Source organism: Pistacia vera, unplaced genomic scaffold (assembly GCF_008641045.1).
Source record: "Pistacia vera cultivar Batoury unplaced genomic scaffold, PisVer_v2 Contig441, whole genome shotgun sequence".
NCBI lineage: Eukaryota > Viridiplantae > Streptophyta > Magnoliopsida > Sapindales > Anacardiaceae > Pistacia > Pistacia vera.
This window is the reverse complement of record NW_022196270.1, coordinates 101864-173952: the sequence shown is the minus strand read 5'-3', so window position 1 is coordinate 173952 and position 72089 is coordinate 101864. Positions and strand designations below refer to the sequence as shown.

At 37.5% G+C, this 72089-nt stretch overlaps 4 protein-coding genes and 3 pseudogenes across 4 annotated transcripts; 2 read left to right on the top strand and 5 right to left on the bottom strand.

Annotated features, from left to right (window-relative positions):
- The first annotated feature begins 19726 nt into the window (after positions 1–19726).
- On the top strand, positions 19727–22499 carry LOC116144335 (receptor-like protein 18). The gene is made up of 5 exons (XM_031429795.1): positions 19727–19736; positions 19824–21227; positions 21339–21518; positions 21816–22237; positions 22386–22499. The coding sequence occupies exons 1-5, from the start codon at positions 19727–19729 to the stop codon at positions 22497–22499; spliced, it is 2130 nt and encodes a 709-aa protein (XP_031285655.1).
- A 10002-nt stretch (positions 22500–32501) lies between these two features.
- Positions 32502–34901, bottom strand: LOC116144311 (1-aminocyclopropane-1-carboxylate oxidase homolog 1-like). Its single transcript, XM_031429776.1, has 3 exons — positions 34152–34901; positions 33748–34072; positions 32502–33621 (listed from the first exon to the last, which is right to left on the bottom strand). The coding sequence occupies exons 1-3, from the start codon at positions 34694–34696 to the stop codon at positions 33370–33372; spliced, it is 1122 nt and encodes a 373-aa protein (XP_031285636.1). The 5' UTR covers positions 34697–34901; the 3' UTR covers positions 32502–33369.
- Positions 34902–47283: 12382 nt separating this feature from the next.
- LOC116144334 lies at positions 47284–49902 on the bottom strand (annotated as a pseudogene).
- A 3796-nt stretch (positions 49903–53698) lies between these two features.
- Positions 53699–55101, bottom strand: LOC116144333 (annotated as a pseudogene).
- Positions 55102–57673: 2572 nt separating this feature from the next.
- On the bottom strand, positions 57674–59395 carry LOC116144322 (rubisco accumulation factor 1.1, chloroplastic-like). Its single transcript, XM_031429785.1, has one exon. It carries the CDS (start codon positions 59314–59316, stop codon positions 57979–57981), a length of 1338 nt encoding a protein of 445 aa, XP_031285645.1. The 5' UTR covers positions 59317–59395; the 3' UTR covers positions 57674–57978.
- A 6534-nt stretch (positions 59396–65929) lies between these two features.
- On the top strand, positions 65930–66806 carry LOC116144362 (ethylene-response factor C3-like). Its single transcript, XM_031429814.1, has one exon. It carries the CDS (start codon positions 65958–65960, stop codon positions 66639–66641), a length of 684 nt encoding a protein of 227 aa, XP_031285674.1. The 5' UTR covers positions 65930–65957; the 3' UTR covers positions 66642–66806.
- A 3481-nt stretch (positions 66807–70287) lies between these two features.
- LOC116144332 overlaps positions 70288–72089 on the bottom strand; it is a 6297-nt pseudogene continuing 4495 nt past the window's right edge.

Genomic DNA, 72089 nt, shown 5'->3' with positions numbered 1-72089 from the left:
TAATCACTTTATGTGTAAAAGCAAATACAAATCAATAACATAAGAGGGGACATAGGCTTGATTCTAACTTGCTGAACCACTTTAAAGATCGTCTCTATTCTTTTACCATCTTTTTACTAACCTATTCCAAGCTAATTATTCGTAACCACACACACATCCTACCTAATCCCACTAAGGTCAATTAGGTATCTCCGATTGTTGCAAGTTTTCGTAACAATAGATACCATCAAAAGAGCCCTAAAGGGTAATCTCATGCAGTTAGACAATTGATCTATGGCCCCAAGATCCCATCTACAAAATTTCATTTCTAAATATTTGAGAAAGAAAAGTAAAAGTAGCTTCATCCGTGTCTTTGTGTGTGTGTGTGTGTGTGTGTGTGTGTGTGTGTGTGTTTGTTAGGTTTAGAGCAAAAACAAAGAAAAAAAAAAAAGAAGAAGATGATAAAAGAAAAGGGAGAAGAGTAAACTAAATATACTTGTATTTTGTATATATTTCTCTTAAAGAATACAGTTTACAATGTAGCTTTTATAAGCACAGTAAGCTCAGTAAACAGCTGAAAGATAACAACATTTACCGGCAGTAACAACTTCTTAACAACCTAATTAGGACAATTAACAACTACTTTTAACAAACTTAATAGCTTAACAACAACTTAATAGATTCTCAACTTCTTAACTAATATCTTCCTTCAAACTAAACTGAGTAAGGTTCTTAACATCTTCTCTCAAACACAGCTAGGAAAACTCTTCCAATTTCTGATACTAATATCTTCCCTCAAATCAAACTGGGAACCTTGGGAAGCTTTGACATTCTTCTTATGATAGACACTCTTCTTGTAATTCTTCAGTGTGACAGATTGATAACAAAAATACTACAACAGCTTGTGATACATTTAGCTTAGCTGGAATTGATTGCAGATCAGTTGATCATGATAAAAAATACTTCAAAGTAAGAACCAACATCTATCCTAGAACAAATATCACTAGAGAATCAAAGAGAACTATTGCTTAGAACAAAATCATTAGTACCTCAAGGAGAGACCAACAAACAAACCAAAAGGTCTTCACGAGAGCAACAACCAAACTTCTTCACAAGAACAAACAAACAACTTATGTACTGGAGCAAATGACACAAACATATTTGTAACGCCCCACTTGAGGTACGTAGTTATTGTTTCTTCTTTTGCTCTTATTTGAGTTGGTCTCTTGGTAATATTGTTTGGTTGACCTTTGTTTGAGTGTTGTGTTGAATNTATATATATTAATTGATTTTAATTGAGATAATGATGGAAATTAAAATAAATCAAATTGGGAGTGTTTGGCAACATGAGCCGTTTGGGTTGAAGCCCAAGCCTATTCCGTATGGGATTAGGCAAATTGTTTTTACTATAAAAAGAAAAGTGTGTTAATTTAATAAGTGAGATTTTTTCTTTTAAAAAAAAAAAACACACACACAGCCCCCATATATTGACACTCCCACGGCAGTAACTTTTGGCCAGCCTAAATCAATTTCAATTGATTTCTTTTCTTCTGAATCTTGAAGCCAAAGAGGATCTAGCAAATCCCTCTTTGGTTCTTTTGAGATTGTCTTCATGTGGACTACGTGGGTTTGATCCTATACTTGGATCGGTAGCAAAACGTTCAAAGACAATCATGGTGGAGCCTCCAAACGTGCGTTTGTTTCTCTTAACTCATGTTGAATATTTCTGCAGATTTTATTTCATATAAATTGTAAAATCATACCCTTGATCTTGGCTCATGTAAACGATCCTGTTATATTATAATTTTTGTTTCCATTGCGTATACGGGACCGTTTACTAACAAGATGATGAACTAATTACCGAGTTACAGTTTTCATCTTCATTTCTAATTGGGATAAGATCATCCTCATCACCAATTTTTCTATTCCTAGGATATTCATTAAGACTACTAGTCTTTTGCATGAATATACATATGCGTTGAAGATTTGAAGATGTTCCTCAAAAGTCATATCTTTTGAGTCATCCTTTGAAGAATCTAAATCTTCAGAGTAATCTGAAATTAATTTATAGACCACATCATTTGAATCAATTTTGTATCCCCAAACTGGCTCAAATTCAGAAGTTTGACTTTCAGCGTTGATTTCCAAAAATCTTACCACTGCCTTCTTCTTACCTTTATGAGGGCATTTGTCCGCAAAATGATTTTTGTCACCACAAATCCAGCAACAATTACAATCTTTTGCGTTTTTGCCAGATGGGCAGGTAGCACAAAACTTACATGCTCCACATTCCTTAGCATTAAGTCTACCTTTCCCTATTCGCCTAATAAACCTTCCATGATTCGAAAGATTCCGTTTATTAGTAACATATCTTTTTACCATATTACAAAAACGTTGCGACCTAAAGCTCCTTTTACTGAATGATCATTTTCGTTTCATATGGTTTTTCCAACCTTGATGTTTAGTCAAATTCCTCGACTCACAGCCATATTGTCCTAGCACTCCATCAAAGTTTTGACAACAAGATTTCGTTGAACTTAAGCCTTTTGGCCTCTTTATTTAGCTTTCAAGTAGAAGTTTAAACACCTCGTTTGCTGCCTTATCCCATCCTTGGGGAAGCTTAGCAAAGAAAGTATTCTTCATGACTTCCTGTGTGCCACCAGGCAACTGATAAAAATATCATCTATATTCACAGACGAAATTTTCAAATAGACACATGTCACAAAGCCTAAGCTTTGTCAAAGCTTCTAAGGCAACAAGCTCTGCGAGATTCCTACTGGTAATAGTTATTCTATTAAATTCTCTACAGAGCATATCCTTGAAGAGTGCAAAAATAGCCTCTGCATTCTTCAAGTCCCTTATAGTATCTAACAGACCCGTACCAACTTCTAAACTTCTCTAGAAGCTCCTTGCAGTGTAGATCTTAGAAATCTGTAAGTATCATTGAGTCCAAAATTCTTATTTTGCACATGAACCCAATTAACAGTTTCCCAGGCTTCGATTGCATCTGCCACATTTGTGACACAATCGATATTTAGGTAACTTCCACTGGACGGTATCTCCACCATTCTAAGTATTCCCCTAGGTACAAACTCTGACCTTATCCTTATGGGATAAGTAGGTTTATATTCGGGTTTGGAGATTTCCTTAAGAAATCCTTCGAAAGAATTTAAAGGGTTTCGAATTCCTTCAAGCGGGTCGTCTTTAAACTCAAATTCCCTAAGTCTCGAGATTAGCTCATCGAGCTCCGCCTTTTTAGGACCTGAAGTAATTTGTAAACCTCCAGTTCCGTCTCCTTTCCTTTGTTTCTTCATTTCTTTCTCATAATACCTGCTGATTCTTTCAGCATCCGAGGTAGAAATTTCTGGAAAATCAACCTTCCATTTACCATCCACTTTAGAAACAAAATCTTCTTCCTTTACACCTTTCATAAAGAGTTTTTCCACCTTTTCCCAATCACCTTGGGTTTCCTTGGCCAAGAACTATGCATACCCTGGAGGCAATCTAGGATATTTTTTTTGCAGACTCGCCGCAAACTGATCCAGAGTGTCTTGACCACCCATGGTCAATCTGAATTAGGTCTCAGCTCCGTTGCAAAGTCTGATTCTTTATATGGTTCAGGATCTAGATCTGGCTAGGACTCGCCATACCAATAAGAAATTACCGCCTCAGCTTTTTTCAACCACTTATTTCGAAGTTCCAACTTGACAACTTCAATGGTTGAGATCTGGCAAATAAAGCACAAAATCTTTGTGCACCCTTGACTAAAAACCTTTTGGATAACATCCAAAAGTCGCTTTACGCCTAGCCAAGTTAGATACTCTTCTCGAATATCTGGGTTGCAATTATAGAGGTCTAACACAACTCGTTTAACCTCTTGTTCTGTATATCCTTCAATAGGCCATACCTGCTCGATGTCACTTTAGAACCACGGACATCTCCTATTTTACTAGCTTAGTAAAATAGTTAGGATGCGTTCCAATTTTTTGACATTTTGAAGTGCAGAATTAACCTTTTCAATCTGATTTCTGATCTGGGTTAATTCTTCATTCATAGCAAATATACGATACAACATATAATTCACTCTCCTCTCTAAGTTATCAAGCTTCTAGGTCAAAAGCTCTAACTTATCTATGACAGTATTTAACAAACCGATCTCCGGTTTTCCCTCGAGTCCATGATGGAAATGAAAACAAGTCTTATTCAAGTCTTATTCATACAGACTTCATCAATTGAATCATTATTCATGTTACAGAACGTTCAACAGGTTAACAGGTATTGGGCCCAGATACCCCCCGTCTGTCAAGGCTCTGATACCATTTATACCCACATAATATTTGTTATACCCAATCTAACAAATATTATTACAATTAATAACTAAACAACCTAGTTAATTAATTAGAGAGAAAAACACATAGATTTAGTTTTAAAGATTAATTCATACCTAGATATCAATCTTCTTGAATAAACATTTTTTCTTTGCTTCGAGTTTGCAATTCAAAAGTAAAGCAAGAGATTGAGAGAATGAATTTTTCACAAACTGAAAATATTATTAATTTTTCTCTGCTCAAAATGTACATAAGCTTCTCCTTAAATAGAGAAGTTCAGATTTCAAATGAATTTGAATCCGTGGAAAAAGACAAAATAAGATAAGATAAGATAAGATAATGACATTGGGATCCACATGTCTCCCACATGTCATACAAAGACAAATAATTACAACTTTAATTATTACAAAAGACATAACACAATTATCACAAAAGGACAAAACAACAAGATTACAAAAGACAAAATACAACAAGACAAAATATAATTATTATAAAAGACAACATCCAATGTCTTCTTTTAATTTGGATCATTCAACTCTATTGGCAAAATCCTGAATGTCCACGTATTATCTTCCGCTGTTTGGTACACGTCATCGTAGTACGTGTTGGACATTTCTGGTTGTCCAAATCTCTATCCTCTTAGATTCATATCAACCTTTGAAGTTATCCACTTCAATCAGATCAATAAAATCCTTCAGAGTGTCATCTTCTTATTGGGCTTCCTGGTCGTGAGCTAATACCACCCTTAGAAGATCAATAAGTCCTTCCATTAAGGCCTGTTTTGGTAGATGGGCTAAGTCAAACCCTTCTAGTAGCGTTCTTAACTGGGCCTAGTTATGTTGGAAAATAGTATCCTAGATCGTTGAATACCTGCCTGGCATCACTACCACTATCCCATTATGGATATGGACAGTAGCATTTGCTTTAACAAGCTCCTCCAGTTTGGATTTCACCAGTAGCAATTTTGTAATGTACAAACTGGTCCAATCATCCTCTTCTTTCCTTTGAATTTTTGCTAGTGCGTAAGAACCTATTTTTACCTCACTATTTAACATAATTCAGTACCATGGTTCTCCTACAAGAAACTCCCGTATCTGTACAGGTTGAACATTGTAGCTCTCTTGCAATGAGGAAGTAATCATGCAAGTAAATGTGTCGACCTTTCGATTCAATACACAAAGCGTTTGTTTAACTGCGTCTGGCATATTCGGGTTCCGCTTCCTGTACGTCAATTTCCATTGTATCGATCCATCCTCTGTTCAAAAGGTTTCTGCAATAACCTTTTCTAAAGAGTTTCCATAGAACGAACAATTCCATAGCACCATTAGGATAAATTGCTAATCCTTGGACCAAATCCGCCAAATCAGTTTTTTCTCATTTCACCATTAGATCATTCAACAACCAAATTAAGAATCAAATCCCAACAACCAAAGAGAAATAAATAATTCATATAAATAATTTCTCATGAAAACTCACCAGAAATTGACTTCGCCAATACAGCTGGGATGTCCATGTCAAAATCTTGAATAAATTAAAAGAATAATTGACAGAATGTTCAACACAAACAAGAGCTAATCAATTTAATCTTGGTTAGTAAAGGCTACCAAAGTTGATTAATTTGGATTAGTTTTACATTAATCAATAATAGGTAAGGAGCAAAATAGGCTTGTGCTTTGTGCAAGCTCTTCAATGGCTTTTCTTCTTCTTCTTGCTTGGCTTTATGCAACAATTTTCTCTTCAAATGTGACCCCATTTGAGAACTGTAAGTATTTCATTCATTTTCATTGTTGAGATTTTTGTTCATTAACTAATGGCTGATTTTAGAGTCATTTAATCTGACTAAAATTTTTACTAAAGTTCTTGTCAGAAGTTTCTTTTCGGCTGAGTGTTCTTGTGATTTTAATCGCAATGTCGCAGTTTTAGTTTTCTCCTCTGGAGGCTATACAGGAAACTTGTTTCATGAAATGGATGAACTTATCATCCCTTTGTTCATCACTACGTACCATTTTCGATCCAACCTAAAGTTTGTCATCACTGATTATAAAGCCTGGTGGGTTAACAAATACAACAGAAGTTGTGGTGACAAGGCCTAACAAGATGTCAAATTTGAACAAGTTTTCAGAGCTATTAAACTCATGTAGTGTCCTGGTGGGAGCTCATGGTGCTGGCATGACAAATGAGGTGTTTTTGCCGGCAGGCGCGGTCGTCGTGCATGTGGTGCCACTGGGGCTGGACTAGGCTTCAACTAACTACTTCGGTGAACCAGCAAGAGAAATGGGTGTGAAATACTTGGAATACAAGATTGAACCAGAAGAAAGCACTCTTTTTCAGACTTATGGGAAAGATCATGAAGCTGTTACTAATCCTAAATCTATATTTGCCAAGGGCTACCAAGTTGCCAGGGCTGTGTATATTGATGAACAAAATTTGAAGATTAATGTAGAGAGATTTAGAGAGACTCTTGTTCAAGCAAAACAACTTATTGAAGACTCAAGTGATTCGAGTTCTCTGAATTGAATGATTGCTTGTATGAAGATGGAGATGATGTTTTATAATTTCATTTGGTAGAAAAAGAATTTGTTGTAGAGCAATTTATTAATTGAATAATAAATAGGGATTAGAAAGAAAATAGGACACATTTTCTTTTTCGGCCACGGTTTCTGTTAGTTTACGAACGTTTAAGTAATAAAAAACTAACGTTACAGTGATAGTCACCATTAAATAACAGTATAATCACTATCAACTACCGATAACAATAGTAGTATCAGCTACCGTTAACTAACGGTGACTGCAACGTCAACTAACAGAGTCAACTAACCATAAAAAAAGTTATCATCACTGTTAACAAATCGTGACCTGCACCGTTTCTGTTATCTCATCGTTGTTGCTATATCACCCATTCTAGGCCTTGGAAAGAGGACTATATGTATGAAAAGGGTTTGTAAAATTATTAAAGAGAATTAACTAAGGGTTTAATTATGATCAACAAATCTCTTCTCTAAAAGATATTGTAAAACCCGTTTTTAATCCTAATATATATTACATATTCTTTGTGATTTATGGAAGGGGATTTCTGTTTGTTTTTAAAAGTTTTATTGGGAGTGAAATTGAAAGAAATGGAAGCTGCTGGGTATGCACGTAACAAGGGGGTAAACTCTGGAGGTTTTTGTAAGGGAAAGATGATGTGGCGGGGTTATTGTGAGAATAATAATATTTCAGGGGCATGTTTTCAATTTCAGAAAAACTGGTTTATAAAAAAAAGGGGACTGTTCGCCAAATGAAGATGAAGAGACAAAAGAAAAGAAAATGGAGAGAAGAGAAGCAGAGCTGACCGAGATGAAGTGAAGAAGGAAAATGAAGGTGTAGTAAAAATGGCGATCAAGAGTAATAGAGAGAGATCATGCCAATTTGAATTTTGGCTAAGCTGAACAGTGAACGGATCTAAACTATTTTCCTTAAAAACCTAAATTATGCCTTTGCATGTCAATGTTTTTTACTACCGTTCATGTGTTCTTGCAAAAATCTTTACTAAGCATGATGTTTATGAGATATTGATTCTATGTTGCTTTCGGCTGGGTGTGTTAAGATGTGTTGGTTGTGTTGGCTACTGAAATCTTCTTGTAAAAATGAAAGTTTGTTGGTTTATGTTGCTACGTTTCTTCGGCTGAATGCATGACAAGGTGTTGGTTGAAAACAGTTTGCTGGAATTTGATTGAGTATGAAGCTTGCTAAAACTTTGTCTTTGCATGTGTCGGTTGAGCCATTTTTTTGTGTGAAATTGCATTAGATCTGGTTCAAAGGAAGTGAGTTTTTATGCTGCATGTCATGTAAATTGTAACTATATAGCTCTCATGATAGTAAAGGTTGATGACAATCGGTTAATTTGAGGCGTATATGACTTGTAGAGAGGAGTTTGGGCTTGGCCCTGGGAAAGTGATGGGGAAGAATTCATAAAGTGCATTTTTCTTTTGTTTTAGTAAAAGGGAAAATGATAGAATGTTGGCTTGTTAAAATGGTTGCATGGGTATGTTCATTTAGAGAAGAATTATCACATAGATTATTTAATTCATTTTTTCTTCACTTAGTTATATATATGTGCATTGGTGTGTTTTGGTTCTCAAAGTTTGGTTGCCGGACCGCCGGTTGAATTTGGAAGTGGATTGGTTATTTAGGGAGTGAATGGAGTTTGTTTTAAAATGATAGTAAGTGTCAATGTTGTTTTATTTGCTTAATTTGTTGGACATTGACTTCGCGAATTTTTATTATAAATTTCTTTGGGTTATTTGATTCAAGCACATCTTCACCTTTGTTATTTTTCTAACATGTTATTGTAGGAAAACACTTCATACGTTGGATATTGATCAAATTAGATGAAATGATTGGTCAGGGGTAGTGTTGGATTGATAATATTGTGATGTTGCTCGAGTTCATATATGCATGCAATTGGCTGGACTAGATATTAGAGAATGCTTGAGTTGAATCTTATTCGTAATGTTTGCTGGGGATTATAATTACATGCAATTGGCTGGACAACATGTTAGATTATGATTGAATTGTGTTTGTAATTCCATTGTTTTGGTTGGATACTGCACTTGCATGCACTGGGATTGGAATACCCTTGGGGAACTGGTGGGTTTGTGTTTAAAAATGCTGGAAATTAAGGCAACTTGGGTGGGAATTGCATTGGGTATTGAGGAGCATTTCATAGGGAGCATGAAATGTCCAAATTTATTTTATTTTAAGGGCAATCCGTGGAGAAACATTTGTGTTAATTCTCGTACATTTGCTTTGTATGTTTCAAATGCATGTCCAGCCCACCAAAAGAAAAATGAGGTAATGGAATTATTTCTCATGTTTATGATTGCATGACATTCTTGGGACTAATGGTTTTATTTCTTATATATTTATTTATATATATTGGAGTTGATGTGATATTTGGGAATTTGTCCTTAAAATTGTAAACATAGTATAACATAAAAGTGGTGATTGCTCATGGGTGGTGTCGGGCATGTGTATTGTGATGTGATGTTGGAGTAGTTTTTAATCTGGTTTAAACTGTCAGTTTTGAATCATGTTTGGAAATTTTCAATTTCACCCCTTTTTAGATTGTTTTTCCCCCGGGTTCACAGGAAGATGTGTCAAGGAGTGATTCCTCTTGAGGTTGGGCCGAACATCATCGACTCATCATCTGTGTAAAGATGTCACGTTTTGTTTTCGTTGCAAAATTATATTTTCATTTCATATGCTTGTCTCACGCTTGATTGAAAATGATATGAGGGTCTAATACCATTTGTTTTCGGATTTTACAAAACGTATGTGTGTATGTTTTTCAAGATGACACCAAGAGAATTTTTTTTTTAATGAAAAATGCATTCAGAATACGGGTTTTCAGATTTTCACATGCCACCGATGGGATAGGGAGGGTCAAGGTGGGTCGCATCAGATACTAATTCCAAACTTCATATTAATAATCAAGAATCAGTGGCATGATATCAGAACGAAGTCCTGAAAGGCAAGTGTACAACTGACAATATGGAGCTATTATTATCTCATCAATCACAAACATCAACCTTGGGAAAGTGGAATGCATAAAGCGTAGGTGCCTCCAAGTTCAAATTATATAGTAGAGATTACAACCAAGAAATTGATTTTGAGCAAACATATGTTAATATAGCAAGATTATCTGGTTCAGATGGTCATTGATAAACATCTGTTTTTTTTGTTGGATTTTAAGTACCTTAGCTGGAGAGAAATAACAATAGTACGTTTAGACAAGAACTTGGAATATAGGATTTTTAACATTTTGATAGTTAGAATTTCTATAATATATGGAAAATTAAAAGTTAGCGATTGCAGGAGCTATGTCCTGCATGGGTGTTCAAAACCAGGTACCCAAATCGGGTTTGCCTTTTCCCAATCCGACCTGAATATTCGGGCCATGCTTGAGGGTACCCGGTAACCTAACATTAAAATGATATTTCGTATAACAGCCCGTTGTAAGCCTGTAAGTGATATGCCTTGGACTATCAATGTAACCCAAGCCATACTCTGTTTCTTAGTTTCTCTTCTTCAAAAATAACTATACACCCAATTTTCGTAAGAAACTGCATAGTATTTGATAAATTTAGACGTTTCCAACAGCGAAATTCCTGGCATGAATTCCCAATATGTGATTCTGAAAACTTCATAAAATGTTAGGCCTCACTTCACTACCAAGAATTGATATAATAATCCTTTCTATTGGATGACCAAGACTTGGAGTAGTCCTCACTTTTTCCGAAGAATTCTTTTATAAAGTAAAATTAATTTTCATTATTTCATTAAACATAGACATTAACTTTTTTCTTTTTCTTTTGTTTTTTGGCTATTGGAAAATAGAAACAACGCCTTGGTCGGTTGGTACAAGATTGTTCTGAGTTTTGAATTATATTTCCTAGAATCCTATATGTGAAGACCAAGACTAATCAATTAATCATGTAGTAGTATGAGACTAAGAAAAAGCATTTACTTTTTGACGCACATTAGTCACGGATTCAAGTCTCCGAGGCCACTTTGTGAGACAGGAGAATCCCACTTTTTGTTCCTTTTGACTCAATGAAGTTTACTAAGAAACTTCATTAAAAAAAAGAAAAAGAAACGTAGCATTTACGAGAGGTTTTTGAAAAATTCAAGTTTAGTCTTATCATAATAGTTGCTGCCATTTTTATTTTGTTAATTATCATATCCGTTTCTGAGATTTATGCAATGTGGACCTTGATATCAGACAGCCTTGGTTGGCTGCCATGGGAGCATAGAAAATTCTCACTGATATTTCTTGGAATCAAAGAAAGATGACTCATTGAATGTGACAGAAAGCAATCTATAACTGAACGCAATTCCATTCTGAAGCATAAGAAGTGGTGAATGATATCCATAAATCTTATCATCGTAGCATATATCACAATCCTAAATCAATTTCCATGTCCCTTATCTTATTCAAATCAAGGCTAGGTAGGATTTAGAATCTCTCCGAGCAATATAAGTTATGTCCTGCATACTAATCTTCCAGTGAATTAAATATGGGAAAATCAATATTTATGTAGGTTGCTTTGTCACATAATTTTTTTTTGTGTCGCAATCCAGTTAGATGGGAATTAGTCAAGCACTCAAATCTCTTTAGATACATTAACTTTATTTCTGTCATTACTGAGAAGAGAAAAAATATTTAAGTTGAGAAACTCTGGAATCAGTAAAAAATTGTTAGCCAGTTGCCATTAATAGTCTCCACAAGGAATATCAACGTACTACTTTGCTTAAGCCATGCTTTAGTTTCTTCAGTTTATCTTCTTCCAAAATAATTGAATTCCCAATATATATGATTCTGAAAAGTGACAGAACTTTTTTTCTTTTTCTTTTTTCTGGTTATTGGAAAATAGAAAGAAGGCCTTGGTCGGTTGGTATAGAATTGTTCTGAGTCCTGAATGATATTTCCTAGAAACATGTATAGCAAAGACCAAAGCTGATTAATTAATCATGAAGAAATATGAGACTGAGAAAAAACATTTACTTTTTGACGCGCATTAGTCACGGATTCAAGTCTTCGCAGACTTTGTGAGACAGGAGAACCCCACTTTTCATTCCTTTTGACTCAATGAAGTCTACTAAGAAGCTTCATTTAAAAAAAAAAAAAAAAAAAAAACGTAACATTTACAAGAGGTTTTCGAAAAATTCAAGTTTAGTTTTATCATAATAGTTACTGTCATTCCTATTCTATTCATTATCATATCTGTTTCTGAGATTAAATGCAGAAAAAGGGGTGGATTAACTTCATTAATTTCTGCATAAGATATCTTCATCAGCCTCAATTAAATCCAGTAAATAATAGGATTCTATATTTTAGTTGCTTTGGCACCACTTGGAAAATGACATTTCCAATCTATAAGAAGTCTACGGATGCCTCCATTTTCTTCATTCATCATAAAGAAAATTCTGCTCTCATGAAAATGGCATGACTAAAGCATACTAATCTGCTTCAAGTTCATCAAAGGATCCTTAGCAATTCACATAATTATTAATTGACGTATGATTATATATGAATCAACAAATTACAGTGAACAAAATTGATCTTTTGTAGGACCAGCTGTCATCACATTTTTTTGTGGTAGAATGCCCAGTTTTTGGCAATGCAGGGGCAGTAGCACTCATCTTTATTTAAGTTCATAAACAATTTGCAGTCATAGGAATGTAACCTTTACCTCAGAAAATAGATAAAAACAGGGGAAATACAAAAAAGATCTATGAGATCAGAAATTTGTATTGAATTTCAAGCAATAACATTAACCATACATATATCATCTTAACCATCTATATTCTCTTTCACAACATCTGCGATCATTTCCACTTTTGCTTCGGCGTGCAACTTGTACTATTCAAATTAGATTATCTCAATATTGGCCTTACAATCAAAAGAAGAAAATTACAGCAAAGAAAGTGCTTTTAAGCTCTCCAAGATTATTTTTCTATATAAAACAATCGGTGCATACAAATCAAGTCAAAAAGTGAGACTGGAAATTAGCGTAGAAATTTTTGTTTCTAGTTAGTAGACCAAGACTTATAATTAAATTATTGGAGAAGTCTTGTAGCCAATTCCACACTACAAGACCTAAAGAACAAGCTATCATTCTCAACATATGTAAACCATAATTGTCGATTGACTCTAGCCACGAAAATATCGTCTCTTTATGAGGTGTGATCATATTCCTATGTTATTAATATGTTTTCCGTTACACGATCTCTTAACACATTCGTCATGTTTTGAAAGTTAAACTACTAACATTTAAAGCCACCCAATTGGAAACCCAATTCATGCGTTTGAATATTTAGAATTTTGTGGCTGCACATTTGTATGGCCAGTCCAAGATGCTTCACGACGGTACCAGTTATATATTATATATTGAAGTTCAATACTTCAATGGATTCATACAGTGTTTGTTCATTTTTAGAATTTAACATTGACGAAAATATGTTGTGAAACCAAATTATAAAAAATGGGTCATCTTTTTCATTAGTTTAAGGCCACTCTTACAAAATATATCGTGAAACGAAATTATAAAAATGTGGGAATTCCATTCCCTTGTATGGTTGGGGTGATTTGATTAAGGAATGGGATTCCTCCTATTCCAAGGGATTCCCAATCCTTATAAAAGGGGGGAATGGTATTCCTCAATAATTTATTTCTTGAAGGAAATAGTTTCCAGGGAAGTTTTTAGATGGTTTTGGTAACCTCAATGAATTAATTGATCTAATACTTAACGTTCATTAATTTCAGTATTCAGTTGCCATATCCAGTGTCCAACCTACAGACTTTATGTTTTAAATACTTCATGAAAAATCAATTTGTGTTTCTGGCAGTGGTCATGTTTCTATTTTCTAACAGGTTTTAGACATATTAAAAATTAGTGTATACCTTACATGCTTGGGAACTAGCTCAATCTCTATTAATTTAGAGATCTGTTATGATAGAATCCCCATCTTGCAAAGCAAATCAAAGCAGAATGCCCTTCTCTTGTGACAGACTGCACTGTTTTCTTGCAATGCAGGGGCCGTAGCCCGTAACATCCACTTTATCATACCACTCTGCTTTCACATATAACATTGCGAAACGTGATTCACATAATGTCAAAGGTCTCCAATAATTTAAAATTTGTAATCATCAAATGTCATCCTTGAGATTCACATTTTGAAAAATTACCAGAACGTTTTCTTGGTGGGTTCACATTATGATGAAGCATGTTCCATGACTTCCCATCATGTTAGTTTCTCAATACTATTGGATGACCAAGACTTGGTAGAGTAGACCTCAGTGAATGACCAAGACTTTCCTCCATTCCCACATTAAATGAATTCTGAGCTGTAAATCGACTTTCCTTCTCTTTTTATTTATCTATATAATACATAGACATTTCATCTTCACTTCTCATCTCTCAACACAATTTTAAGCAGTTTCTGTTTTCTTTTATTTCCAGTGAAAAACATGTGGAGTTTATCATGGCACAATCTACTCCCCTGCCTCCTCTTCATGTACTTGAACTTTCGAGTTATTTTCTCTTTGCCTACTAATTCTTCTTCTCCTTCTGCAAAACTTTGCTCCCTTGAACAAAGTCTTGCCTTACTCCAGTTTAAGAATACCTTGGCAATTTATAATAGTTCTTATGATGATTGTGAAGAATATTCTTATCCTAAGACAGAGTCCTGGAAAGAGAGTATTGATTGCTGCTCATGGGATGGAGTCACCTGTGATAGCTTCACAGGTCAAGTGATTGGCCTTGATCTTTCTTCTAGTTGGATCCATGGCACTGTCTATGACAACAGTGTTGGTTTTATGAGCATGAATGTGGTCTTACGGGAGAGAAAAGGGTGAAAAGCAAGAAAGGAAAAGAGCTGAAATATTGCATTGCATTAATCTGAAAATTACAGCAGACATATATACATGACAGACACTATTGCACCTAACCATAAAACATATTTTAGTCCAAAATGACATCCAAACCACTCATCTTTAGCAACTCTGATTACATCACATTAATTAGCTACAAAGTTGGCAACCTGAATACATGCTGAATTCACCAAAATACATCACTTCAGCATGCCCCCAGGTCAGCTATGTGAACTGCTCCAGACTAGTTTTAAACTTCAGCATTTTACTTTTGCCGCCAGAACTCAGCTCCAGTTTAATCCAAAATAATGCTTCAAGCAAAATATCACTCATTTGAACACTCCTCCTTGATATTTTTGCTTGAGACACCAAGTTTGAGCTTCATGTCTTCAAACTTGGACCTACTTAGGGACTTAGTAAGTATGTCAGCCAATTGCATTTCCCCCCTGCAGTGTGTCAATCTAATTTCACCGGATTGCTCAGCCTCCCTCACTGCATGAAACTTGATTTTTATGTGCTTAGTTCGACCATGCATGACTGGATTCTTAGCCATTGCAACAGCTGATTGGTTATCACAGAAAATTTCAGTTGGCTCACTCTGTTTTACCTCCATATCAGCCAGCAGATTTCTCAACCAAATAGCTTGATTTACTACAGCTGCAGCTGATATGTATTCAGCCTCTGCAGTGGATTGTGCCACTACTTCTTGCTTCTTGGAAGACCAACAAAATGCACCATAATTCAGAAGGAAAACATACCCTGATGTGCTTTGCATATCATCACAGGAACCTCCACAATCACTGTCTATATAGCCTATCAGTCTGAAATTTTCAGATTTCCTAAACCAGATTCCATGATCTACAGTTCCTCTAATGAATCTCAGCACCCTCTTGGCTGCTTTAAGATGCTCCTCACTTGGTTTGCTCATGAATCTTGATAGGAGACTAATGGAAAACATCAGCTCAGGCCTTGTTGCTGTCAAGTACAATAAACTCCCAATCATTCTCCTATAATCTGTCTCATCTACTGGGGCTGCTCCATCATCTTTGCATAGCCTTTGATTTTGCACCAAAGGTGTGGCAACTGACTTGCATTCATCCATTCCAAATTTCTTGAGCATCTCATTTGCATATCTCCTTTGACAAATGAAAATGTCATCTTGTGATTGATGGATTTCCATTCCAAGGAAGTAAGTCATTACTCCCAAATCAGTCATCTTAAACTCTTTGTGCATTGCTTTCTTGAACTCTTCAACTTGAATTCCATTGTTTCCAGTTACCAACAAATCATCCACATACAGAGAAACCATTATTACATCTTCATTGGCCCTTTTTACATATAAAGTATGCTCATTGGGGCTTCTTGCATAACCAAGACTGATTAGATAGTAATTGATTCTGCTGTACCAAGCTCTTGGAGCTTGTTTCAGGCCATACAAGGCCTTTCTCAGTAAGTACACCTGGTCTTCCTTCCCCTTGACTAATATCCATCAGGTTGTTCAACAAAGATCTCTTCATCCAACCAACCATTCAAGAAAGCTGACTTAACATCCATTTAATACACTTTCCACTTGAATTGGGCTGCCAAGGCTAGAACTAACTTGATTGCATCATGTCTTGCAACCGGGGCAAAAGTATCTTGGAAATCCACACCATGTTGTTGTGCAAACCCTTTCACAACTAACCTGGCTTTGTGCTTCAAAACTGAACCATCAGGATTCAGTTTTTTCTTGAAGATCCACTTTACTTGGATCACTTTCCTCCTGGTAGGCCTTTCCACAAGCTCCCATGTTCCATTCTTTTCTATCATGGACAACTGCTCCTGCATAGCAAGTCTCCACTCCTTAGACTTAGTTGCCTCATGGTAAGATGTTGGTTCAAGCAATGCAACATTGCATCTGCCATAAATCTCAGCAAGAGTTCTGGTTCCCCTAACTGAAATTTCTTCTTCTGTTTCAGAATCTGCCCCATCAGTTTGTTCAACAGTTTGTTTTCTTTGTTGTGGCTTTGAATCTAGCTGAATTTTCTTCTCTTCCCAATTCCACACTGACCTCTCATCAACCTTTACATCTCTTGAAACAACAACCTTTCTTGACTCTGGAATGAAGATTCTATAAGCCTTGGATTGGAGGCTGTAACCTACCAGAATTCCAGCCCTTGCTTTGTCATCCAGTTTTGACCTTTTGATGGCTGGTATGAGTACATAGCATATACTCCCAAATACTCTTAGATGATCCACTTGAGGCTTATCTCCATACCATGCTTCAAATGGAGTTTGATCCTTTAAAGCTTTGGTTGGAAGCCTATTTAGCAAATACACACTTGTATTGACTGATTCAGCCCACAATTCCTTTGGCAACTCCTTTTCAGTCAGCAAACACCTGGACATCTCCATTACTGTCCTATTCTTTCTCTCACTCACTCCATTTTGTTGAGGAGTGTAGGGACAACTAAACTGATGCCATATTCCAGCCTCCTTGCAAGTTGATTCAAACTCATTTGAGGTGTATTCACCTCCATTGTCACTTCTCACAGCCTTCATCTTAACTCCAGCTTGGTTTTCAACTTCAGCTTTGAACCTTTTAAACACAGTTGAACCTTTTAAACACAGCAGCCACTTCTCCCTTTTGCTTTAGGAAGTACACCCAAGTCATTCTTGAATGATCATCAATGAACAAGACTAGTTGGCAACCTGAATACATGCTGAATTCACCAAAATACATCACTTCAGCATGCCTCCAGGTCAGCTATGTGAACTGCTCCAAACCAGTTTTAAACTTCAGCAGTTTACTTTTGCCGCCAGAACTCAGCTCTAGTTTAATCCAAAATAATGCTTCAAGCAAAATATCACTCATTTGAACAAACAATAGTCTCTTCCTTCTTCACCGTCTCCAGAAGCTTAACTAGCTTGTAATGATTTCTGAGGATCCACTATCTCATCCAAGTTTGGTCAGTTCATGAAACTAACACATCTTAACCTTTCTTTCTCCAGTTTCTATGGCCTAATACCTACTGAAATCTATCACCTAGCAAAACTTGTTTCAATTGATCTTTCTGGTAACTTTGATCTTGGATTACCAGAACACAGTCGACATGTTTTCAATAAGCAATTGCAGAATCTAACAAAACTAAGACATCTTCATCTTGGTGATGTGGATATGTCTTCAGTTGCTCCTGGCTCCTTGGTGAACCTGTCTTCAACTCTAATATCTCTTGTTATCAGCAATACAGTGTAAAACTTACGTTTCATTATGTTACATGAGTAACGTAAATAACCTTTTGATTTTCATTAGTTTTAAACCTTGATGGTCCACATTAGTTGTTCAGTTTTCAAACGTTTGGGATTTATGGCAGCCATTAAGCATGCCATTAAAGCTTGATGGAAGCTTGGTTATGAATATATTATTTTGGTCCCTAAGCTCAAGAACACGAATATACAGAAAAATACACCATCAATAGATTGTCTTGAGAGCTTAGAAGATCCAAAATACTGCTCGTGAGTTTGTTTCAATGGCCGGAGGTAATTCTTGATTCCTGGTTTGTAGTTTAAGAATATTTTATTCTTTGTATTTCTGTTTAGATTACGGATAAAATGTCTTACAGTTGGTATCAGAGCCATATAATACCTCTGCCTTGATGTTTTGCAAAAGTTTTTTTTTTTTTTGAAGCTCTCTGTTCATGGCCGTTTGAAATTTTTTTTAAAAATCAAAGTTTGCCTTTTAGTTGTTTTCTAACGAAAATAAATGATATAAATCATTAGGAAATTGGATTTCTATCATTTCTGGGTTTTGAAACAATTATNTTTAGCAAATACACACTTGTATTGACTGATTCAGCCCACAATTCCTTTGGCAACTCCTTTTCAGTCAGCAAACACCTAGACATCTCCATTACTGTCCTATTCTTTCTCTCACTCACTCCATTTTGTTGAGGAGTGTAGGGACAACTAAACTGATGCCATATTCCAGCCTCCTTGCAAGTTGATTCAAACTCATTTGAGGTGTATTCACCTCCATTGTCACTTCTCACAGCCTTCATCTTAACTCCAGCTTGGTTTTCAACTTCAGCTTTGAACCTTTTAAACACAGTTGAACCTTTTAAACACAGCAGCCACTTCTCCCTTTTGCTTTAGGAAGTACACCCAAGTCATTCTTGAATGATCATCAATGAACAAGACTAGTTGGCAACCTGAATACATGCTGAATTCACCAAAATACATCACTTCAGCATGCCTCCAGGTCAGCTATGTGAACTGCTCCAAACCAGTTTTAAACTTCAGCAGTTTACTTTTGCCGCCAGAACTCAGCTCTAGTTTAATCCAAAATAATGCTTCAAGCAAAATATCACTCATTTGAACAAACAATAGTCTCTTCCTTCTTCACCGTCTCCAGAAGCTTAACTAGCTTGTAATGATTTCTGAGGATCCACTATCTCATCCAAGTTTGGTCAGTTCATGAAACTAACACATCTTAACCTTTCTTTCTCCAGTTTCTATGGCCTAATACCTACTGAAATCTATCACCTAGCAAAACTTGTTTCAATTGATCTTTCTGGTAACTTTGAACTTGGATTACCAGAACTCAGCCGACATGTTTTCAATAAGCAATTGCAGAATCTAACAAAACTAAGACATCTTCATCTTGGTGATGTGGATATGTCTTCAGTTGCTCCTGGCTCCTTGGTGAACCTGTCTTCAACTCTAATATCTCTTGTTATCAGCAATACAGTGTAAAACTTACGTTTCATTATGTTACATGAGTAACGTAAATAACCTTTTGATTTTCATTAGTTTTAAACCTTGATGGTCCACATTAGTTGTTCAGTTTTCAAACGTTTGGGATTTATGGCAGCCATTAAGCATGCCATTAAAGCTTGATGGAAGCTTGGTTATGAATATATTATTTTGGTCCCTAAGCTCAAGAACACGAATATACAGAAAAATACACTATCAATAGAGTGTCTTGAGAGCTTAGAAGATCCAAAATACTGCTCGTGAGTTTGTTTCAATGGCTGGAGGTAATTCTTGATTCCTGGTTTATAGTTTAAGAATATTTTATTCTTTGTATTTCTGTTTAGATTACAGATAAAATGTCTTACATACAGACCTGCAAGGCAACTTCCCAGAAGACATCTTTTGCCTTCCATTCCTCAAAAAGTTGAGTTTAACCGGAAATGAATTTCTCACAGGTACTTTACCAAAGTATAATTGGAGCTCTTCACTGAGATTCTTGGATCTCTTTGAGACAAATTTCTCAGGAAAGTTATCTAACACAATCGGCAACCTTAAATACTTGAAGGTTTTGGATCTCTCAAGTTTCTCTTGGTACTTGGATATGATGGATCTTTCTTTCAACAAATTCAAAGGGCTGATTCCAACATCATTTTGGAACTGCACGAAAATAACTTCTTTGGATTTGTCAGGCAATAACTTTACAGGCGAAGTTGCAACGTCATTATCTAAACTTAGTCAGCTTAAAAGTTTAAATCTCAGTGGGAACAATCTTGAAGGAAAGTTCCCAGATGTTTTTGGCAATCTCAGCAAATTAACTGATCTAGATCTTTCATTGAACAATTTCAGTGGTCAGTTGCTGTCTTCAACATTCAACCTCTCACAGCTTTCTGTTTTAGACTTTTCCGAAAATCAAGTTCAAGGTCATATTCCATTTCAAGTAAGTGGTCTTTCAAATCTAATTTCTCTCAAGATGTCTGATAATTTTCTTGCCGGAAGAGTACCATCTTGGTTGTTTACTATGCCATCTTTAGAGACATTAGACCTTAGCAATAACAAACTCACAGGTCCAATTGAGGAGTTCCACCCGCCTGGTTCAGTGAAATATGTTTCTTTGATGAATAACGAGATTCGAGGTTCAATTCCAAATTCCATGTTTGAACTCTTAAACCTTACATCCCTCTACCTTTCATCCAACAACTTGAGTGACAATGTGAATGCAGACAAGTTGTCTAAGCTCAAAAATCTCGTTGCCATTGACCTTTCTCACAACACCTTACTATCATTTGTTAATCAGAAAAGTGAAACCTTTACGTCGCCCAACCTTCAAAGCTTCAGTTGCTCTTCTTGCCACATAAATGAATTCCCTATTTTCTTAAGAACCTCAAACATCTTGTTTTTCTTAGACCTTTCAAACAATAGAATTCATGGTAAAATTACTCAATGGCAATTTGAATTGTTTCACAATTTGTTATATTTGAATCTCTCTCACAATTTTCTTACGAGTTTCTCCCCTATTGGAAAAACTTCAAATGTGGTTCTTGACCTTCAATCCAACTTGCTCCAAGGCCCACTTGTGATTTTAGATGCACCATTGATGGACACCTTATTACTTTCCCACAACATGTTGACGGGAGAGATCCCTTCGTCAATTTGCAACTTGAGCGATATTCATGTTCTTGACCTATCTAACAATAGCTTGAGTGGAACAATTCCTCAGTGTCTAGGAAACGCTCCCTGGCTTTCACTCTTGAACCTTAAAATGAACAATTTCCATGGTAACATCCCCTCAATATCTGCATATAGCTCCATTCAATAAATCAACCTTAACGACAATAATTTAGAGGGATCATTACCACCTACATTGGTTAACTGTGGTGATTTGGAAGTTCTCAATGTTGGGAACAACATGATAAATGATACTTTTCCTCATTGGTTAGCAAAGCTTCCAGATCTACAAATTCTAATATTGAGATCTAACAGATTTCATGGTTCCATTGAAAAATCAAAGGCAAGATTATCATTTCGTAAGCTACGAATAATTGATATCTCTCACAATCAGTTCACAGGTACTTTGCCACCAAGATTTTTTGAGAAATTTAATATGATGGGTGGGGAAAATTTTGAAGGTGAATTGGCATATCTGAAAAAAGATCAATTTACTGTGTCAATAGCCAATCAGAGTTATTATTCATATTTTTCAATTGTTTTAACAATAAAAGGTGTTGATAGAGAAATGGACAGAATTCTAAACATTTTCACAATGATGGATTTGTCAAACAACCAATTTGAAGGACAAATTCCAAAAGTTATTAGAAAGCTTAATTACCTCTAAGCCCTCAACTTTTCTCATAATAATCTTACAGGTCATATTCCACCATTATTGGAAAATTTGACTCAACTTGAATCATTAGACTTCCCCTTCAACAACTTTGTTGGAAAGATTCCTAATCAGCTCACAAGTCTAACATTTCTTTCCGTGTTGAACCTTTCATACAACCAACTTGTCGGATCCATACCTCAAGGAAATCAATTTGATACATTTCAAAATGACTCTTATATTGGAAACTTTGGGTTGTGTGGATCCCCATTGTCAAGGAAGTGTATTCATGATGAGCCACCATCTCCAGTACCATTAATCTACCATGAAGAAGATGATGAGTCGAGCTGGTTTGATTGGAAAATTGCCTTGATGGGTTATGAATGTGGATTTGTGTTGGGCTTATCCATTGGATATATTGCATTCACAACAAGAAAACCGCAATGGTTCATAAGGAAGATTGAAAGAGTAAGTCTGAGAAACATGGGGAGAGTTGAAAAAAGGCCTCCGAGAAGAAGAAATTAGTAAGTTCATGTACTGCTCTTTCATGTTTGAGTTTTTAATCTTCTTCTTGCATTGTTTTTAACCATTCTCATTATTATTCATGTTTTCGCAGGAGAATTCCACCGCCTTTCTCCAACGAAGGGTAAACCCACTTGCAGAACTGGTTTTGGATTCTATATCCTTTTCTGGGTATCTGTTCATGAAATTTTTGAACTTTATACTTTAGAATTGGTCCTTCATGTTTTTTTTTTTTTTTTTTTTGAATTTCAAGTTTAAGCTCACTTCCATAATTGATTTTTGATTCAGTTTGCAATTCTGGTCCTCTGTTTTATTTTACAATTCATCTCCCTGTCCTGTTTTTTTGGCATTAGAATAGTTAATTTTCTTTAGTCAAAGTAAAATCCATTCAATTACTTTAATTTGGTGAGGCCATGGTAGTAATGGGGTTATTTTCATTGCGCCGCTCACAAATTTTATCCATAAACATTTGGGGGAAAATAATTATATACGAACAGATTACAACCCAAGAATGAAAATTCTCCAATGCTTCGAGTTGGTTCAGTTGGAAATTGCTTTGATGGGTTACAAATGTGGATTGGTAATAGGCTTGTCTTTGGGATATATTGTAGGGATGAGCATGGGTAACGAGTAGAACCAGAACCAGAGTCGGCTCAATGGGGTGTGTTTTGTAATTTTTACATCAAATATTATTTGACATATAAGGAATTGCATTGCAAATTGGGGAAAAAAAGGGAAAAAAAAAAAAAAAAAAAAGAGTCAAACTCATGTCTCCACCCACTGTCCAGTATACGATTTGTTCTCAGCTCATGTCGTCGACCTTCCATCACCGTCCAGTCGAACATCCGATTGGTAAATAATTTTATTCAATGATTTTTCTTTTTAAGCTACTAATTAACTTTCTTGTATTTATTTTGTAGAAATGACTGGACTTGACGAGGGAATATCCACAGCAAATTTGGAGCATGAGACATGATGTTTTAATGATTGCATTTCACTATTTTGTTATTATGTAACTTATGTTATTTGAAATGATGAATATTATTTATAATTTTCAGATTGGGAACAGTAGTTGTAGAAGACGTGATTTTTTTAAGCAAACTGCAAGGTGTATGTGTGAATTTTGTGAACTACCAAGGCTGTACTTGTAATTTTTTTAGGGTATATTTGTCATTTTTAAAATATTAGGGGTAATTTAATTCTCCTATGTACGGGGGACCAGAACGGAACCTGCATTTTAGGTTCCAGTTCTAGGAACTGGTCGGTTCCGATTCCCGTTCCTAGCTAGCAATTTTGGAAAGTACCTGGAACCGCTCACCCCTAATTTTTATGTTATATTCGCAATAGGAAAACTGCTATGGTTTGTAATGATGGTTGAAAGAGTAAGGTTTAGAAACATGAGAAGAGTGAACATAAATCATCCAAGAAGAAGACATTAGAGAGTTAAAGCTAGTGCTGCTCTCTATAAGGTGAGTCATCCATCTTTTATAGAATATATCTGTAGCTTTGTCTTAATTTAAAAGCGTAAGAATTTAAAGTATAATTTCCAGCATGTTTTCAACATTCTCTTTCTTTTCAGAGCAAGGAGGATAGCCGGTTGTGTCTACATGTCTAGTTATCATCTTCAAGCCATTGATTTTCTTCCACTCTCTCTGGACAAGTAATTCGTATGTTATTTTTGGGTTGTGAAGTAATTGACGTACATGGTGAGCTAATATATTTTTCACGCGCTTTAGATAATGTGGTTCTATTGGAGTTACTGAGTGTTTTGCTTTTTATAAAAGAATCACTAATAATAATAATAATAATAATAATAATAAAATCACTCTGTTAAAATTTATTTGTCGGTTATTTTGGGTTGTGAAATTAGATGTGAAGTAGATAACAAGCTAATAGTCTTTTGATCTATAAAATGGCATTGCTGAAATTACTAGTCCTATTGATGAAGGCAAATGAGAATGCTGAACAGAAGATGCGAAGGAGAAGAAAATTAGGTGTGCTCCACTTTAATTTCCTGTAAGTCAGCTGTGCTATTTTTTTACAATTGTTTGTCCTGGAATGGTAATTATATTTACATCTTGAAAAGTTTATTAATTACAAATTGTTTAGACTACATCATTATCCATGTTAATTTCGAGTTCTTTTTTAGTTGAATATAAGGTTGTTCATACTCACTATTGTTGCAGTATTGCTTCTCTTTACTCCATCAGGTTCTGCAGATAAAAGTATCAAGGATACAACGCACGGAGTTTATTGATAGAAGTTGGATGTAGAAATGGAGGCTTAAATAGAATAGAGCTGCAAGATTATGTTGACTTTGTCTCCACATTCTTTTGGGATATTGTGTTTCATTTTTCTATTCGTTCCTGTGTCAAATTATATATCTTTAGGAAAAACTATTTAATAAAGAATACAATTGTGAATAGGAATAGGAATAGAATTATGAGAGTCTTATTAGGAATTGAAATATGAATTCCATTAGAAATAAAATCTCTCATATACTACATATAAATATGGGGGTAAGAACCAATTCAAGGTTATAAACACAAGACATTTGATGGAAGGGTTTTTAAACGACATGGTAGAGTCTCTTAGAAACTATGATGGGTTAGAAAGTGTATTCTTGCATATCATGTTCGTAAAACTATAGTGGAATTCTCTCATCCGTGGATGTAGGCAATGTATGTCGAACCACATAAATATCGTGTCTCTTTATGTGCTGTGATTTTATTTCTATATTATTAATTTCGAATATATGTTTTTTGTTGCGCGATTTCCTAACACATTCATCACGTTTTGAAACTTATAGTTCGACTCCTTTGGTGACATTTAGAGCCACCCAATTGGAAACACAATTTGTGCTTAATTCTCTTAAACAATTTCTAAGATTTTCAAGCTAAAATTTTGGCTGCATGGTCTTAATCCCAGAATTTTTAATCTGCAATTTTTGAAATGCAATGACCTCCAAAACTTTGTGAATATGAGCACCAATTGCAAGAGAAACATAAGTGAGTTACCACTAAATTGTTGAAACTGAAAACCAAACATGTCACAAGTAAAGTATAATGTAAAAGACAAAACACACGATTTACCCTAGTTCGTCCCGATTAAGTAACTACATCCAGCATTCAAACAAAGACTTCTTATTAAGTATCAAAACTTTACGCGATTACAATGATAACTCACTCTAACTCTCTATCTCACATTAGGCTACTCATTATTACAAAATACTTATAATAGAAAAGCCTAACCCCATTTGGGCTTACCCGAATTTAACCCGACCCAGGTGCAAATATTAATAAACTAATTTTAGTCAATGAATTATAATGAAGAAACTTGAATAAAACCTTCTCTTTAGTACCAATCAAACTACTGAAAAAGAACACTAGAACTGGGTGGTGAAAAGAAGGAAGTTTTTTTATTCAAATTTAGAGAAATTTAAGTTTGATGAACTGGGTTTTGGTGTTTAGTTGCAAGAGAGTTTGTTTGCTGTGGAAAGTGCAGTAAATTAAAGCAGGGTATGGAGTTATGGACAGAGCATATTGTTGTTGACGAATATTCTATAGGATTTTCCGCTAGATGTACAATGGCTGTAGAATCAATTTCGCAATAAATTCACCTTGTAGTAGTACAATTACCAGGTAAAGCTTATATTTTGATGGTACAGTAGGAAGCTTTTACTTTTAAATAACGACAATAAACATCTTTTTTCTTTCTTTTTTACTCGCTAAACGATGATGGCGTGACATTTTGGCCGGCTTACCCCAACTTCCATTTCCAGGGTGGAAGATGGGTCTCTTCTGCTCTGCTGTTTTGGATAAGGCTTTCGCTTCATAATTTGCAGCAGCGTAGTGTCACGACCAGCCTGCTTGCCGACTCAAGCATGCTGCACGTTCACGTTGCTTACTGATTAAGTATACTTCAGGGTGAAGCAGACTTAAGAGTTAAGTTAACTTAATAGCTAAGTTAACGACTCAGCAACTAGGTTCGGCGACTAAGCACCTTCGTTTCCAAGGTTGCACAAATGCGCACCACCCACGAGCTTCGTTTCCAGGGCTGCACAAATACGCGCCACCCACGAGCTTCATTTCCAAGGCTGCACCAATGCTTGCCACCTAGGGTTTCTTAATGCTGAAGCACATAGATTAGTCATACATTTACTTTGAGGAGCTTGAGCCTATAAATAGGCAACTTCACCATGTAAAGTTCATAACTTGAATTCCATCAATACAGAGTTTATATTTTCTCTATACTTCTCTCTCGTTTATATACTTTTAGCCTGTGAGTTTGTGTGAGCGTTAGGCTGCTTAACTCATTTTCGACGAGTTAAGGCCGCACGAACTTAGCAAAGAAGTTAAGTGCGTGACAAGTGGTATCAGAGCCTCGGTTAGCATAACCTCGGTTTTCATTCAATGGCAAAAGATACTGTCGCTTCAAAGGGAACCAAGACGGCGGAGATGGAGACTTCCCAAGAACGTGGTCGTCCGGAGAAAGTCGACCCCAACCCCAACCCCTCAAGGCAGAGAGATAAGTCCAAAGATTTTCTTTCCAGTTTTGACTCACGCCTATCTCGTGTAGAAGAAAGGGTGAGCACGCAGTCGGAAGATCTACATCATCGAGTGGATGATCTAGAGTTGGAGGTTACCGAAACCCACACTGTCGTGAAAGCCATGTTGCTTCAAATGGAAGAGTCACTCAGGACTGAAATGGGGAGAATCCGTGAGGAGTTCGTAGGGGAGCTTGACAAAACCCGTCATGTGTTTCAAACCGAAATCAACAGCACACTGGTTCGTGTAAACGAGGTGCAAGCTGATTTAGCGCGATGCAAACGTGCCATGGTTGCAAGGACCGGTAGCAATGTCATTGAAAGCCAAAGGATTGACGTCCCAAGGCCTAGAAGTTTTGGTGGCTCACGCAAGGTGCAAGAGGTTGACAACTTCCTGTGGGGACTAGACAAGTACTTCGGGGCCATAGGCGTCACAGAAGAAAGCTCGAGGATTGAAACTGCAGTCCTCTATCTCACAGACACCGCAAGGTTGTGGTGGAGGAGACGAGAAGGAGACATTGGAAAAGGTATTTACACTATCTCTACTTTTGATGATTTTAAAAGAGAGCTTAAACGGCAGTTTTACCCGGAGAATGCCGAGGATGAGGTAAGAGCTCGCTTGCGAAGGATCAAGCAAATAGGGACGATCCGTGATTATATCAAGGACTTCACCGACTTGATACTGGAGATCCCGGAGATGTCCGACAAGGACTCGCTCTTCAATTTCATGGATGGGTTGCAATCATGGATGAAAACAGAGCTAAGGCGTCGGGAAGTGCAAGATCTTGCCACGGCCATAATAGTTGCTGAAAGTTTGATTGATTACAACACCCAAAAAGAATACACCGGCAAATCCAAAGATAAGAAGGGCAGCTTTGTTAAAGGTGCGGGAGACAGGGGGCAATCTAAAGAAAGCAACCGAGACACCCGCCAAGACTACTCCTCACCCAAAGGTAAAGACAAGGGCAAACGTTAGGACAAGAACACCAACAAACCCCGCAACAATTGCTTTATTTGCAATGGGCCTCATTGGGTGAAAGACTGTCCGGAGAAGAAAGCTCTTACTTCCCTCATAGCCAAGCATCAGGAGGGCAAGCCAACCGAAAGCAGTAGTGATGGGGCACATATGGGATCGATGCAACTACTCAATGGGATTCAGTCCGCACCAAAAACCCAAACCAAAGGGTTGCTCTATGTTGATATGGCCATCAATGGGAAGGCCACCAAAGCCATGGTAGATACGGGAGCTTCGCATAACTTTATCTCAGTAAGTGAAGCACGTCGGCTAAGTATCAAGGCTTCAGGAGGTGGAGGCACCATCAAGGCAGTCAACTCAGTGGCGCAACCAATACATGGAGTGGCTCAACAGGTCAGAACCACGATGGGAACTTGGTCCGGCAACTTGGATTTCTCAGTTGCACCGATGGATGACTACCAAGTTGTCCTTGGCTTAGAGTTCATAGAACAAGTCAAGGCATTTCCCTTGCCGTCCACCAACACCATGTGTATCATGGACAGGGAACAAGCTTATGTGCTACCCACTAGCCGCTCTACCAAGCCGGAGACAGCAACACTCTCGGCTATGCAGTTCAAGAAAGGCATCAAGAAGAAAGAGGAAAGCTACTTGGCCATCCTTAAGCAATATGACGACGAGGAGCCAATCCCGCCAGAGGCAGTGCCCCGGGAGGTAGCACAAGTACTCGAGGAGTTTGTTGATGTCTCACCAAACAAGCTGCCAAAGGAACTACCACCTAGAAGGGAGATAGACCATCAGATTGAGCTGGAACCAGGCGCCAAGCCACCTGCCAAGGGTCCTTACCGTATGGCACCACCCGAGCTTGCGGAACTAAGGAGGCAGTTGCGGGAACTACTAGATGCAGGGTTCATCAAGCCCTCCAAAGCTCCGTATGGCGCACCAGTTTTGTTTCAAAGGAAGAAGGATGGTTCCTTACACATGTGTATCGACTACCGAGCACTAAACAAGGTATCTGTTAAAAATAGTTATCCTATTCCTTTGATTGCCAATCTTTTCGATCAGTTGGGACATGCCCGCTACTTCACCAAATTGGATCTGCGGTCAGGTTACTATCAAGTGCGCATAGCCGAAGGCGACGAGCCAAAGACCACCTATGTTACAAGGTATGGGTCTTATGAATTTTTGGTTATGCCATTTGGTTTAACAAATGCACCAGCCATTTTTTGCACTTTGATGAATAAGATATTCCATCCGTACCTCTACCGGTTCGTGGTCGTCTATCTAGATGACATAGTGGTGTATAGCAAAACTTGGGAGGAGCACATGCAGCACCTCAGGGAAGTGTTCCAACTCTTGTGGGACAACAAGCTGTATATCAAGAAAGATAAATGCTCTTTCGCCAAGCCGGAGGTAATGTTCTTGGGTCACAAGATCAAGGATGGGCAACTTATGATGGAGGATGACAAAGTGTAGGCCATTCAAGAGTGGGAAACACCCACCAAAGTGCCGAAGTTACGATTTTTCCTTGGATTACTAAACTACTACTGCCGGTTTATCAAAGGCTACTCAGCAAAGGCAACCTCGTTGACAGACTTACTCAAGAAGAGCAAGCCGTGGGACTGGTCTAATGAGTGTCAAGCCGCCTTTGAAGAGTTAAAAGCTGCAATCAGCAAGGAACCTGTGCTTGCCTTGCCAGACCATACTCAGCCATATGAAGTGCACACTGACGCATCCGACTTTGCCATCTGGGGTGTACTCATGCAGAATGGGCATCCAATTGCTTATGAGAGTCGAAAGCTCAATGAGACCGAGCGGCGTTATACTGTGCAAGAAAAGGAGATGACAGCCATCATCCATTGCCTTAGAGTATGGCGACACTACTTGCTTGGGTCTAAGTTTGTTACTTTGACAGACAACATCACAATGAGCTACTTTCAGACCCAGAAGAAGTTAAGTCCGAAACAGGCACGATGGCAGGACTTTCTTGCCGAGTTTGATTATGTCTTGGAGTACAAGCCGGGCAAGACCAATGTGGTGGTAGATGCATTGAGCCACAAGGCCGAGTTGGCAAGCATTAGTCAAGTCACAAGCGCATTGGCTGACCGAATCAAGTAGAGACTCCAGAATGAGTCATTGGCTCGAAACATCATTGCCTTGGTAGAAGAAGGGAAAACCCGGAGGTTTTGGCTAACTAACAGCTTACTCTACACCAAAGGCAACCTCCTCTACATCCCGAGATGGGACAATCTGAGGAAAGAATTGATCAAGGAGTGTCACGACTCCTTGTGGGCAGGCCATCCAGGTATGAGACGCACTCTTGCTCTCTTAAATTCTGCCTACTATTGGCCTGGGATGCAAGATAGCATTGAGGGGTATGTGCGTACGTGCCTTGTTTGCCAGCAAGACAAGGTAGTGCAATAGCAACCGGCAGGCTTACTACAACCATTACCCGTGCTCGAGAGACCATGGGAGAGTATCTTAATGGACTTCATCACATGTTTGCCAAAGTCCGAGGGGTCCGGAAGCATCATAGTCATTGTAGACAGGTTTAGCAAGTATGCCACCTTCATCCCCATATCCACCGATTGCACAGCGGAAGAGACAGCCAAGCTTTTCTTTCGCAACATCATCAAGTTATGGGACATCCCGACAAGCATAGTCAGTGATCGAGATCCTCGGTTCACCGGGAGATTTTGGACAAAGTTATTCAAGATGCTAAGATCAAACCTAAACTTCTCGACTAGCTTTCATCCCCAAACTGATGGTCAAACCGAGCGCGTCAATGCACTATTAGAGCTCTATTTGCGGCACTATGTGAGCGCTAGCCAACGGGATTGGCAAAACTCCTTGACACAGCCCAATTCTCATTTAACTTGCAACGGAGCGAAGCAACCAACAAAAGTCTTTTCAAGATCATCATGGGACAACAACCGAACACACCTCTTTCCCTAGCCACACGCTATGATGGGAAGAGCCCTGCAGCCTTCAGGTTAGCCAAGTCATGGGACGAACAAACTGAACTTGCTCGTGCAGCCTTACATAAGGCAGCGAAGAGAATGAAAAAGTGGGCCGACAAGAAAAGAAGGCACATAGAGTTCCAAGAAGGTGATCTTGTTCTTGTCAAGCTACTGCCCCAGCAGTTCAAGACATTAAGGAAGGTGCACAAAGGCCTCGTGACCAAATATGAAAGGCCCTTTCAAGTGATACAACGCATCGGCAAAGTTTTATATCGACTTCAACTTCCTCCGAAGCTAAAGATACACCCGATCTTCCATGTAAGCTTGTTGAAGCCATTCCATGAAGACCCAGAAGAGCCATCCCGAGGAGTTTCTAAACAAGCACCAACAGCCGTGGTAACATCCTTTGATAAGAAAGTTGAAGAAATACTTGCCGATAGAGTCATTCGTCGATGAGGAGTGCCAAATTACCGGGAGTACTTCATCAAATGGAAGGGACTTCCTGATATTGAGGCCAGTTGGGAAACCGAAGACTCATTGTGGCAATTTCAAGACTCAATCCTGTGCTATAAGGATTGTGCGACGAGGGCGTCGCAACATTAGGTGCGGGAGAATGTCACAACCAGCCTGCTTGCCGACTCAAGCATGTTGCACGTTCACGTTGCTTACTGATTAAGTATACTTAAGGGGAAGCAGACTTAAGAGCTAAGTTAACTTTATGGCTAAGTTAACGACTCAGCAGCTAGGTTCGGTGACTAAGCACCTTCGTTTCCAGGTCGCACAAATGGCGCCACCCACGAGCTTCGTTTCCAAGGCTACACAGTGCTCGGCACCTAGGGTTTCTTATGTAGCTTAGTCATATTCATTTGAGGAGCTTGAGCCTATAAATAGCCAACCCTCATGTAATTCATAACTGAATTCAATAATAACAGAGTTTATATTTCTATACTTCTCTCTCGTTACATACTTAGCCTGGGAGTTGTTGTGAGCGTTAGGCTGCTTACTCATTTTCGACGATTAAGGGCCGCACGAACTTAGCAAAGAAGTTAAGTGCGTGACATTAGGCTACTGCTCATAGAGGCTAAATCATCTTGTTAGATTTGCAAGAACTGCAATGAATTACTTGCATATATTTGACTACATTAAATCCTTCCTGCATATGGTATATAATAATATGAATGTATCAATTTTTAACAAAATCAGTGTATCAATTATTGACATAATACAGGCAGTAAGGTAAGCATAATAGTTGGTTTCTGGGCACTAGAGTAGTCGAGCTCACTGTTGAGCTGATTGGGCTTGCACGAATTGTCTGCAAGCTCAAGTTCCTGTTTCGAGCCTGGGCTCGACTCGAGCTCGAGTGATTTGTAAGGTCAGAGCTGGAGCCTGAGCTCCAGTGGCCCCAGCTCGTTGAGCTCAAGCCCGAGCTTGACCCCTTCATTTCCTAAATCGAGCCGAGCTCGAGCCATCCAATACTCGGCTTGGCTCGGCTCGGCTCAACTGCAGCCCTATATTTTATACGTTGCGAGTGTTCTTTCCAGGTTCATGCACTCCCCAAGTAAGAGCTAAAAGATGTTGAGATATATCAAAGGGACTGTTTCCCTTGGTGTCAGGTACTCAAAGTCTACAAAAAAGAAACTGGAGCTGCTAGGCTATTCTGATAGTGATTAGGGAGGCAATATTGATGAGTCTAGAAGCACTTCAGGGTACATATTCTCACTAGTATCTGGAAGTTTCACATGGAGTTTTAAGAAACAAGAAACCACAACCCAATCTACAGCAGAAGCAGAGTACGTAGCTGCAACATCTACAGTAAACCAGGCTATCTAGTTAAGGAAACTTTTAAATGACCTGGGCAAGAAGCAAATAGAAGTAACTAAGATCATGGTGGACAACATCTCAAAAGTCTCTATTTCAAGAAATCCAGCGTTCCATGGTCGAAGAAAATACATCAAAATTAAGTTTCACTTTATTAGAGAAGTTCAACAATCAAATGAAGTGTTAAGAAGAGCTTTCAGACATCTTTACTAAGCCGTTGCCTATGGAAAGATTTGAAGAACTTAAGAAGAAGATAGATGTTTGTCACCTAGATTCCAAGGAGGAGTGTTGAAGTATTGGTATATACCAGGTGCCAAAGGACCAAGTTGGAATCAGTTTTTTTAGCTGGAATAATTGCAGATTGCAACTTCAAGATATGCAGACTTAGTTATCAACCTGTTGGTATGATTTTGCTTCATTTTAGCTATAATTTGTTTATGAATTTTTAGCTAAAACAACCCTTGATCTTTGCATCAAGCTTAGGCTAATCTGTTATCTTAAACATGTACTATAAATAGCTTGCTGTGGTTGAATGAAAGCATCACAATTTTCAGCTTCAATTTATTTGCTTCACATCATATTAGCTTTGCCAATTAGCTACATTTAATCCATAAACACTCTCGACATTAGCAAAGCTAAGTTTAACCACCTTGAAATCCAACAGCAACCACCCTCTCCATTGACTGAACTTGAATATGAGATTTTGAGATTCCCCGATACGAGTGAACTTTGCGAGCTCAAGTTGTTTCATTTAATACATATGTTTCTTATACTTCCATATTTATAATCTTAAACGAGCAAGTGATGAGACACCACCAAGTCCTACTGTATTGAAAGAGTCAATATAGTCCATTACAGAGGTTTCCCTGTACAAAGGTAGACTATCCTCTGACAACTCTTTTATAGGTCCAAAAAGAGTTTTAGAAGGGTCAAAATGCGTTGTGAAGAAGCATGCCACTGATATTCTTGGACTGGTGCTACAATTAGCCAGCACTCTATGCTCTGCAGCCTTGAATTTGTCATTACTGATTAGCTGCAAAATAACACAATAATCAGAACCATAAATACTTCCCCTGGTGGAGGCCACCCTTTTTGAACCAATTTCTAAGGCAAAATACGTGTAACATAATCAATGGACTTTCTGTATACTTGTACAAACCTGTAAGAGTTCCCCGATATTGACCACTAGAGCTCCTTCCACTGGTGGGATATCAATCCACTGAGTTTCATCATGAAGAACTTGTAGACCACCAATTTGATCTTGAAGTAGGATAGTGAGAAAATCGGGATCACAATGTTTGGTATGTCCAAGAGTTCGGTCAGGCTCCGGACAACCTGGATAGTAGTGACAGAAGAACACATGTCCATCAGCACACCCCATCTCTGTCAGGCGATTAGAGTTGAGGCCAAGTGCCTCAGATAATAACTCAAAAAAATTTTCTCCTAGTTTCTTGACAGACTCCGAGAACTTCATTAGCATCTCCCTGGAAAAAAAATGAACATAGATAAAACTTTGAACATTCTGTCATTATCCATTACAAGTTTCATATAGGAAATGTTTACCTGCAGGCTTCTGGATACTCTTCAGGAGGTGGAGGATTCGGAGCCATGTGACAAAACAAGGTGTCCCTCCAATTAGCAAATCTGGCCTTGTATAGATCAAAGTTACTAATGAATCTGACCTTCTTCGTCTTTTCGCGGGAGTAGAATTTTTCTTTTACATGGTTTGGTTGCTCATGAAATCTCTGTATGCTTTGAATAACATCATATATAGTAGATTGCGGAATCTCATGGTTCACAACCTGGAAAAATCCCCATGTGTTGGATGCAAGTCCAATCGCTTCAACAACTTGTTTACGTCGAGCAGGATCCGTATCCGTTTCTTTGAGATCTATCACTGGAACGCTCAGGTGGGGTTGGGAGAAATCCCATATTTTACTGCAAGTCTCTTCAGCTGGTGCAACAAAGAACTTGGGAATTGTTTGTATTCCAGTATCAACAAGACCTTTCACACCAGCTTTTGTATTGTCGAAAGCCTTCAAGTCATTTTCTTTGTCATGGTTGTCCTGGTCACATCCTGTTAAAGCTGAAACCTGACTGTTGGCCATTCGTTTTCTTTAAGGCTCTCAGACAATCACTTTGATAATCAAAATGTTCAAAGGTAGGAAGATGAATAGAAACAGAGAATTGTAACTAAGCAAAACACGTTGTAAACATAAATATTTAACCAAGGTATTCGTCGTAGAAAGAAATAAAAAATTGTGAAATTGTTGACGCTGACGCAAACTAGATAATGAAGCATAGTTAAATAGGATCTCATTTTCACACACTGAAGATTAACAGAACCCACCAATATCTTGTCAATTAATACAATTACTTGGAATATTATATGCTTAAGAATTAAGTGGACGAATACTGATGATGAATAAGAAAGGAAAGAAAGAGAACAAAAATTCGTGCCTGGCGGGACGCATGGAGGCTTCCAGAGGCACATGTTGGTGGATTTTTGGGGGAATCTGATCGTGACTGGTTTAAATCAAGGTCTGCTAAGGTTGAAAGTGAATAAGTGGTTTGGCACCGTTAAACCCATTATGATAGAGGTACCAGGTGCCAAATTCCATGGCATCTGTCAAGATCATGGATAAGTTGGTGCCATCAAATTGAAATTATGGTATCAATACATGCCACACAAGTATTAAATAAAATAATTTTCAATTTGTCAAGATAGATAAATAAGAAATTTTACTAGTCATAAAAACATTAATGTATAGTAATACCTATATAGTATTTTAGATTTTTTTTTCTCTTGTTAATATGATATTAAAAATAAATTATGAACCCGAGTGTTGAGAATCGGGAGTAATCTCAACTCTCAGCTCGTCAAAAGCCTGACAAGTTTTCTCAGAGAAAATGTCGATGTGTTCGCATGGACTCATGCTGACATGATCGGGATCAATCCAAATGTCATATGCCACGCGCTGAATATTGATAGTGCGGTCAAGCCGGTTTGCTAGAAGAGAAGAACAATGGACCCTGAACGTATGCTGCCTTGAAAATCGAGGTAGATAAACCCCTTTTGAATGGGTCCATTCGAGAGGCACTTTACCCAAGCTGGGTTGCAAACCCCTTTAACCAAGCTGGGTTGCAAATCCGGTCTTGGTAAAAAAGTCTAACGGCAAGTGGCAAACTGTGTTGACTTCACCGACTTCAACAAAACCTATCTGAAGGAAAGCTTCCCTCTGCCAAGAATGACAACATTGTTGATGTCACCTCCGGGTACGAGCTACTGAGTTTTATGGACACTACTCGAGATATATCAGATTTTGATGTACGAGTTGGACGAAGAGCATACCTCGTACCGCGAGAAGATCCAACTCTCCTTGATATGAAAAGCCTGACCAACCAAAAACAGGTTTAGAGTCTCAATAGGCAAATAGCGGCTCTCAATCGCTTCATATCAAGAGTAGCAGAGCTGGCTTGCCATTTTTAATGTACTCAGGGCCAACAAGAAATTCGAATGACCACGATCGAGCAGGCTTTTCAGAGTATAAAAGAGCACATTGGAAAGCCACCCCTCCTGTCCAAGCCTCCCCGAGGAAATTCTATCCCTGTACATGTCTGTCTCTCAGCATGCAGTCAGTGCAGCTCTCATTCATGAGGAAAGCAGAGTCAATGGCCAGTATATACGAAGCAAGCGACTATTGGACACCGAAATACAGTATCTAGAAAGAGAAGCAATAGTTTATGCCTGTTGATCGCCTTCAAAAAAGTTGCGACCTACTTCCATGCCACACACTCACAGTCTTGACCAAACTATCCACTCAGGCAAGTCCTTCAGAAGCCGGAGGCTTCAGGTAAGTTACTCAAATGGGCAATGGAACTAAGTCAGTTCGATCTGCATTATAGACCAAAAGCAACCATTGAAGGGTAGGTTGTGCTGATTTCATTTCGGAGTTCTGCACCAATTGAATCAGGAATTTGAGCAACAAGCTAGCGAAGTCATCCAGGAAACTGTTTAAACTTATCGACCTGGAGCCTCTAGTGTCGATGGTTCCTCAAACAGGAAAAGAGCCAAGGCAAGCCTTGTCCTCCTCAGTCCCGAAGGGACTGCATCCAGGAATTCTTCAATTTGGGTTCCAAGATTGAACAATGAGGCCGAGTACGAAGCGTTGCTCGCTTGTCTGCGATTGGCAAAAGAGATGGGGTCAAGCGCGATCAGTGTCACAGTGACTTCCAGCTGGTTGTCAATCAGATCTTGGAGAATATCAAGTCAAGGAAGAAAACATGATCAGTTATCTGAAGAAAGCTAAGGCCGCACTCAAGTCTTTCAAGCACTTCACGATCGGACAGATTCTTAGTGACAGTAATTATGTCACAAATGCCTTGCAAGAATAGCCTTGTCGCTAGATTCAGATGCACTGAAAAGTATTCCTGTTCGATACATGAAATTCCTAGTATTAGCTAGCCTAAAAAGGTCGTGGCTACAGTAGAGTCAATTTCTTGGATGACTCCAATATTCAGTATCTCCGAGAAAGACCTAGCCCAATGACAAGACTGGGCAAAAATCCTGCGAACCAGAGTGCTCATTACCCACCATAGGAGATCAGTTGTACAGGCGAGGGTTTAGCGCCCTTCTCCTCAATGTGTAACCGATGAGGAATCAGACAATGTCATGAGGGAGATACATGAAGGGATCTGCGGTAATCACACTGCAACGCGATCCTCGCCAATAAAATTGTCTGCCAAGGGGACTACTAGCCCTACTTTAGGAAGACACTTTCAATTTGTTAAAAAAGTGTGGAAGTGTCAGTGGTTCACGAACATACCACGAGTCTTTCCACACAAGCTCAACCACGACCAACTTGGCCATTCCATGTAAGGAATTGATCTCATTGGACCCATGCCAGCTGGAAATGGAGGGTCAAGTATATTATGGTCACAGTGGATATTCACCAAATGGCTCGAGGCTGAACCATTGATCGTGATCATTACCCATCTTCAAAAATATAGGTGTCATACAGAATTGCTCATACCCTCATCTCTGATAAGGGAAGCAGTTGACAACGAGGAATTCAAGCAGTTTTGTGATGAGTTGGGGATATAAAAAGTTCGCCTCAGTCACAAGACCACAAGCCAATGGTCAGGTTGAAGCTGTAACAAAACCATTAAGCACACTCTAAAGGCTAAGCTTTGCACTACCAAGCGTAGTTGGGTCGACAACCTCCCAGAAGTTCTATGGGCATATAAGAAAACTTTGAGAACCTCTACTTCAGAAACGACATTCTTTAGCCTAGGCTGCAAAGCTATGATCCTAGTGGAAATAGGGACTGGTTCATCGGAGAGACCTAATTCAATGAAATAGACAATAAGCAATCTGTGTGCAAGTCTAGACTTAGTTGAAGAACATCGTGGCAAGGCTTGGTTAAGGAATCATCCTACCAAGCGTGCAAAAAAGTTATTCGACTCTAAGGTAAGAGAAAGAGACTTTTAGGTTAGCGACCTAGTTCTAAAAGAAGTCATTCTTGGTACAAAGGAAAAAGCACGGGGGTATTATGTGCCAGATTGGAAGGCTCATACGTATCTCAAGGTGATATGACCAATGACGTTAGCCTGAAAAGATTTAACAATTCCAAGTACTGTGAGCTTGGAATGATGAGCATCTCGCCCCTATTACTAGTAATTCTAAACTCGCTCTTAATTTTTGATTTCCTTGTAAACTTTGTAAATAAGATCACTCTTGGAAAAATTTATCCTATATGATCTTGCTGTCGCATGTTTTACAAGCTTTCTAGATCGTTCTTAGCAATTTATCTTGCATGATCTTGTTCGTCACAATGTTTTTACAAGCTTTTTGTTTGCATATGTAAGATTGTGGAGTACGTAAAATTATAAGTGCTATCACAAATGGCTAGAAAGTATTTCTTTTATTCATGTTTAGTAATAAAGTACAAGAAAATGAAGAAGTACAAAAATAAAGTTAAAATCAAGGTTGGAGAAGCAGGAAGGAAGAAGCGATCACTGGTGTCCACCTCTAGACCCTGAGGGTGCACCTCGGTATCCCCGGTTGGTCACCGACCACCTGGTCAGCTGTTAGGTCCTCTGGACATATTCCTCTTGCTGATCCACCTGGAGAGGCTTTTGTCCCTCCTTTTCCTCGATGTCATCATCAACTTCCGCCATGAAAGTAAGGATGTTCTGATATCGACGGGAAGTTGGAAAGGTCCATCCTCGGGTTCCTTGGCGCAGGCTATAGATTGCCTGAATTGCTAGTCAGCGACCTCTCTCAATTTCCAGGCTTTGTCGTTTCATTGATCAGTTAATGAAACAACTTCCCTTGGGATAATTCAAGGTCTGCCTCCAGTGCTCTCTTCTGCTTTCAGTGTTTTCCCACAATCGAGCTCTTTCTTTCTCTACCTTCATGGCCTTTCGAAGTTCGCTTGTAGTCTTACCTTTCTCGCCAACTCTTGGTGAGTCGGGCCATTGTCCTTTGGAGCTCATTGATCTCTTCTCCTCTCTTCTCGAATTGGCTTCTGGAACTCTATTGTGGGAAGCGTAGAGTTCCTCTCTAACAGGTACTAGTTCGCCTGAGGTGAATGCCTTTGTTCTACATCCACGGCACCTAGGTCCTGCTTCAATTTTGCATTTTCTTCCCTCAGCTCGTGGAGCCCCAGCCAAAGTCTAGGTCAGTATTTTGTTGGCCTAAGTGCAGGGCGAGCAGAGACCGCATGAGAAAGGAAACAAAAGTTAAACTCCATTTCTTTCAAAAACATAAAGGATATGAAAACCAACAATATTGGAAAATCTCGACGAGGATGAGTTGCCTTACCTGGTTTGCAGCTGGAGTGCTGAAGTAATCAAGTTGCAGGTCAGGAGGCCACAAACTCTTCAAAAGCCTTAGTAAGTTGGCACCAACAGCGTATACACCATCGGCTGCAAGTGTTCTGGAAGTTATCCATGGAGTCCAATACAGGTATGCCAGCCCTAAAGGAGCTGGCACCTCGCCAGACGTCTTTGCCCACTCTCTTTCCGGGTCGCGGCCTCCCCTATCCCTACACTAATGTGTGGGACTATGTAACGCCAGGTACGTGCTTTGGGATCGCTCTGAGTGAAAGGCCTAGTAAGGCTACGACCTCCCGGGCTGCACCCCTATGCCCACTAGCTCGAATTCTGATTCCTTAGCCTTCAGCTGTTTTCTCTCTTGATTTTTGGCCCATGGTTTTCTGCTTAAGGCGAGCAGCAACGGGCCGAAAGTTCCCCTAGGTTCTGTAGGTGTTCCCGCTCCCGCCTACACTCCTCCAATGGGGGTGTCGCTAGGGATCGCCTTGGCTAGCTCAGTAGGGGTGACCCGGGAAAAAAACAAACCCACTGGCCCTTGACGGTCTTAGGACTCTAGGTAGCATGGTCGCTGCATGAAAATGTGATTAGTGAAAAAGGTCACTGCATGCAAAAGAAAAACTTTTAAAGTTTGCGGACACTTACGAACCAAGGGTTCTAAAGACACTTCCGAATTGAAGAAACTGTATTTCCTCAGGTTGGTGGTAGTCAAGAGCAGTCTCATGTCGCGACTCTGCTCGGGCAGATTACCGAATGCTATTATTCGATTGAAATCAGTTAGCGTCGACAACCTGGTCGTCTTGTTTCCTGCAAGAGACAGAAGAGACAGGAAAGCTCGTTAGAAGCAAAGACTGAAGAAAAAAAAAATTTGCTAAGTAAAAGAGGGGAAGACCTACTTGGTTCCTTAAATTGGTAGACGCCATCATATGAAAAAGAAAAATTTGGTTTCATAGGCCCGACATTCTTGGGTAACCAAATATGCCTCCCTCGATCGTAGATCATTTTGAGAGGTAAAAAAAGCTTTGTCCTTGTTCTTCTTCAAGAATAGGAGCATGCAAGCTCTAACACAGTCAACTGGACTAGCCCGTTCTCACCGCACGCGATATACATGCAACAACTATCATATAACGTTAAGAGTCAGTTGTAGTGGTGAGACCTCGAAGTGATCAATGACAACCTAATGAAGGAGTAGAAGGGTATCAACGCCTGCATTTGAAAATCGCCACGGATATTGCAGCCATTCCCTCTTGGGGATTCAAGCTATATACGTTCTATGCTGGTAGACGTCCACGCTAAGTGCGTATTGGTCCACTACCTTCTTATTTCATCTTAGGTGGCAATGATAGATCTCTTGCATGGGACCTATGGGGCGTCTTGCGCTGCGAGCTTGTCCCTCGGTTGTCTGGTCGTTGAGGCATCCATCGCTCCTACGATCTGAAAAAAGGGTGACATGCAGGGTTACTCAGTCTTTGTATAGTATTCCATATGACAATGGAAGAACAAAAACCCTAAGTATCTTCCTTAAACCCTAGAAAAAACTAAAATCCCAAGGATTCATGCCCTAAATACTTACTCCTTATGAAGAAAAAAGACTTCTCCTCTCGACTGCCAATAAAAATGCCAAAAAAGTATACCAAATAGTTCACACCCACCAAAATCGTCGACAAAACTACTACAAAGCAGAAAAAGAAATAAAGGAGAAATCCTCCTTACCCTTGGCTGTGGGGAACGAACTTCCTGCATAAACGAAAGGTGCATACCAACTGGAAAATGGGGAGACTAGTCTCATGAGGGCTTTTTCTTTCTCTGAAAATATGAGTTTTATGACATTGCTTGAGGCGAGCTAGTGTTTTATAGGGGAGGAAGCAACGATTGGTTTTCCCTAAGTTAAGCGACGCTTGGGCGAAATACGTTTCTTGTCATGATTGCGACCACGCGGTCATCAATCTGTGAGAAAGAGTAACTGCCATGCGCTAGAGAATATTAGCCGACGCTTCCCTCCATTGGAATAACCAAGGAACGGCTCGATTCTCTCATCACATTAAATGCGCCCTCATCAGCATTTAATGCTCTGAAAGGGAATGTCGTTTCAGCGTGGCTTGCATTTAATGCGCATGGCTGGCACTTATTGTGCATGCACAAGACACATCTGTCAGAATAAAGATTACTTTATTAACGGATAGTTGTCAAGCTCAACGGATAAACATTTGAAGAGGGCATTAGGGCAGAACACTCTTCGCCATGTAACGATACGAGACAATGTGATTCCTGTCTTTGGCAAAAATATGCCAAGTATTATTAGGTCGCGGACCGCAATTGGGATTGAAGCACATCGGTACGACACTGAGTGGGGTCTGATCTAGGTCGTCGACTTTGCAGAAGAAACCATTCAGGTCGCTTGTAGAGGCAGTGCGCGACCTCCTTGCAGCCTGGTCAGCTGACCAAGCGTCATTCCAGACAAGTCAAGTCGGCATAATTATGAAGTTCTCAAGGTTTAATCCTTAAACCTTAAAAACTGGGGGATTTCTGTTATGCTTGAAAAGTTAGGCTGACGTGGACTCTCGTCAGGAAGAGCCAATCAGGGTCATGAAGGTTTTGTGTTATCCAGGCGCTACCACGTCGCGCATTGACGCAAGGGGCATGGCTCTTGCCAGTGTAGTAGGTGAGTGTCAGGCTTGCGAGCAGTCAGGGATCATCACCTATCCAAACCTGCAAGTTGAGGATATTTCGTGTAGATAACCAATGGGAAGCAAAGAAGGATTTGCACGGCACTACCCACTTATTGACTTGTAACATTACCTTTGAATCTCCCACTATAAATAGAAGATTTCCCTTCATCTACGGGATTGGCTAATCTTAGTCTAAAATAGCTTACATTCTCTCTCTCTTTTGTATTCTCTCTAGATTATAACTCAGCTCGTACACATGACCTGATTTTACCTATCTATCAATACAATAGCAAGGACATATGATTCGCTTTTGAGCATCCAAACTACTTTAAATACGCTTTTATTCATTTTTTCATTCTATTTCCTTATCATGTGTGATTTATAGTCCGTTTAGCGTTTTGCATGTGCGAATATATTATATATATATATATTATATAATATGGGATATGAAGAATTGGACTTAGTTAAGGAAGGCAAGAAAAATTGTTGCTGTACTCGCTTTCACATATTAGATGCATGCTTTGGTGTTTAACAATAACTCGAGTTGTAGACCTCGAACTAAGACTATTATTTGACTATTGGAAAGATAATTTCAAGAACTACATTTCATATGTTTACTACTTTTCCAGATACCATCGTTATTATGCTTAAAAATCATTGCGTTCGTTTGGTTGGATTTTGCCCAAAAAAGTTAAACAGTAAAATACCCAAAAACTCACAATATTATTCAACTTTATTCAACATTTTTTAAACCCCCTAAATTTGTTAATTCAATTAAATACCCCTAAATATTTTTAATGTTTTTGTTACGGCGACTCCGGCCACCCTCCGGCGGTGGTGGCCGGCTGTCCGTATTTGAGGGTGGATTGGGGGTGTTTTTGTTAACTTTTAATGTTTTATTATAAGGGGTGTTTTGTAAAAAAACAAACATAGGGGGTATTTTATTAATTTGTAAATCCTACATCGTAATACCCGCCCAATTCAACTTTTTTTTTAACTTTTTTCAAAAAACTTTTCCCAAAAACATAAAATTGTGAACCAAACGGAGCCATTATCTCTGGAGTGATGAGGAATGATGTAAGGTTTAAACAGAAGAAGAGAAATTTGACATCATGCAAAACACATTGTAAACATAAATATATAACCAAGGTATCCATCGTATAAACAAATCAGATAAAAAATAAAAAATTGTGAAATTGTTGACGCTGACGCAAGCTAGATAATGAAGCATAGTTAAATAGGATCTCATTTTCACACACTGAAGATTAACAGAACCCACCAATATCTTGTCAATTAATACAATTACTTGGAATGTTATATGCTTAAGAATTAAGTGGACGAATACTGATGATAATTAAGAAAGGAAAGAAAAAGAACAAAAATTCGTGCATGGTGGGACGCATGGAAGCTTCCAAGGCATATGTTGGTGGATTTTTGGGGGAATCTGATCGTGACTGGTTTAAATCAAGGTCTGCTAAAGTTGAAAGTGAATAAGTGGTTTGGCACCATTAAACCCATTATGATAGGGGTACGAGGTGCCAAATTCCATCGCATCTGTCAAGATCATGGATAAGTTGGTGCCATCAAATTCAAATTATGGTATCAATACATGCCACACAACTATTAAATAGAATAATTTTCAATTTGTCGAGATAGATAAATAAGAAAATTTTACTAGTCATAAAAAAATTAATATATGGTAATACCTATATAGTATTTTAGATTTTTTTTCTCTTGTTAATATGACATTAAAATAAATTCTTTTCATCTTGATAATCCAATCGGCCGCTAAGTTGGCATTCCTGATTGAGGTGGTCAGCAAGGTTCAAATTGGGGTGTAAGCCGAGCCGAGCCGCTCGAGTGTGGCTTGGGCTTAGCTTGTTTAAAGCTCGAGCAGCTCTACCCAATAAGCGAGCCGAGTTCGAACAGCCAATGCTAGGCTTGACAGGCTTGCGAGCTTTAGAAACTCGAGGGTGTCTTTATATTTTTGAAATTAATAAGGGTTTATATGTAATTTTTTAGTTATTTAAACGACAAACGTACCCGTGTTAGCACTTATAGGTTTCAGAATGTAGGTGTCAGGCGACTGGTTTCAGACTTTGGTGCTTGAAACGATGTGAGTTGGGCATTTTTGTGGGTGAAAATGAGTGGTTTTTCGGAAATAAGGAAAGAGAAAAAAATATATAGAAGAGAAGAAAGAGAAAAAGAAAAAAAAAAAAAGGACCAAAGGACAAAGAAAATACGAGGAAAAAGAGATTAAAAAAAAAAAAAAGGATGCAGAGATAAAGGATCCGTTTGGTTCATTATTCTGATACTTTTTAGAATAATATTTTGAAAAAAAATTAAATTGGGTGGGTATTACGATGTAGGATTTGAAAATTAACAAAAATACCCCCTATGTTTGTTTATTTACTAAACACCCCTATAATAAAATATTAAAAATTAATAAAAACACCCCTAACCCACCCATTAAATACGGACAGTCGGCCACCACCGCCGGAGAGTTGCTGGGGTGTTTTTGCAATTTCTAAAAAAATATTTAGGGGTGTTTAGTTAAATTAACAAATTTAGGGGGTTTAAAAGAAATTGAATAATATAGAATAATATTTTGAGAATAAGTCAATTTTACTGTTTAACTTTTTTGGGAATACTAATAATAGCATTCCCAAGAGTGTAACAAATGGAGCCAAAGAGTCTCGGACGTTCTTTTTAAAGTTGGAATAGTGTAAAATGCCTTTTTTAAAACTTTTAAAATGAGAGAATATGAGGGTATATTTGATAGTTTTGAAACTAATAGGGAGCAAATTTTTCAAAATTTTCGAAGCTACTTGAGCTCGAGTTCGATTTTTCAAGCTTGCCAAGCTCGAGCTCAACACTATAGCAATCGAGCCGAGCTCGATTAGCGCAACGCTTGGCTCAACTCGATTACACCCTGATAAGAGCTTGAAAATACACAATTAGTAGTTTATGGGAACTATTTGGGAGAAGTTAGGCTTAAATTGGTAAATTTGCTTAATATTTTCATAAATGTCTTTTACGGGATCACGGGTGTATTTAAGTGTCTTCAAGGTATCTATGCTAAATATTATACTCAGATGAGGAATCATGTCAACAACGGAATGAGTGATGGGTAGAAACAAACGGATCGAGAATGAAAGTTGAATTGAAGAAGTTATGGAGTTTTGAAGTTAAAGAGGAGATTCTAGATTACGCTCTATTTTGAGCATGCTTCGGTGTTTCAACGATAACTCGAGCTGTAGACCTTGAACTAAGACTATTCTTTGACTGTTGGAAAGATGATTCCAAGGGCTACATTTCATATGTTTACTACTTTTCCAGATATCATCGTTATTATGCTTAAAAATCACTATCTCTGGAGTGATGAAGAATGATGCAAGGTTTGAATTGAAGAAGAGGAATTTGACATCATGCCACAACACTTTGCCATAGCATAGCTAGTCCAGAATCAACAATGCTGCCGCATAGTGCCGGGGCATAGTCACGACAACTTGAAATTTATTTTCTGTTTTTTACTATGAAAATAGGGTTTAAGAGTTCTAAACTAAGTAGAATTAAGGAAAACAAAACCCTAACCCNAGTGAAATAAATGCAGAGAAGACTTTTAAAGTGGTTCGGATGCTAAGGTAGCAAGTCCTACGTCCACTAATTTGTATTGATATTAGTGTGGGTCAGGTCGCGAAGCGGACTGACGTACAAAAAGTTATGAAAAGTAAGTGTTTTTCCTTTACAAAAGAGAGAGAGTTGTTTTCTGTAAAGAATGGCCGAATCCCCCTTAATGGAGGGGTCTTCCTCATTTTTTTTCTCAAACTGAAGCGTGTAATCATCATTAAATCCATGGGTTGGTGTGATTGTCAGGATACAATCCGGCTTTACGTCCCATTTTCCTTTTTCCAAGCTGACTTCGCATGACTTGCTGCAGAGGAATGGACGCGTGTGAGCTCCATATTATTCCGCAGGTTTAACGTGTGCGTGTTGCCCTGACGGGAGCAGGTCACGCTTAACGTGACTTTCCCACGTCAGCCCTTTATTTTCCCGGGTATAACATGTATAAAAAACCATTATCGATTTTATTGATATGAACAAACTGTATTAATAATAATATTTATTAGAACTAACCAATTTTGTATTAAAATTATTTATGGACAGAGTTAGCTTTGCAATAAGTTGTTGTGAACTAACTTTGAGTGATCGAGCTGTTCAATAAGGACTCATGGATATATTATTTACGAAATCCTAATTTCGAGTCCTTCCTTGAGTGCTAATAAGGGTAGTCACTAGAGTTTTTACACGACCGGTAGTTTCAAGAAGCTAAAAAAAAAAAAAGTTGTTACACGACCGGTAGTTTCAAGGACCTTAAAAAAAAAAAAAAGTTGTTCCTTTCTTTCAAATGCTAGTTACTTTCATATTTAGTCCCGGTCAATTTATAAGTTTGGAGCATCTTCAATTAAATATACATATTTTGGGTGAAAGATGCTTATATGAAACCCAAAAATGGATTTGTACAACCTCAAATAAAGGCCCTACACTCTGGCATTTCTTTGTATGTATTTATAGATGATAGAGTATGGACTACAAATAAGGTTAATGTCCCATTATTTAAATTAGTTCAACCAAATTCTGAACCTTTGTACTAATGGGAAAAAGTGACTCACAGATGACCTTGAAACAATTAATTAATGATATCTTTTCTTTATATCCTATTTGGACTGTTGATTCAGAAACAGTTCATGTTACCTGACGATGTTTGTTTATTTGTTTGTTTCTGTAATGAGCATTCAAAATGACCCCAAGTTAAGTTAGTTAACACATGCTGAAACTTTTACTCAATAAATAAGTCATTCCATGATACAAGGGCCGAAAAGAACCAGTAATTATATTCAAGAAGTTGCCAATGCAATTATTTTTCTACTTCGGCAAATTGCTTTCTAATAGCCCTGAGCTGTCAGTCATGCCACTAAAATAAATGGATTCGAGAATCCAGATTCTGAGATTCCCAATGCAACCATTGACTGAAGTTGAGTCTGAGATTTTGTTTGAGATTCCCCAACGCAAGTGAACTTTGCAAGCTCAAGTTATTTCCTTTAATACATATGGTTCTTATATTTCATTTTTATAACCTTAAACAAGCAAGTGATGAGGAGACACCAACCAGTGCTTTTGCACAGAAAGAGTCAATATAGTCTTATTACAGAGGTTTCCCTGTACAAAGGCGGACTATCATCTGACAACAACTTTTATAGGTCCAAAAAGTTTGTTAGATGGCTCAAAATGTGTTGTGAAGAAGCATGCCATTGATATTCTTCGACTGGTGCCATAATTGGCCAGGACTCTATGCTCTGCAGCCTTGAATTTGTCAATACTGATGAGCTGCAAAACAACACAATAATCAAAACTATATATACTTGGCTTGGTTGAGGCCACCCTTTTTTAACCAATTTCTAAGACAACAAATTGTAATCTTCAATGCCAAATAAGTGTAACATAATCAATACTTTCTGTATACTTATATAAACCTGCAAGAGTTCCGTGATATTGACCACTAGAGCTCCTTCCACTGGAGGGATATCAACCCACTGAGTGTCATCATGAAGAACTTGTAGACCACCACTTTGATCTTGAAGAAGGATAGTCAGAAAATCAGGATCACAATGTTTGGCATGTCCAAGAGTCCAGTCAGGCTCCGGACAACCTGGATAGTAGTGACAAGAGAACACATGTCCATCGGTGATGATGTAGGTGATAACCTGCTGGAAATGGGATAACTTCCGGTTGGATATTCAAACCAGTTTTTGGAGCCAAAGTTTCAGCTGCCGTTTTTGTTATGATAGCAGTGGTTATGGAGCAGATATCAGGCCACTCATGTGAAGACTTTATGTCATGTTTTGTTNGGAAGTGATGCAAGCAGGAATGCATGCGAACTAAAGTGCATGTGATTTGATGCAGTATGTGACCTGAAAGAGGTCAATGTTTAGAGCCGATCTAGAAGCCGTTGTGTCAAAGTTTTGGTTAAGAGTAGTTTAGCTGATTTTTAGGACTGTAAAAGCTATCATATTTTGTGTTAGTTAAGTTTATGTGGCTCTGTTGTAATGTTTTAGAAAAATCTCTACAGATTAGGTAGGCATTTAGTTCTTTGCAATAGTTAGTACATAAGTGATGTAAATAATGCTGTAATATGTCTGTATATAATCTTTGTTTAGGCTAATGAAAAAGTGAGAAAGAATAATTTCAGAAAACTTGTCTCTACAAACGTGCGTTCTTTTCCTTAGTATTCTCTAGCCCATAATCAACATCATGTTACCTAACGATGTTTGTTTATTTGTTTGTTTCTGTAATGAGCATTCAAAAAGATCCCAAATTAACACATGCCTGAAACTTTTACTTTATTAAGTCATTCCATGATACAAGGGCCCAAAAGAACCAGTCATAACAAATATATAAATAGCATAAAGATTTCTCCTGTTTGTGCAAACCGATTTATATTCAAGAAGTTACCAATGCAATCATTTTTCTACTTTGGCAACTTGCTTTCTAATAACCCTGAGCTGTCATGCCACTAAAATGGATTCGAGAATCTAGATTCTGAGATTCTCAATGCAACCATTGACTAAACTTGAATATGAGATTTTGACATTCTCCAACGCGAGCGAACTTGGCAAGCTCAAGTTATTTCCTTTAATATGGTTCTTATACTTTCATTTTTATAACCTTAAACGAGCAAGTGATGAGGAGACACCAACCAGTCCTTTTGTATAGTGTTAAGACTCCCTGCAATAATAACAAGCAACATCATAAACATTCCAAGATAACAGAAAATATGCACTCAATCGAATCTCAACCAGATTATATTTCTAGAGAATGGAAAGGAAACAACCAAACAGATAGATCCCAGCAATTCGAGGAGTTGGGGACCTCCCACAATGACACTATATTGATTTGTATCCCTTCACCAAAACTGACCCTTTATTTATACTACCATCATGACTATCTATTCTCTATACTAACAACTTTGATTCCCCACTCACACGTGACTGTAACCAATTTCCCTAACAACCAACAGCAAGGCACCTCACACTCTTTACACTTTCTGACCCGATTGTCCCTTATGCCCTTTGTACTGATAAACATTTTTAATGGAAGGTCTGTCAATTACCCCCCCCCCCCTCCTGAAGAGCCACCTTGTCCTCAAGGTGGAAATGAGCAAATTGCAGTTTTATCACATCATAAGCCTCCCAAGATGCTTCAAAAGGAGCCAAATCTTTCCATTTTATAAGGACTTCTCGAGAGCCATTTAATAAAGTGCAGACGGCCAACATCGATTCTGGTTGAACAAAGAGTTCCATATCCTCGGTGAGGCATGATGGCAGGGGCTGGATGGGTACCGATGTGTGCAGACTTCATTTAAGTTGAGAGATGTGAAAGACTGGATGAATTTTGGTTGTAGAAGGCAGCTCCAACTTGTAAGCAACCTGCCCAATCTTCTCTAGTATAGGGAAAGAACCATGAAACCTAGGGCTTAGTTTTTCATTCAGTTTTTTGGCCAAGGACTTGAAACGATACGGTTGGAGCTTCAAATACACCTGGTCTCCTAGTTGAAAACTAATATCTCGACGACGTAGGTTAGTTGCTTCCTTCATCTGTTCTTGAGCTACAGACAAGTTATGCTTCAGTTCATCCAATATTGAATTTCGTGTGGCCATTTGCTGGTTGACTTCTTCCACAGAGGAAGGGTAATCTGTAAATTTGAGGAGAGTGGGTGGATCCCTTCCGTATAGGGCTTTGAATGGAGTCATTTTAATGGAGTTGTGATGTGTGGTATTGTACCAATATTCTGCCCATAACAGCCACCTATGCCACTGTTTTGGTTGCGAACTACAGAAACATCGCAAGTAAGTTTCCAAACAGCGATTGACAACCTCCTTCTAGCCATCAGTTTGAGGATGATGAGCGAAGTGCCAGCAACCTTGAACAGTTCCTGCCAAAATTGGCTGATAAAGATCCTATCATAGTCCAAAACTATGACTTGGGAACTGTGGAGCTTCACAATATCAGAGATAAAAATGGTAGCACATCCTTAGCGCTGTAGGGTGGCACAACGGAATAAAATGTCTATTTAGTGAGTCGGTCCACCACACCCATTATGGTATCCTGTCCTTTTGCTTTTAGTAACCCTCAAATGAAGTCCATCTGATACTTCAAAAACCTGATGGAATGGGTAAGGTGAAAGAAGACTTGCTGGTTTGAGAGAGAATATTATTTAATTAGCAAATGGAAACCCGCTGGACATACTCCTACATCCCTCTTAATACCGTCCAAAACACGATATTCATCAGCTTCTATAAGTTCTGAAAAAACCTGAATGCCCCCCCCCCCCCCCCTCCCCCCACGAGGTACTGTGAAATTCGTCTAAAAGCGTAAGCCTAACCTGTTTTTGTAGATGAGGCAACCATGGCAAAAACCGTAATGGGGATGGCTGGAAGGGTCAAAAAGAAGGTCTTGGATGATTGCTTAGAGCTTTGGATCTTGCTGTGCTTTAGCTGCTAACTCGTCCAATTCTAAAAATTATACTATAGAAATGGCCTCCAATTCAACACCCTCTCCTCGTCTAGACAAAGCATCAGCCACCTGGTTTGAGCTTCCAGGTTGGTAATGGATTTCGAAGGAAAATCCTAAGAGCTTGGAAATCCACTTTTGTTGTTTGGGTGTCTTAACACATTGATCTGTCAAAAACTGTAGGCTGCGCTGGTCAGATTTAATGATAAATTTGCGCCCACTAAGGTAATGGCTCCATTTGTGGACAGCAAACACAATTGCCATCAGCTCCCACTCGTATGCTGATTTTTGTCGGGACTGGTTGGAAAAAGCTTGGCTAATGAATGCAATGGAACGCTAATTCTGGACCAGGACAGCTCCAATTCCTTGTCCTGATGCATCGGTATGAACCTCAAATGGAAGAGTAAAATCTAGAACTGCCAACACTGGAACTGAAGTCATTGCCATTTTAAGAGTTTCGAAGGCTCGTTGTGCTTGGTCATCCCATGCAAAAGAGTCCTTTCGCAACAACTGTGTCAACGGCTATGCGATTAAACCATAATTCTGCACAAAACGGCGATAGTAACTAGTTAAACCCAAAAATCCCCTTAGTCCTTTGATTGTGCGTGGGACGGGCTAAGTCAGCATTGAATCAATTTTCTGTGGGTCAGCCTCTACCCCTTTTGCTTAAATTAAGTGACCCAAATACTCCAATCTCTGACGGCCAAACATACACTTCTTGTAATTTATTACCAATTCATGCTTGGTAAGGATTTGAAAGGTGTGTCTCATGTGGATAGTCTTCAAATCAGGGCTGTAAATAAGGATATCGTCAAAAAACACAAGTATGAATTTCCTCAAGACCGGTTTAAATATGGCATTCATTAAAGCTTGAAAGATGGAGGGGCATGACACGGAATTCATAATGCCCTTCGTGGGTCCTAAAAGCTGTTTTTGGGAACATCTTCTTCTTTAACCCGAATTTGGTGGTAACCTAATTTTAGGTCCAATTTCGTGAAAATGGTTACCCCTGATAGTTCATCCAATAGTTGGTCAATGCAGAGCTGAAATTTGTCTGACTCAGCCCACTTCCCTCTTTGCATTGATGGACCATGCTCACCGTGTGGAGGAAAGGAATTGGGTCCTTGAAAAGAACAGGCCCAGGTTTGTTAAAGCCCAAGGAAATAAGTTGGACTCCTATACCCGGGTCACCCCAAGCCCAGAACCCGGTCGTGCAAATTATTGGACTAACCCATTGCGTAATACAGAATTAGGTCACCAATTTTCCCCAAATCGATTTCACGACAGAAATCGATTTGGCGAAATGACGATGCCGAGCTTTTATGGGGACACTTTCTAGCGAGTGACCGACGCCAAAATGCAGCAGAAACGTGAAAAGGGTCTCTGCTTCCATTGCGACGAGAAATTCAGGCCAAACCACTGCTGTCGGAGCAAATCGATCTAGATTTTGTTGGTGACCGATGATGATGAGACGGAAAACGAAGAAAACACTCTTGAACCCATCTCAGAAAATAACGACAAAGGTAATCCATTGGCTCTGTCTATGCATTCAATTGTAGGGGTAACCACAGATAAAACCTTAAAATTAAAAGGGTTGATTTGAAGAACAGAGGTGACTGTGCTAGTTGATAGTAGGGCTTCCCACAATTTTATTTTGCATGACTTGGTGTTGAAATTAGGTCTAGCAGTAGAAAAGGGAAAATCATTTGGGGTTATGGTGGGGAATGGTTTTACAGTCAGAGGGGAGGGCATTTGCAGAAGAGTACAATTGAGGATACAAGGGATTGAATTGTGCCAGGATTATTTTCCGTTTGAGTTAGGTGGGGTAGATGTAGTGTTGGGGGTTTCTTGGCTCAGTACACTGGGTGATGTTTGTGCGAACTAGAGAAATCTGACAATGGCCTTTATCAGTGAAGGGAAGAGGGTGGTTTTACAAGGGGATTCATCGTTAGTCAAGAAGGTTGTATCCTTAAAAGCAATGTTGAAATCCCTACAGTAGGAGGATGCGGGATATGTGATTGAGTTTTGTTCCATTGGTGTCAAGGAAGAGGAAACAGAGGAACACATGGATCCGGTAGTAGCAACAGTTGTAAATAAATTTAGTCATCTGTTTGAACAGCCTACTTAGCTCCCACCAAACAGACCCACTGACCACGTCATAATCTTAGAAGCTAATGCCAAAACTCTTAACGTTTGCCCATACAAATACTCCTATTCCCAGAAAAATGAAATCGAAAAGTTGGTGGGTGAGATGCTGGTGGCATGGATTATACTACCCAATACCAGTCCTTTTGCTAGTCCTGTGTTATTGGTTAAAAAGAAAGATGGTAGTTGGCGTTTTTGTGTGGACTACAGGGCACTAAATAACATCACTATACCCGACAAGTTCCCGATCCCCCTCCTTTAGCCCATTTGTAAACACCCCTATCAATATATCCTCTCCTACCTCATGCAAGGAAACTGTGTGAGCTTCAAAATTTTCCTTGTACTCTGTCACTGTACCAGTCTACTTCAAAGCGACCAGAGCTTCATAAGCTGAACCTTTAAATGATGGTCCGAATCTCTCCACCACTGTAGTCTTAAATTCTGTCCAAGAACCAATGGGTGCTCTAGACTCCACCCACTGATACTAGTTCAGGGCACGACCTTCCATACACACGGCAGCTACTACCACCTTTTCTCCCTCCTCATATTGATTTATCGAAAAATATCAGTCAGCTTTGAATGTCCATCCATAAGGATCTTCCCCATTGAATATGAGTAGTTTTAACTTTTTTACCTTCGAGTTCTCTAGCTCTTTGTTCTTATCAACTCCCCTACTGTCACTACTGTTGGAAGGATCAGAGTTAGATGCCTTCCCTTTATCGTGGCTCAGATTTAAATCCCTTTCTTCCTTCAGCCTCATTCACTCGCGCAACTCTAGTAAGTAACCCTTAATGCTCCCGAGCTCTTCTCTTACAATCCCCATTTCTTTCTCTACGTTCCCTATTTCCTTTTCCAATCCTTCAACTCTGTTCTCCATCTTCGATTTAACCATTACTCGAACGAAGCTTTGATACCACTTGTTAAGACTCCCTGCAATAATAACAAGCAACATCACAAACAGTCCAAGATAACAGAAAATATGCACTCAATCGAGTCTTAGCCAGATTATATTTCTAGAGAATGGAAAGGAAACAACCAAACAGATAGATCCCAGCAATTTGAGGAGTTGGGGACCTCCCACAATGACACTATATTGATCTGTATCCCTTCACCAAACTGACCCTTTATTTATACTACCATCATGACTACCTATTTTCTATACTAACAACATTGATTCCCCACTCACATGTGACTGTAACCAATTTCCCTAACAACCAATAGCAAGGCACCTCACACTCTTTACACTTTCTGACCTGATTGTCCCTTATGCCCTTTGTACTAATAAACATTTTTAATGGGAGGTCTATCATATAGAAAGAGCCAATATAGTCTTATTACAGAGGTTTCCCTGTACAAAGGTGGACTATCATCTGACAACAACTCTTTTATAGGTCCAAAAAGTTTGTTAGATGGCTCAAAATGTGTTGTGAAGAAGCATGCCATTGATATTCTTCGACTGGTGACATAATTGGCTAGCACTCTATGCTCTACAGCCTTGAATTTGTCATTACTAATGAGCTGCAAAACAACACAATAATCAAAACTATATATACTTGGCTTGGTTGAGGCCACCCTTTTTTAACCAATTTCTAAGACAAAATACTGTAATCTTTAATGCCAAATAAGTGTAACATAATCAATACTTTATGTATACTTATACAAACTTGTAAGAGTTCGCCAATATTGACCACTAGAGCTCTTTCCACTAGAGGGATATCAACCCACTAAGTGTCATCATGAAGAACTTGTAGACCACCACTTTGATCTTGAAGTAGGATAGTGAGAAAATCAGGATCACAATGTTTGGTATGTCCAAGAGTCTAGTCAAGCTCCGAACAACCTGGATAGTAGTGACAGGAGAACACATGTCCATCGGCACACCCCATTTCTGTTGGGCGATTAGAGTTGAGGCCAAGTGCCTAAGATAATAACTCAAACAATTTTTCTCCTAGTTTCCTGACATACTCCGAGAACTTCATTAACAGTAGCGGATCCAAAAATTTCTGTTGGGGTAGGCTAAAATAAAAACTAATTGCACATTAATATTTTTGTTAGAATGGGCCAAAATCTAGAAATTGTACATATTAGTATTTTTTTTTTAAAAAAAAAAAAATTGAGGGTCAGCCCTAAACAAGTGTTGGATCTGTTAATGAATCATTAACATCTCCTTGGGAAAAAAAAAATGAACATAGATTAAACTTTGAACATTTTGTTAGTATCCATTACAAGTTTCATATAGGAAATGTTTACCTGTAGGCTCTGGATACTGTTCAGGAGGTGAAGGATTCGGAACCATGTGACAAAACAAGGTGTCCCTCCAGTTAGCAAAGCTGGCCTTGTATAGATCAAAGTTACTATTGAATCTGACCTTCTTCCTCTTTTTGCGGTACAAATTTTCTTTTACATGGTTTGGTTGCTCATTAAATCTCTGTATGCTTTGAATTCGGAAGTATGCTTTAGCCTTTTTGCTTAAGTCTTCATATATGCGGGTAACGGACGTTTGATTTGGTCATTCCATTTGGAATGGCTTGATCACTTTTAGTGAACACTTGGTAGAACTGTAAACGGGCAAGAGAAACGATGTCAGTTTATGTTGAACGACTTTCTGGGAAATTAAACAAGGGAGGAACTAGGAGCAGGAGTTCGACTAGACTAAATAGGCGTTCCATTCCGAAGAAATGTACATTTTTATTTGGTTATGACTTAAGTCATACCTCTGGATTTTTGTTAGATTTCAATCAATCTTTTAATTAGTTTTGACATATCAAAACACATGAGGGCTCAACAAATTATACTACCGTTTGGGATGAGTGTTTTGTGGTAATTGTGTGAAAAATTCCATCTTTTTGTTGTAATGAACATGATTTTATCTGGTTAAGATTAATTTTGGTTTTTGTTTTCTTGTTTTCGTTTTCTGCTTTTTGGTTGATTGTTGACCTTCCTTTTATGTGAAAAAAAAAAAAGAATCTTTAATCTTTATGTGGGTTATGGTTATTGGAGAGAAAAACTTTCTATCTTAGCTCGAGCTCGACCGAAGCTCAACTGTTCGAGCTCAAGCTTGAAACTGTAGCAACCGAGCCGAGCTCGGACAACCCAATACTCGACTCGACTCGGCTCATTTACACCCCTCGAGTAAGTGGTCTCAAGTGTTAGTTTTTTCTAATTTATATGTTTTTTTCTGATATTAATTTGGGTAATGGGTTGGGTAAGCGTACCCCATACCACCTCAATTAGAATGGGTTAAGATCGGGGCAACCCAATCTCACCCCATTTTTAATTGGGTTTAGTACAGAGCACCCCAAGTAGGTTGACACCTGCGTGCCAGGCAGGGGTGGTGGTGTCGCAAACTCATTTATCCACATTGTCATCTCATTTTAACCCTTGAGGTTTAGACAGTTTGGTCCAGAGTTTTTGGATCCGTTTGATTCATTATTCTGATACTTTTTAGAATATTATTTTGAAAAAAAATTAAATTGGATAGGTATTACAATGTAGAATTTAAAAATTAGCAAAAATACCTCATATATTTGTTTATTTACTAAACACCCCTATAATAAAATATTAAAAGTTAACAAAAATACCCCCAACACACCCATTAAATACGGACAGCCAACCACCACCGTCGGAAGATTGCTAGGGCATTTTTGCAATTTTAAAAAAAAAATATATATTTAAAAATATTTAATTAAATTAACAAATTTAGAGAAGTTTAAAAGAAATTAAATAATATAGAATAATATTTTAAGAATAAGTTAATTTGGCTGTTTACCTTTATTGAGAATACTAATGGTATTTCCAAGAGTGTAACAAACGGAGCCGAAACATATTACACAATCCATGTATGCACATGCAAGATCAATTTCCTCCGGTAACTGAATACCATCTTTATGAGTTTCTCTCGGGTCTCAGAAACACTCAGACTGGATGTGAACAAAATCTGACTTCCCATTGCAAGTATCTTCAGATGGTTTGTATGCCAGTATGAACATGACAATTAACATAAAGCTCTTTTATCATCAACAGCCTTCAAATCATCAAAGCTGAATCTTGTTTCAAATAGGATGTGGTTCCTTTTTCTGTGTTTCCTTCAAGCATACTAGACAAATTGTCCAAAGATAAGGAGAAAGGGCACTTCAACATTGAAGATAAAATTGGAAAACGCCATTGACATACAAAACACCTAATAGACCCATACGAAAGCACTCAGTCAATTGCTATAAGATCTTGTCCTCCAGTCTATATAATGATATTTCTACAATCAGTAGCAAAGAACCGTAAGGCTTTAATTAGAAATGGCAGCACATTCTCCAGATAAAAAAACTCTTTTAACAGACTATTTAGTCAAATTTAATAACCCAGAACTCCTATAAACCCACTCAGTGAAGTGCTTTCAAAACTGGAGGCCCGCTGAAACCTACAATCTTCAGATGCAAGAAACTCGTACCTCTTACGGGGGTATATAGCTCTTAGCAAACTCGTGTAATGCTCAATTAACCCCTGCGGATTGAATATTTAGCCAATTAAAGCACTTCTCCTGGGTTTCTCTTCCATTCTGCTGACATGATGGGGCATCTTCCAGAAAGTAGGCAACAACGAAAACAAAGGAATTCTAAGGACTTTCATAGATAACTGAAGTCTGCAGGTAATATGTAACTCATTGAACGAGGCAAGGACAAAAATAATTTACACGAACACAGTATTAAAAGATCTCCAAAAGATAGTGAATGAGAAGAACAATATCTTACCTCTTCCCCTTGCATCTCCTCGGAAGAAATCATGAAAGCAGGAATTAAATATGCACATCACATGCTGTACATACAATGTGCAGTATGTAGCAATTGTGAAGGAAAATAGAGAGACTAGGTATACAAATACAACATGCACATCATATAATGCAATTCAGCAAAATTTCTGTGGTAATTTTAAGTTTTTTGATATACTACAAGCAGCATACGCAACCAAAAAATAAGTAGCCTCTTAGTAAACAAATTGAGTAGAGCATTACAAACAACAGGATTAATTGCTAACAAGAGCTATCCTTCAGCATCAAAACAAGTTGCAAAACTCCTGCCACAGGGCATTGAAATGAAGCCTGTATGATTGAAATCTTCAAGTTTCACCATTATTAAAACCCTAAATGACCGCAATTTTAAACAAAATTAATATTCATTTCACTCCCAATCGTCATCACTCAATTGATCATCAATCTCTTCTTTCGGTGGCCTAACCACTAGCACCACTGTCCCTAAACTCTCTTCTACCCCTCTTTCCTTCAAAGCCAACCCTCTTTCCACCTTCAACTCACCATCTTCAAGCTGCACCAAGTAAAACCCTTCATCCACCTCAACCGCCTTCCTGCTCCTATCCGCCACCACCAAAATAGCCTCCTCCTTATACCACCTGTTCACCCTCCATGGCAATACCCTGGCATCACTAAATGACACAACCACTCCCCCATTCCCCAACCCCACAACAGGCACCCACCCCGGCAACACCACCCACCTGTTCCACCCCTTTTCCGCCGCCACCACGCCAAATTCCCCCTCACTCCTACACTCGAAGGGTGCTTCAGAAATCCCTTTTTCCTTCTCCTCCCCTCTACAAACAGGCAAAACAACCACACTAGTCGCTTCACTAACCTCACCAATTTTTAATCTCACAACCGGAACATGAACCCTGTCCTCAATTTTTACTTCTTTTTCATCCTTCTCCTCGATCTCTCCCTGTAACTCTCTTTCTATCAACTTTTTAGCCTCATCAGACTCAGCAACTTGTAATGCAAGTTCTAAAGCACTTGTTCTCTCTTCTGATGGATGTTTATGCTCTTTACTTTGCCTATAATACATAAAAGACAAACAATCACCTGGAAGAACATAATTAAACTTCTCCCGCGCTATCTCCCCACGCCTCCGTGGAAAATCCTTCATTGCACGCGCCAAATCTTGTGCTCCTTTAGCATCACAATTATTCTCAACAAGAAAGCGTGCCGCCGCGGCCCGTTGTGAGGCGCTTAACAGTCTTATCTCATACAAAAGCTCCGCACCACCGGTGTCAAAAAAGGCGAGAACTTCGGGATCAGTGTTGGATTCCACGAGGGAATCCCGGACTTGGGCGGCAACGACAAGTCGGTTTTGTTCAACCCCAGAAATGCCAGTTGATTCTTCAACAGAAGGAGGGGGGAAACCCTCCTGATACAGGGTGGGAATCAAGGGGGCATACTCGAACCAGAGGCCGAGGCGATTGGCGAGGACTTCGAGACGAGAGGCGGTGTCTAGATTGCGGAACTGCGGTGGGAGAGGAGAGGGTGGCGGTCTGAAAGGTTGGTAAACCTGTTGCTGGCGTCGTTGTTGAGAGTTTGGGGGTGGGATGAGAGAGGCAGAAATGGGTTTAAGAAGGGGTTTAGAAGAGAAGAATCGTAAAGGTAGAGGATTTAGACGGAAGAGGTTGTTGTCAGTGAAGGGAGAGGTGAAGGCTTTAAGGGTAAGGGTGTTTGTAGTTACAGAGAGCATGGTGTTCTGCCGGGAAATTTGGAAATGAGGAGAGGAGGATGATGAGAGAGGCGTTTGTTTTTGCCTTATCTTTTTATTTTTTATATTTTTTCAGAGATGGAGAGAGAGGGTTGTTGTTCTTGGGCTTTTGAAATTTAAATGGGCTATAAAAAATCAGAGCCTGAAGTAAGCCTGGGCCATTTATGGACTCTGTACGTTAGTAGGCCCAGTAAGCCCAGCTAGAGTTGGGTTTGCTGAGCCAAGCCCATGGACCAATGGAATCATTGGGTCTTAACTTCTGCCTGAGCCCATATGGACATTAGACTGGGCCAACGCTAGACTGGTAAGGTTTGAGGTATCCCATCAGTCGACATTTACCCACGAGACTGACTCATGCAACCCGGTGTCCATATGTTTTCTAAGTACACTTGAATTTAAAATTTGTTTGAACTACATTCAGAATTAGGTAAATGAGGATTGCCGAGCCCATTCATTTTCTAACTAAACAACTATCAAAATATTTACAAAAGCTCTACTCATATAAACTCTGCTATAATAAATTCTTCTTCTATAAACTTTACTCGAAAAACTCATACAAAACATATCCTAAATGAGTCTTAGCCATATTTTTATTTACCCGTTTAATATTTTCAATGTTGTTTTCTATTATTAAATTTCAAATTTAATAAGAAATCGGATTGAATGTGTGCGTGATTAATAAAAATCAGCAAAGAAGAATAGAAACAAGACACAAAACAATTTTTAAAGTGGTTCGGTGAGTTAATTCTTAGGTTTACATCCACTAATATCTTATCATGCTTTGAGTACAAAAATAAGACTAATCTCTTTCTCTCTTTGAAATTGTTAACCTTTTACAATGAGTTTTTCAGGGTTATTTATATAAGAATTTGATAATGGTTAAATGAGATATTTCAAGAATTGTGACTTAATCATAAGGAGTTAATTCCATAATTAGCTCAATCACTCTAAATTCAAGATCACATGATCTGATACCAAATTTATCTTCTTGATTTTAGGGATAAGAATTATTTGCAACATGTGAGATAACTGTTTAGTTAACTCGCTTTATTAAACTTCATTTTCTCCAAGGTATTATTAATTTCGAGCTTGTCTTAAACTCTCACACAATATTAACTGATATGTATATAGTCATAGCAAAGTCAAATCTATTGATAAAAAGTCATTGGTACTCAAAACATAAAAAGCTATTCTAATTTATTTGAGAATTTTAATTAAAAACGCAAGATATGGTGAAGTGTTGATTGAAACATTAAGATAAAGGTGCCCATATATTTGACCCCTTTACATAAACCATATAGAAACTTTTGACCAAAAAGTTATCTTTGTTGAACTTTGAACTTCCAATGACTTTCAAACACTTCTCGAAGTTTTTATTTGAATCTCCAAAACATTTGGTTGGTTGACTCATCTGTAAGGATTCACCACTATCCCTTATTTATTTATTTTTCCACTTTATCTAACACAATTATGATCCCTTTTAATTTATTATAATAACTTGACTACACATTAATTTGGGTTTACTTGTGTGATATAATAATGAGTAAAATAAGTGAAAATTGAATTATGATAACAATATTACATTATTGATTTGATAATATTACCATATTGAATCCATTATTAGATCAAAAACTACTAAAGAAAATATAAAAAATTAATTTCAATATGATTACTTACTAACTCAATATCGAAATTATATACTTATCAACAATCTCTTGAGTTTCAAGATTTTTTTCTTAAATTATTGTGCATATAATTAGTTAAAATATTAGAGTTGAAACATGAAACTACAGTGTTTTTTTTTTTTTTTTTGGCTTTTTTAATATTAATCAAAATTTTAGAGTAAATTTTGACTTGAAGAGGATTAATATTTTCTATTATTATTTTTCGTACAATTTTTTACAAGACAGTTAACTGTTTATTGGTGTAGATATTGAAACATAAGATTATATGTAATATATATTAGAGAATGAAACTCATAACATACATTAAATAGTAGATCCATATATATATATATATATATATAACCGGGGGTGTCCAGACTAGTTTATTTATACCTCAATTAATCCTTCACAACCTTGGAACTAATAGCAGAGTAATAGCTCTAATGACTACACCTATTAACAACCGATGAGGGACTCGAACTCAGAACCTTTTGAGTAATACACTCAAGAGTCCCTATTGAACAATTCGGCCAACCAAAGATAATTAATAGTAGATCCATATTAACATTGAATAGACTACTGGAAACATATAAAAATTCATACAAAATATATAACAAGCAGTTTAAGAGAAAGTGGCTTCATAATCATTTGGGTTTTACTGGATTAGACTTGGCATTGAATTGCATAAAAAGCCTTATTTCATGGTCAAAATAACCTTTGAATGGCGTCAGGTATTGATCCTCATTACCAAAACTAATTTTTAATTAGCATAATAGATAGATGAACAAGAGCAATCCTTCGGTACATACGCATCTGCAACAGAACTGATGAATATGCGCAATTGTTTGTTAAGAAGCTACTAAAAATTTACGTGCACCATATGAAAATCGCCTTTTCACTGAAAAACATTTTGTCGTGAAAAGTTAAATTTTCTACACGACATGTTTTTGTGATAGGTCCTAGAATTGTTAACCGGGTAAGAACCCAATAACTATCTCTATTAGTGCTTAGGAGCGTTCGAACTCAAAAGATTTTACCATCAAACCACCTATTATGGTTCAAAGATGATAGCTTATATGCAGTGAAATATGTTATTCTCAAAATTGGAAAAAAAACAAAAAAGATTGTAAAATATCAATAATACTTCTATAGGATAGTTTTGCTTGATTAATTTACTAGGACTTTTATGAATTTTCACCGTTACAGAAACATGTTAACTAGCCAGCTAGGATTTATCTACTATCGGATAGTGGTTTTCTTTCCTCTCCTCATGTACTATATAGATATACTATATTCTACCCATTTTCTGTCGCACTTTCTCACCTTCCAAACAAATTCATATACATCACTCTTATCTTCCATACACATCTCACAATCTAATCATTTTGTCATTCTAGCATATGAAACAAACATATGACAATTCTTAAGAATAAATAATGAATCAAACAGTACTTCTCTACATATAATACAATATCAATGGGGGATGAACCATAAATTTTGATTAGAAGCTTCCAATTTGTGTTGGGTTTCAAACTTTCAACAGCAAAATAACCCCATACATATAATTAAAGAAATCATCGATTTGGGACCCAGATAAGATGGCCAACCAATTGGGGGCTATATAATTGTTTTTTGGTTAGAAAACCATTATGTACTTTGCCACGTTTAAATCAACGAAAATGATAGAATCATCGAAGGTTACGCACCGAATCTATACACCGAATAACGTGACAAAATCTTGACCATTAATTAATATTAACTGATAATGAATCAACGGTCAGGATTTTGTCACGTCATTCGATGCACAGATTTGGTGCGCAACCTTCGGTGACTATAACATTACTCTTAAATCAATGTATTAAATTAAGAGCAACCATGAATGGATTAATTTTGATTCTAAAAGGACAGAAAAGCGAGCAATGGCACCAAACCCTTTTCCTTTTAGAGTTTTGAACTCTATAGGTTCATGCACATTTCCAATCTTCTGTAATCTCCTATCAATTTTATCCTATGCTTTCAATCTCTTTCTTCTGTTTTTCAAATATTTCAACTCAGAAAATTGAGTTTGGAAAGAAAATGATGTATGATTAAATGTTTCAACTCACAATATAAGTTAAAATTATCTACGTCGCATGGGATTTCAGATTCATGAATCAAACTTATTTTAATATTAAAGGAGATCACTCTATTCTTATTAATTTATATACAAAAAGTTACTTAGCAAGAATTTCAGTCAAATTTTATTACCTTTGATTATTAATCCATTTGTATTTCTACTGTTTTTGAATTGTATATTTTCGTAGAAATTTGATACATCAAAATATAAAATGCCACCGGTGGCCCCATATGATAAGATTTTATCATAACAAATGGCATGGCTAATGGTCAAAAGAAGATGGGCCATGGAGCTTTATAGATTACAGTTTTTTTTTTTTTTTTTTTTTTTTTTTTTAATAGTTTGTTTCGTTTTCTTGCATATTTTCTCGACAACCAAACACTTGTGGTGCAGGCTGATCAAAGTTGAGCATAGATATAGGCCATAGCCAATAAGGAGCTACCCACTTGGTTAATAAAGAGAATTGAATTGACTCAACCTCCTTGAAAGCAATCAGCCAGACCGCCCTTATCACCAGTGTCTTAATCAGGTCACACTCGTGCAATATTATTATTCATTTTATAAATCCATCGTGGTACAAAGCATCAGCTCATTTTCTTTTTGGATAAAAGATGCCAAAGAGTTTCCACTTTTCACGTATATTTAAATTACAAGATAATTGTTGGTCAATACACTATGACCAAATAGCAGCCAATCATTCACTAAGAGATACTGTCTTTCAGATATCATAGTGTCCGTGAAATTTAAACTTGGGTTACTGGCTTTTTCCCCAGTCAAGGATTTGGAATAATTCTCTTCATTGATGATTAACTCGGCGACTCTTCTTCCACTTAATCAGTGATGAACCATTTAGATTTTCATACCAACTACGAGAAATGCCTAAATTTTGCTTAAAACAAATGGTTAACATTATTGATATTGTTGGCTGTAGATTCAGCTTCTAGGATCTATTGTTAATTTACAAGTGAAAAAGTGAGGCTCAGAATTGTAAGTTCAGTAGAGGCTTAGTAAAGAGATAAAAAGATTAAATAATTTTGAAAAGGATTCAGCTTTATTTGTTGATCACTTCTTTGATTTTGCATTTTAATTTTTAGGGTTCTTCTTTTCTGGTTTGTCACTTCTCCCTCTCTACTCAAGTGAAAGAGAAAGACTCAACTTTTATACAAATTAACCACCGCTGGGTGACATGATGGTAAAAGACCAAATAAAAATCTAATATGATCTTCTAAGTTCGAGTCTTCTTGAGGGTAAAAGAGTCAGAGGGGGATGTAACATGGTCTCCCTAGTTCAAGTTCTCATTGTTGCTAATAAGGGTGACAACTAGAATTCTTATCCAGTCGGTAGTTCCAAGGTCTCGGGAAATCAGTTGAGTACATTTGAAAGAATTTAAGAAAATATTTTGATTGAACTCCTCACATGTGTTTATCTGCTAGTCTCAGTATTTTGTTAGATGTGAAGAAAATTTAAGAAAGATTTGTATTGATTTGAGAGTAAACGATTTTTTTCCCACCCAAGGTTTGCTTTAATGACACTTTCCCACCCAAAAAATTTCAAAGTACCACTTTTCCACTCAAAGTTTCTATTCCACGAATACCCAAAATATATTTCACTTTCTTAGTCAGCATTTAGCAAGTTACCAAGAGCTAGGATAAAAGGGGTTTTGTAGAGTACTAGAGGCCAGTGGATTGAGTGGTGATAACCAATTGAATATTTGCCGTTAGAATCAACTAAAAATCAATTAAGAACAGGAAACTTTAGCTTTGCAGTGGCCATCAATTGACAAGAAATTAGATATAGGAGTGAAAGAGATTTTGTAGAAAGGAGACCGGAGGTTTAAATAGTGGTGACGGAGAGGATTTTCGCCGCCGAGGCCAGAATCAGCTTTGGATAGCAGCGGAATATTAATTTTGGGTGGAAAAAGTATTTTAAAACTTTTTGGGTGGGAAAGTGTCATTAAGGCAAACCTTGGGTGGGAAAAAAGTCGTTTACTCTTGATTTAAAGGTCATTATCCTTTTGAATAGTGATGGCACAAAGAGAAGAGACATAGTTGCCAAGTGGGCAATTAAGGAGATGATGAAAATCATCGTCTTATGTCACCTTGAATTCTCAATTGGCGTTTTACCAGGAGCTAGAATAAGAGGGGTTTTATAGAGTACTAGAGGCTAATGGATTGAATGGTGGTGACCAATTGAATATTCGTTGTTGGAATCAACAAAAAATTAATTAAGAATAAGAAACTTTAGCTTTGCAGTGGCCAACAATTGACAAGAAATTAGATATAGGGGTGAAAGAGATTTTGTAAAAAAGAGATTGGAGGTTCAAATAATGGTGACGGAGAGGATTTTCGCTGCCAAGGCCAGAATCAGCTTTGGATAGTAATGAAATATTAATTTTAGGTGAAAAAAGTATTTTAAAACTTTTTGGGTCGGGAAAGTGTCATTAAGGCAAACCTTGGGTGGGAAAAAAGTCGTTTACTCTTGATGTAAAGGTCATTATCCTTTTTAATAGTGATGCCACAAAGAGAAGAGACATTAGTTGCCAAGTGGGCAATTATGGAGATGAAATCATCGTCTTATGTCACCTTGAATTGTCATCTGACCTGGCCGCCATGCCCCCTATATTTAAGAGAGTATCCCTTCCATTAATTTAATTTCTTTTGACTCACGTGCGTTAACTCCTTGGGTCCCAACAACGACCAAAACTTTCATTCATGTTCATGCATTCTTGCCACCTTTCATCTCTTAATCCATCATATATGCTCTCTATATAAACACTCAACCTTCGAATTTAAGTTTCAAACTTCCAAGAAGACCAGACAAAATTTCTCTCTCAATTTTCATTCATGGATTCTTCATTCTTTGAATCCCCTTATGCTCAATTCTCTCCTGATCAATCTTCTTCTTCTTATTCTACCACAACTAATTCCCTTGACTCTTCTTTCTCGTCAAACACTTTCAACAATAACTTCCATAACCAACACCTTCCCTTCAATGAAAATGACTCCCAAGAGATGCTCCTCCTAGGACTTCTCAATGAATTCCCCACAAATTCTTTCAATGACGAAGTAAGTTCGAGAGCTGAAGCTGACGAAGGGGAGCCTATGAGAGAAGTTTCTTACCGAGGAGTAAGGAAGCGACCATGGGGAAAATATGCAGCCGAGATTAGAGACTCGACCAGAAATGGCGTACGGGTTTGGATTGGAACCTTCGACACTGCTGAGGCTGCAGCTTTAGCTTATGATCAAGCTGCATTTGCGATGAGAGGTTCAATGGCGATACTCAATTTTCCTGCGCAGAAAGTTTATGAATCACTTGTGGAAATGAAGTGCAACTTTGAAGAGGGAAGTTCGCCTGTACTGGCATTGAAAAAGAGGCACTCAATGAAGAAGAAAGGTGAGAGTAAGAAGAAGATTAAAGAGAAAGAGAAGAAGTTAGAGAATTTTGTGGTGTTGGAAGACTTGGGAGCTGAGTACTTAGATGAATTATTAAGTTTATCAGAAGCTAGCTCCGGCTGCAACTTTAATTAAAATCATTAACTCTTTTTTTATCTTTCAGCGATTGATCTGGCTGAATAATTTTGAGGCTCTAATTGTCTAGTTTTCTTGTTAGATAATTAATTTCTTTTAGTTTGTAAATTTGTTGAGAGATAATGAATGAGGGATCCAAGTTTCAATTATTTAGTGGGGTTCACATTTTAGTCAACTTGCAATTAGATAACTATATTATTAAATTTTATTAATTTGATTTTCTCTCTGTGATTATGACCACATGACACAGAGTACTGGACCTTGATCATGACAATTTTTTTAAGTATCGAAATTTAATTGTAGGACCATTCATTTTTAAAGTTCATTTTTCATATATGCTTCTTAACTCGATAGTTAATGGTATTGAAAGAGTTGACGACTTTTTTTCACCCAAATAATGGTTTAATAATAATTTTTCATCCATAAACTTTTAAAATATAATTTTACTATCTAAATTTATATTTTGATGATAAATAAAGAGTAAACTCATTTTAGACTATTAGAGTTTTTGAAGAGAGGAGACCGATGAGTCTTTTAGTGGTGAAATATTAGATTTTAGTGGTTAAGATTTATTAAAATTTGACTTCGGAGAGACGGTTGTGCAAATCTTAATCACTCGATTTTTAGAGATTGGCAGGGTCGACAAGAGTAGGGTTTTAATGGTTTTGATGAGTAATGACTGGGGAAGAGAATAGTGATAATTTGGGGAAATAAGGATGTCAAAATAAAATATAAAATTTAAATTTAAATAATAAAATGATATTTTAAAAGTATGGGTGGGAAAGTATTATTAACCCATTATTTTAGATGGGAAAAAGTCTTTGAAAAATGCTATCCTTACAAAGACAATACAAATAGAGCTACAAAGTGATATCACTAGGAAGGAAAAAACAAAGAAAAAACGGAAAAAGAGGGAGAGAGAGAGAGAGAAATCATGAAGATGAAGGGTAAAAATTATTTTTGTATGGCCTCTTTGTTTTTGTCTTTGTAAGAGTAGTATTGCTCAAAGCCTTTTGTTCGGCAGTGAATAGGTGCGCAATACGTCAATGCCAGCGGCTGCAAGCAAATGGTAGCAAACGGCAGAATTGCGGCTCAACGAGGGCATTAAAATCCATTAACATGACAACTTAACCGCCTAAATTCTTCTTGGGGTGCCGACAATTGCTTTCGGTCTATTTTAAAGTATTTACTTTTATGCATGTTAGGATATTTATTCATTAAGTATTTACAGAAGGTTTTTATTCATTAAAGGTATACCTACTTTGATGTTTTATATTTGGAATAGAATAATACTATACCCACAATCTCTTCTCATAAATTTTCTTTCACAACCTCGACGTGACAGCTTACAATTAGTCAACTATAATTTATCAGATAGGACCCATTATGAACTAACCAATTGCGAGTTTTCACGTCGAGGCTATAAGAGGAAGTTTATGAGAAAAGGTTGTAAGTGTAGCATTTTCCTTGGAATGTTACATCTAAGAGAGGGGTTATTTGAAACTTCATTTATTAGTTTATACTGAAATTTACCATAAAAACCAATCATTGGGTGATCGAGTGGTTTGATAGGAACTCTTGAATGTATTACTCAATAGGTCTTGAATTCAAATCTCTCTTCGATTGTTAATAGGGGTGGTTATTAGAGCTTTTATCCAATCGGTAGTTTTATGATCCCAGGAGATTAGCTGAGGTACACGTAAGCTAGTCTAGACACCCTGGTCATTAAAAAAAATAAAATTACAATAAAAGGTATTTATATTTGTAAGAATATATACCCTAATTGCTTGTTCAACAATTATTCCTTGATTATATGAAAATGAAGTCTTAAAGTTCAAATTAAAATTCTTTGCCCACGTTTTCAATTTGGTGGATTGAATTAACTATGTTACTTCTTTCCTTAATTTGGTTAGAGTAAACGAGGTATTTCCCACCCAAGGTTTGCCTTAATGACACTTTTTTACCAAAAAAGTTTCAAACCACTTTCCCTTTCAAAGTTAATATCTCGTTATTACTTAAAGTTGAAACGACGGCGAAAATTTTCTCTGTTACCACTATTTGAACCTTCAGTCTCCTCTTTACAAAATCTCTCTCACTTTGATACTTGATTTTTAACCGATTGCCAACCATCGCAAACCTAGGGTTCCTGTTCTTAGCTGATTTTTAGTTGATTTCGATGGCAAATATTTAATCGGTCACCCCCATTTGATCCACCGACCTTCACTTTACAAAAACCCTTTTATCTTGACTTCTGATAACTCGATGAACATCTATTGAAAAAGTAAAGTGTATTTTGAGTATTAAGAGAATATAATAAATAAAAAAGTAATATTTTAAAACTTTTTAAGTGAGAAAATATCATTAAGGCAAACCTTTGCTGGAAAAAATCGTTTACTCGTTTGGTTAATCATTCTTTTTTTAGTTTTTTATATGTATTTCGTGTTTGTCCTGAACCGAAACAAACAAAAAAGAAAATGAGGGTTAACTAGACAGGAGCAAGTGGAGGTCCCTAGCCAGGTGGCTTCCACATAGAGTATTAAAATATCCAGATTTACAGTGGGAGAACCAAGATTTTTCTATGAACGAAAGATTAAACCAAAAATTAAATTACATTACCTTGAAAACATATGAAAAAGGAGCGTAATTTTAAGTAGTTTTTCTTTCTAAAGTTAAAAATAATAATTAAAAATAACATAGATTTAATTTTTAAAAAGTTCAAAACATTCAAAGCTGAACTTCGTTTATTTATTTTCATGTTGAAAAGTCAATTCAAAATTAAGATATGAATTATACAAATTGGATAGAGTTAGTGATATTAAAGAGACGATGATAAACAGACAAAATAAAATAAAAGTGAATTAATTTGACATTTTACAAGTGAAAAGTTAAAAGAGATATTCAAATTAAGAGCATATTTTAGTGCTTTTAAGAATGAAAAGAAATAAATAAACAAAATACATAAATAATTATGCAAACAAAACAAGAAGTAATGGTTATAAACATAAAAATCTTTTTGGTTTATTCGGAGCATGGGAGGGAAGGCATTAGAACTCAAGTCCAAGGGAGCGTCCAACGTAAAAGACTATATAGGAGGGAGAGTCTCTAGGCTTAAGTATCACACTTAGTGGGTATGAAATCTCAATGTGGGATTCTAACATTCTACAACCCCCCTCCTCCCTCTCTAAGAGCCCAATGTTAACATTGGCTTTCACTCTATCGACACTGACCTAACGGTAGCCCTTTCCCTCTTTGAATGACTTCACTCATCGATCAGTTATTCGATACAATACCCCTTCCCAAGGAGAGAGTACCACACCTTAATCTAATCTATAGGTAACCCTTTATGCAGTTAAATTCTCAACGAGAGCACAAATGTTACAACTTAAACCAAATAGATAGTCTAACTCAAAAGACCGGTCTGATAAGAAGGAAAGACCTTAGTCTTAAATATCATACTTGATAAATGTGAGATCCTGATATGAGATCCAAACAAAAGGATCAGGAGGGCCACATTCATTGAATTAAGAGATAAGACCTGATACATTTAATATTGATATAAACATATACCATTAACTGAAATAAAATCAAAGGCTTCCACTGCCACACATTTATACACGTAAAGACCAAGGAATTATATATATTTCATTTAATCATCGAGGAGAAAAATCGATTCAAGAACCTAAAATAATGACCATCAATTTCTGTATACAGACATATAAGTATATAGTTGGTCAATGATTGATTGAAATTAGAAACAGAGTTTTATATGACAAGTAAAAAGATTATGAAAAACAGAAAAAGAGGTATTGTTGGAACTTGGAATCACCTTTGAAGAAATTCAATAGAGCTCAAATAATTATAGTCATAACGTGGAGCTAATTAATTTATACTTCATTTAGAAGCCCTGTTTGACTGGACATGTTTGGGCTTTATGGCCTTTAAAAATATTGGAAACGATATAAATGGGTTAGAGTTTTGCCGTTCATGTTTGGTCATGATCTCTTTGATATGAATAAATTTTGTAATTAACTCTTAATAAAAAAAAAATAGAAAATAGAAGAATAAGTACTAATCAAACATTAAAAAGAATTGATTAATCTTAAGATTATTTAGATTCAAATGAAGGATATATCAAAAGAGAAGGTTTTTTTTTTTGGTTAAATGTTTCCTAGGATAATCTCTACGTTACTTTGGTTGAAACTTGAACCCGGGGCCGACTTAACACTAAACAGGTGAGACAATTGCCCAGGATCCTCAAAAAATAGGGCCAAAAAGGGGTTTAAATTTGTTACAAGTTTTTTGAAAATATTTACAAAAATATCATTATTGTATAATTTCTTATTCATGTCAACCCAAAGGGCCCAAAAAAAAGCAAAAAATACTCAAATTTGTCATAAACTTTTTACATATATTTACAAAAATACCATTATTATATAATTTTCCATCAAATCCAACCTCCTGCCTATCTCTCTCAAATCTTTCCGGTGAAACACATACAAATTGCCAACTCTATTTTTCCATTCCATTGAAACATATTGCCGCTGCAATCTCTCAAATGTCAAATCACAATCTCTTCTCTCTCCCAAATGACAGTCTCTTATATCAGAATCCCTCTCCTTTTATTCAAAAGTTCAATTTTCTTAATTCTTACTCTTAGCTGTCTCATCTCTTGTCTCTCAACGTTCTCATCTCTTGTCTCTCAACGTTCTCATCTCTATAGACGTAATTTTTTTCCTTTTTGTTTATGCTAAGTTGTTGCTTGTTTGTGCAAGCTTCGATTTTTTATTTTTTTATTTTTGGGTTTGGCAAGTGATATTTGGTCAAGCGAATGTGTGATTTACATTATTATTTATATGCAAGGTAATAATATAAAATTTTAGAGTATCAATAGAAAGCAAAATCAAAAGAGCATGAATCAAGTGCTAAATCCTTGCAGTTTTTATAATTATTTTTATTTTAGCAAAATAATATTAATGGTTCTAAATTATTTATTCTTTGAATAAAAATGTCTACTAGAAAGTATGAATCTAGATTTGAAAAACATAAGGAAAAAAAAAAAAAGGATAGAAGAACTAATTCAATCCCAAAAAGGTGCACTTAATAGATTTGTTATAAATACAAAACACCAAATGCTAAAAAAAACAAATGAAGACTTAAATGAAAAATCAATTGAAAATTGTGAAGAAATTTTTAAAGATAACAATTCAAATTTATAAAATACTAGTGAAGAATATCATGAAAATTTCGAAGAAGATATTCCAATCGACATGAATGAAAATATTAATGATAAAGATGAAACAATTATTAAAAATAAAACTGATTCGACACAGTGGAATAATTTAGACACAAGTTTACATGATTTATTAGTTGAGAAAGGTCCAATTAGATAAGTTTTAAATTTTCTTAGAGATGAAAATTCTAGACACTTTTCTACAATTCATTACATTC

Excerpts from the sequence above, each read along its gene's own strand:
- LOC116144335 (XM_031429795.1), top strand. Across the intron at positions 21,519-21,815 it reads CTCTCACAATCAGTTCACAG|GTCATATTCCACCATTATTG; the intron begins GTACTTTGCCAC and ends ATAATCTTACAG. Across the intron at positions 22,238-22,385 it reads TCATAAGGAAGATTGAAAGA|GAGAATTCCACCGCCTTTCT; the intron begins GTAAGTCTGAGA and ends ATGTTTTCGCAG.
- LOC116144362 (XM_031429814.1), top strand. The coding sequence starts at position 65,958 with ATGGATTCTTCATTCTTTGAATCCCCTTATGCTCAATTCTCTCCTGAT.
- LOC116144322 (XM_031429785.1), bottom strand. The coding sequence starts at position 59,316 with ATGCTCTCTGTAACTACAAACACCCTTACCCTTAAAGCCTTCACCTCT.
- LOC116144311 (XM_031429776.1), bottom strand. The coding sequence starts at position 34,696 with ATGGCCAACAGTCAGGTTTCAGCTTTAACAGGATGTGACCAGGACAAC. Across the intron at positions 34,073-34,151 it reads GAGTATCCAGAAGCCTGCAG|GGAGATGCTAATGAAGTTCT; the intron begins GTAAACATTTCC and ends TTTTTTTTCCAG. Across the intron at positions 33,622-33,747 it reads ATATCGGGGAACTCTTACAG|CTAATCAGTAATGACAAATT; the intron begins GTTTGTACAAGT and ends GTTATTTTGCAG.